Source organism: Anomaloglossus baeobatrachus, chromosome 1 (assembly GCF_048569485.1).
Source record: "Anomaloglossus baeobatrachus isolate aAnoBae1 chromosome 1, aAnoBae1.hap1, whole genome shotgun sequence".
NCBI lineage: Eukaryota > Metazoa > Chordata > Amphibia > Anura > Aromobatidae > Anomaloglossus > Anomaloglossus baeobatrachus.
In genome coordinates, this window is record NC_134353.1 from 463,580,545 (window position 1) to 463,651,616 (window position 71,072).

Genomic DNA, 71,072 nt, shown 5'->3' on the forward strand with positions numbered 1-71,072 from the left:
TCTATGTAATTGCCTAGTCCAATGGAATGCGTTGCCTATGAGTTTCCATTGGATTGATAGGCCTGGTACCGTCTTTTGCTTTTGTTTGGCCATGTTGTGTGCGCAGTCACTAGGATTATGTGAATTTATGTAGAGTAAGTTTTGCACTTCTCTGTGTTGGTGTAGTGGTAGGCTCTTTACTTGGGCTGTGAGAGGTTGTGGGTTTGACGCTGAAGCAAGGCCCATGGATTTTGTATGGCTCTATGTAATTGCCTAGTCCAATGGAATGCGTTGCCTATGAGTTTCCATTGGATTGATAGGCCAGGTACCATTTTTTGCTTTCGTTTGGCCATGTTGTGTGCGCAGTCACTAGGATAATGTGAGTTAATGTAGAATCAGTTTCACACTTCTCTGTGTTGGTGTAGTGGTAGGCTCTTTGCTTGGGCTGCGAGAGGTTGTGGGTTCAATGCTGAGGCAAGGCCCATGGACTTTGTATGGCTGCATGTAATTGCCTAGTCCAATGGATTGTGTTGCCTTTGAGTTTCCATTGGATTGATAGGCCTTGTACTGTCTTTTGCTTTTGTTTGGCCATGTTGTGTGCGCAGTCACTAGGATAATGTGAGTTAATGTAGAATCAGTTTCACACTTTGCTGTGTTGGTGTAGTGGTAGGCTCTTTGCTTGGGCTGCGAGAGGTTGTGGGATCGACGCTGAGGCAAGGCCCATGGACTTTGTATTGCTGCATGTAATTGCCTAGTCCAATGGATTGTGTTGCCTTTGAGTTTCCATTGGATTGATAGGCCTGGTACCGTCTTTTGCTTTTGTTTGGCCATGTTGTGTGCGCAGTCACTAGGATTATGTGAATTTATGTAGAGTAAGTTTTGCACTTCTCTGTGTTGGTGTAGTGGTAGGCTCTTTACTTGGGCTGTGAGAGGTTGTGGGTTCGACGCTGAAGCAAGGCCCATGGATTTTGTATGGCTCTATGTAATTGCCTAGTCCAATGGAATGCGTTGCCTATGAGTTTCCATTGGATTGATAGGCCATGTACCGTCTTTTGCTTTCGTTTGGCCTTGTTGTGTGCGCAGTCACTAGGATAATGTGAGTTAATGTAGAATCAGTTTCACACTTCTCTGTGTTGGTGTAGTGGTAGGCTCTTTGCTTGGGCTGTGAGAGGTTGTGGGTTCGACGCTGAGGCAAGGCCCATGGACTTTGTATGGCTGCATGTAATTGCCTAGTCCAATGGATTGTGTTGCCTTTGAGTTTCCATTGGATTGATAGGCCTGGTACCGTCTTTTGCTTTTGTTTGGCCATGTTGTGTGCGCAGTCACTAGGATTATGTGAATTTATGTAGAGTAAGTTTTGCACTTCTCTGTGTTGGTGTAGTGGTAGGCTCTTTACTTGGGCTGTGAGAGGTTGTGGGTTTGACTCTGAAGCAAGGCCCATGGATTTTGTATGGCTCTATGTAATTGCCTAGTCCAATGGAATGCGTTGCCTATGAGTTTCCATTGGATTGATAGGCCAGGTACCGTCTTTTGCTTTCGTTTGGCCATGTTGTGTGCGCAGTCACTAGGATTATGTGAATTTATGTAGAGTAAGTTTTGCACTTCTCTGTGTTGGTGTAGTGGTAGGCTCTTTACTTGGGCTGTGAGAGGTTGTGGGTTTGACTCTGAAGTAAGGCCCATGGATTTTGTATGGCTCTATGTAATTGCCTAGTCCAATGGAATGCGTTGCCTATGAGTTTCTATTGGATTGATAGGCCTGGTACCGTCTTTAGCTCTTGTTTGGCCATGTTGTGTGCGCAGTCAGTAGGATTATGTGAATTTATGTAGAGTAAGTTTTGCACTTCTCTGTGTTGGTGTAGTGGTAGGCTCTTTACTTGGGCTGTGAGAGGTTGTGGGTTTGACTCTGAAGCAAGGCCCATGGATTTTGTATGGCTCTATGTAATTGCCTAGTCCAATGGAATGCGTTGCCTATGAGTTTCCATTGGATTGATAGGCCTGGTACCGTCTTTTGCTTTTGTTTGGCCATGTTGTGTGCGCAGTCACTAGGATTATGTGAATTTATGTAGAGTAAGTTTTGCACTTCTCTGTGTTGGTGTAGTGGTAGGCTCTTTACTTGGGCTGTGAGAGGTTGTGGGTTTGACTCTGAAGCAAGGCCCATGGATTTTGTATGGCTCTATGTAATTGCCTAGTCCAATGGAATGCGTTGCCTATGAGTTTCCATTGGATTGATAGGCCAGGTACCGTCTTTTGCTTTCGTTTGGCCATGTTGTGTGCGCAGTCACTAGGATTATGTGAATTTATGTAGAGCAAGTTTTGCACTTCTCTGTGTTGGTGTAGTGGTAGGCTCTTTACTTGGGCTGTGAGAGGTTGTGGGTTTGACTCTGAAGCAAGGCCCATGGATTTTGTATGGCTCTATGTAATTGCCTAGTCCAATGGAATGCGTTGCCTATGAGTTTCCATTGGATTGATAGGCCTGGTACCGTCTTTAGCTTTTGTTTGGCCATGTTGTGTGCGCAGTCAGTAGGATTATGTGAATTTATGTAGAGTAAGTTTTGCACTTCTCTGTGTTGGTGTAGTGGTAGGCTCTTTACTTGGGCTGTGAGAGGTTGTGGGTTTGACTCTGAAGCAAGGCCCATGGATTTTGTATGGTTCTATGTAATTGCCAAGTCCAATGGAATGCGTTGCCTATGAGTTTCCATTGGATTGATAGGCCTGGTTCCGTCTTTTGCTTTTGTTTGGCCATGTTGTGTGCGCAGTCACTAGGATTATGTGAATTTATGTAGAGTAAGTTTTGCACTTCTCTGTGTTGGTGTAGTGGTAGGCTCTTTACTTGGGCTGTGAGAGGTTGTGGGTTTGACTCTGAAGCAACGCTTATGGATTTTGTATGGCTCTATGTAATTGCCTAGTCCAATGGAATGCGTTGCCTATGAGTTTCCATTGGATTGATAGGCCAGGTACCATCTTTTGCTTTCGTTTGGCCATGTTGTGTGCGCAGTCACTAGGATAATGTGAGTTAATGTAGAATCAGTTTCACACTTCTCTGTGTTGGTGTAGTGTTAGGCTCTTTGCTTGGGCTGCGAGAGGTTGTGGGTTCAACGCTGAGGCAAGGCCCATGGACTTTGTATGGCTGCATGTAATTGCCTAGTCCAATGGATTGTGTTACCTTTGAGTTTCCATTGGATTGATAGGCCTTGTACTGTCTTTTGCTTTTGTTTGGCCATGTTGTGTGCGCAGTCACTAGGATAATGTGAGTTAATGTAGAATCAGTTTTGCACTTCTCTGTGTTGGTGTAGTGGTAGGCTCTTTGCTTGGGCTGCGAGAGGTTGTGGGTTCGACGCTGAGGCAAGGCCCATGGACTTTGTATGGCTGCATGTAATTGCCTAGTCCAATGGATTGTGTTGCCTTTGAGTTTCCATTGGATTGATAGGCCTGGTACCGTCTTTTGCTTTTGTTTGGCCATGTTGTGTGCGCAGTCACTAGGATTATGTTAATTTATGTAGAGTAAGTCTTGCACTTCTCTGTGTTGGTGTAGTGGTAGGCTCTTTACTTGGGCTGTGAGAGGTTGTGGGTTTGACTCTGAAGCAAGGCCCATGGATTTTGTATGGCTCTATGTAATTGCCTAGTCCAATGGAATGCGTTGCCTATGAGTTTCCATTGGATTGATAGGCCAGGTACCGTGTTTTGCTTTCGTTTGGCCATGTTGTGTGCGCAGTCACTAGGATAATGTGAGTTAATGTAGAATCAATTTCACACTTCGCTGTGTTGGTGTAGTGGTAGGCTCTTTGCTTGGGCTGCGAGAGGTTGTGGGTTCAACGCTGAGGCAAGGCCCAAGGACTTTGTATGGCTGCATGTAATTGCCTAGTCCAATGGATTGTGTTGCCTTTGAGTTTCCATTGGATTGATAGGCCTGGTACCGTCTTTTGCTTTTGTTTGGCCATGTTGTGTGCGCAGTCACTAGGATTATGTGAATTTATGTAGAGTAAGTTTTGCACTTCTCTGTGTTGGTGTAGTAGTAGGCTCTTTACTTGGGCTGTGAGAGGTTGTGGGTTTGACTCTGAAGCAAGGCCCATGGATTTTGTATGGCTCTATGTAATTGCCTAGTCCAATGGAATGCGTTGCCTATGAGTTTCCATTGGATTGATAGGCCAGGTACCGTCTTTTGCTTTCGTTTGGCCATGTTGTGTGCGCAGTCACTAGGATAATGTGAGTTAATGTAGAATCAGTTTCACACTTCTCTGTGTTGGTGTAGTGGTAGGCTCTTTGCTTGGGCTGCGAGAGGTTGTGGGTTTGACTCTGAAGCAAGGCCCATGGATTTTGTATGGCTCAATGTAATTGCCTAGTCCAATGGAATGCGTTGCCTATGAGTTTCCATTGGATTGATAGGCCAGGTACCGTCTTTTGCTTTCGTTTGGCCATGTTGTGTGCGCAGTCACTAGGATTATGTGAATTTATTTAGAGTAAGTTTTGCACTTCTCTGTGTTGGTGTAGTGGTAGGCTCTTTACTTGGGCTGTGAGAGGTTGTGGGTTTGACTCTGAAGCAAGGCCCATGGATTTTGTATGGCTCTATGTAATTGCCTAGTCCAATGGAATGCGTTGCCTATGAGTTTCCATTGGATTGATAGGCCAGGTACCGTCTTTTGCTTTCGTTTGGCCATGTTGTGTGCGCAGTCACTAGGATTATGTGAATTTATGTAGAGTAAGCTTTGCACTTCTCTGTGTTGGTGTAGTGGTAGGCTCTTTACTTGGGCTGTGAGAGGTTGTGGGTTTGACTCTGAAGCAAGGCCCATGGATTTTGTATGGCTCTATGTAATTGCCTAGTCCAATGGAATGCGTTGCCTATGAGTTTCCATTGGATTGATAGGCCAGGTACCGTCTTTTGCTTTCTTATGGCCATGTTGTGTGCGCAGTCACTAGGATTATGTCAATTTATGTAGAGTAAGTTTTGCACTTCTCTGTGTTGGTGTAGTGGTAGGCTCTTTACTTGGGCTGTGAGAGGTTGTGGGTTTGACTCTGAAGCAAGGCCCATGGATTTTGTATGGCTCTATGTAATTGCCTAGTCCAATGGAATGCGTTGCCTATGAGTTTCCATTGGATTGATAGGCCAGGTACCGTCTTTTGCTTTCGTTTGGCCAAGTTGTGTGCGCAGTCACAAGGATTATGTGAATTTATGTAGAGTAAGATTTGCACTTCTCTGTGTTGGTGTAGTGGTAGGCTCTTTACTTGGGCTGTGAGAGGTTGTGGGTTTGATTCTGAAGCAAGGCCCATGGATTTTGTATGGCTCTATGTAATTGCCTAGTCCAATGGAATGCGTTGCCTATGAGTTTCCATTGGATTGATAGGCCTGGTACCGTCTTTAGCTTTTTTTTGGCCATGTTGTGTGCGCAGTCAGTAGGATTATGTGAATTTATGTAGAGTAAGTTTTGCACTTCTCTGTGTTGGTGTAGTGGTAGGCTCTTTACTTGGGCTGTGAGAGGTTGTGGGTTTGACTCTGAAGCAAGGCCCATGGCTTTTGTATGGCTCTATGTAATTGCCTAGTCCAATGGAATGCGTTGCCTATGAGTTTCCATTGGATTGATAGGCCTGGTACCGTCTTTTGCTTTTGTTTGGCCATGTTGTGTGCGCAGTCACTAGGATTATGTGAATTTATGTAGAGTAAGTTTTGCACTTCTCTGTGTTGGTGTAGTGGTAGGCTCTTTACTTGGGCTGTGAGAGGTTGTGGGTTTGACTCTGAAGCAAGGCCCATGGATTTTGTATGGCTCTATGTAATTGCCTAGTCCAATGGAATGCGTTGCCTATGAGTTTCCATTGGATTGATAGGCCAGGTACCATCTTTTGCTTTCGTTTGGCCATGTTGTGTGCGCAGTCACTAGGATAATGTGAGTTAATGTAGAATCAGTTTCACACTTCTCTGTGTTGGTGTAGTGGTAGGCTCTTTGCTTGGGCTGCGAGAGGTTGTGGGTTCAACGCTGAGGCAAGGCCCATGGACTTTGTATGGCTGCATGTAATTGCCTAGTCCAATGGATTGTGTTGCCTTTGAGTTTCCATTGGATTGATAGGCCTTGTACTGTCTTTTGCTTTTGTTTGGCCATGTTGTGTGCGCAGTCACTAGGATAATGTGAGTTAATGTAGAATCAGTTTTGCACTTCTCTGTGTTGGTGTAGTGGTAGGCACTTTGCTTGGGCTGCGAGAGGTTGTGGGTTCGACGCTGAGGCAAGGCCCATGGACTTTGTATGGCTGCATGTAATTGCCTAGTCCAATGGATTGTGCTGCCTTTGAGTTTCCATTGGATTGATAGGCCTGGTACTGACTTTTGCTTTTGTTTGGCCATGTTGTGTGCGCAGTCACTAGGATTATGTGAATTTATGTAGAGTAAGTTTTGCACTTCTCTGTGTTGGTGTAGTGGTAGGCTCTTTACTTGGGCTGTGAGAGGTTGTGGGTTTGACTCTGAAGCAAGGCCCATGGATTTTGTATGGCTCTATGTAATTGCCTAGTCCAATGGAATGCGTTGCCTATGAGTTTCCATTGGATTGATAGGCCAGGTACCGTGTTTTGCTTTCGTTTGGCCATGTTGTGTGCGCAGTCACTAGGATAATGTGAGTTAATGTAGAATCAGTTTCACACTTCTCTGTGTTGGTGTAGTGGTAGGCTCTTTGCTTGGGCTGCGAGAGGTTGTGGGTTCAACGCTGAGGCAAGGCCCAAGGACTTTGTATGGCTGCATGTAATTGCCTAGTCCAATGGATTGTGTTGCCTTTGAGTTTCCATTGGATTGATAGGCCTGGTACCGTCTTTTGCTTTTGTTTGGCCATGTTGTGTGCGCAGTCACTAGGATTATGTGAATTTATGTAGAGTAAGTTTTGCACTTCTCTGTGTTGGTGTAGTGGTAGGCTCTTTACTTGGGCAGTGAGAGGTTGTGGGTTTGACTCTGAAGCAAGGCCCATGGATTTTGTATGGCTCTATGAAATTGCCTAGTCCAATGGAATGCGTTGCCTATGAGTTTCCATTGGATTGATAGGCCAGGTACCGTCTTTTGCTTTCGTTTGGCCATGTTGTGTGCGCAGTCACTAGGATAATGTGAGTTAATGTAGAATCAGTTTCACACTTCTCTGTGTTGGTGTAGTGGTAGGCTCTTTGCTTGGGCTGCGAGAGGTTATGGGTTCGACGCTGAGGCAAGGCCCATGGACTTTGTATGGCTGCATGTAATTGCCTAGTCCAATGGATTGAGTTGCCTTTGAGTTTCCATTGGATTGATAGGCCAGGTTCCGTCTTTTGCTTTCGTTTGGCCATGTTGTGTGCGCAGTCACTAGGATTATGTGAATTTATGTAGAGTAAGTTTTGCACTTCTGTGTGTTGGTGTAGTAGTAGGCTCTTTACTTGGGCTGTGAGAGGTTGTGGGTTTGACTCTGAAGCAAGGCCCATGGATTTTGTATGGCTCTATGTAATTGCCTAGTCCAATGGAATGCGTTGCCTATGAGTTTCCATTGGATTGATAGGCCAGGTACCGTCTTTTGCTTTCGTTTGGCCATGTTGTGTGCGCAGTCACTAGGATAATGTGAGTTAATCTAGAATCAGTTTCACACTTCTCTGTGTTGGTGTAGTGGTAGGCTCTTTGCTTGGGCTGTGAGAGGTTGTGGGTTTAACTCTGAAGCAAGGCCCATGGATTTTGTATTGCTCTATGTAATTGCCTAGTCCAATGGAATGCGTTGCCTATGAGTTTCCATTGGATTGATAGGCCAGGTACCGTCTTTTGCTTTCGTTTGGCCATGTTGTGTGCGCAGTCACTAGGATTATGTGAATTTATTTAGAGTAAGTTTTGCACTTCTCTGTGTTGGTGTAGTGGTAGGCTCTTTACTTGGGCTGTGAGAGGTTGTGGGTTTGACTCTGAAGCAAGGCCCATGGATTTTGTATGGCTCTATGTAATTGCCTAGTCCAATGGAATGCGTTGCCTATGAGTTTCCATTGGATTGATAGGCCAGGTATCGTCTTTTGCTTTCTTTTGGCCATGTTGTGTGCGCAGTCACTAGGATTATGTGAATTTATGTAGAGTAAGTTTTGCACTTCTCTGTGTTGGTGTAGTGGTAGGCTCTTTACTTGGGCTGTGAGAGGTTGTGGGTTTGACTCTGAAGCAAGGCCCATGGATTTTGTATGGCTCTATGTAATTGCCTAGGTCAATGGAATGCGTTGCCTATGAGTTTCCATTGGATTGATAGGCCAGGTACCGTCTTTTGCTTTCGTTTGGCCATGTTGTGTGCGCAGTCACTAGGATAATGTGAGTTAATGTAGAATCAGTTTCACACTTCTCTGTGTTGGTGTAGTGGTAGGCTCTTTGCTTGGGCTGCGAGAGGTTGTGGGTTCGACGCTGAGGCAAGGCCCATGGACTTTGTATGGCTGCATGTAATTGCCTAGTCCAATGGATTGTGTTGCCTTTGAGTTTCCATTGGATTGATAGGCCTGGTACCGTCTTTTGCTTTTGTTTGGCCATGTTGTGTGCGCAGTCACTAGGATTATGTGAATTTATGTAGAGTAAGTTTTGCACTTCTCTGTGTTGGTGTAGTGGTAGGCTCTTTACTTGGGCTGTGAGAGGTTGTGGGTTTGACTCTGAAGCAAGGCCCATGGATTTTGTATGGCTCTATGTAATTGCCTAGTCCAATGGAATGCGTTGCCTATGAGTTTCCATTGGATTGATAGGCCAGGAACCGTCTTTTGCTTTCGTTTGGCCATGTTGTGTGCGCAGTCACTAGGATAATGTGAGTTAATGTAGAATTAGTTTCACACTTCTCTGTGTTGGTGTAGTGGTAGGCTCTTTACTTGGGCTGTGAGAGGTTGTGGGTTTGACTCTGAAGCAAGGCCCATGGATTTTGTATGGCTCTATGTAATTGCCTAGTCCAATGGAATGCGTTGCCTATGAGTTTCCATTGGATTGATAGGCCAGGTACCGTCTTTTGCTTTCGTTTGGCCATGTTGTGTGCGCAGTCACTAGGATTATGTGAATTTATGTAGAGTAAGTTTTGCACTTCTCTGTGTTGGTGTAGTGGTAGGCTCTTTACTTGGGCTGTGAGAGGTTGTGGGTTTGACTCTGAAGCAAGGCCCATGGATTTTGTATGGCTCTATGTAATTGCCTAGTCCAATGGAATGCGTTGCCTATGAGTTTCCATTGGATTGATAGGCCAGGTACCGTCTTTTGCTTTCGTTTGGCCATGTTGTGTGCGCAGTCACTAGGATAATGTGAGTTAATGTAGAATCAGTTTCACACTTCTCTGTGTTGGTGTAGTGGTAGGCTCTTTGCTTGGGCTGCGAGAGGTTGTGGGTTTGACTCTGAAGCAAGGCCCATGGATTATGTATGGCTCTATGTAATTGCCTAGTCCAATGGAATGCGTTGCCTTTGAGTTTCCATTGGATTGATAGGCCAGGTACCGTCTTTTGCTTTCGTTTGGCCATGTTGTGTGCGCAGTCACTAGGATTATGTGAATTTATGTAGAGTAAGTTTTGCACTTCTCTGTGTTGGTGTAGTGGTAGGCTCTTTACTTGGGCTGTGAGAGGTTGTGGGTTTGACTCTGAAGCAAGGCCCATGGATTTTGTATGGCTCTATGTAATTGCCTAGTCCAATGGAATGCGTTGCCTATGAGTTTCCATTGGATTGATAGGCCAGGTACCGTCTTTTGCTTTCGTTTGGCCATGTTGTGTGCGCAGTCACTAGGATAATGTGAGTTAATGTAGAATCAGTTTCACACTTCTCTGTGTTGGTGTAGTGGTAGGCTCTTTGCTTGGGCTGCGAGAGGTTGTGGGTTTGACTCTGAAGCAAGGCCCATGGATTTTGTATGGCTCTATGTAATTGCCTAGTCCAATGGAATGCGTTGCCTATGAGTTTCCATTGGATTGATAGGCCAGGTACCGTCTTTTGCTTTCGTTTGGCCATGTTGTGTGCGCAGTCACTAGGATTATGTGAATTTATTTAGAGTAAGTTTTGCACTTCTCTGTGTTGGTGTAGTGGTAGGCTCTTTACTTGGGCTGTGAGAGGTTGTGGGTTTGACTCTGAAGCAAGGCCCATGGATTTTGTATGGCTCTATGTAATTGCCTAGTCCAATGGAATGCGTTGCCTATGAGTTTCCATTGGATTGATAGGCCAGGTACCGTCTTTTGCTTTCGTTTGGCCATGTTGTGTGCGCAGTCACTAGGATTATGTGAATTTATGTAGAGTAAGTTTTGCACTTCTCTGTGTTGGTGTAGTGGTAGGCTCTTTACTTGGGCTGTGAGAGGTTGTGGGTTTGACTCTGAAGCAAGGCCCATGGATTTTGTATGGCTCTATGTAATTGCCTATTCCAATGGAATGCGTTGCCTATGAGTTTCCATTGGATTGATAGGCCAGGTACCGTCTTTTGCTTTCTTTTGGCCATGTTGTGTGCGCAGTCACTAGGATTATGTGAATTTATGTAGAGTGAGTTTTGCACTTCTCTGTGTTGGTGTAGTGGTAGGCTCTTTACTTGGGCTGTGAGAGGTTGTGGGTTTGACTCTGAAGCAAGGCCCATGGATTTTGTATGGCTCTATGTAATTGCCTAGTCCAATGGAATGCGTTGCCTATGAGTTTCCATTGGATTGATAGGCCAGGTACCGTCTTTTGCTTTCGTTTGGCCATGTTGTGTGCTCAGTCACTAGGATAATGTGAGTTAATGTAGAATCAGTTTCACACTTCTCTGTGTTGGTGTAGTGGTAGGCTCTTTGCTTGGGCTGCGAGAGGTTGTGGGTTCGACGCTGAGGCAAGGCCCATGGACTTTGTATGACTGCATGTAATTGCCTAGTTCAATGGATTTTGTTGCCTTTGAGTTTCCATTGGATTGATAGGCCTGGTACCGTCTTTTGCTTTTGTTTGGCCATGTTGTGTGCGCAGTCACTAGGATTATGTGAATTTATGTAGAGAAAGTTTTGCACTTCTCTGTGTTGGTGTAGTGGTAGGCTCTTTACTTGGGCTGTGAGAGGGTGTGGGTTTGACTCTGAAGCAAGGCCCATGGATTTTGTATGGCTCTATGTAATTGCCTAGTCCAATGGAATGCGTTGCCTATGAGTTTCCATTGGATTGATAGGCCAGGAACCGTCTTTTGCTTTCGTTTGGCCATGTTGTGTGCGCAGTCACTAGGATAATGTGAGTTAATGTAGAATTAGTTTCAAACTTCTCTGTGTTGGTGTAGTGGTAGGCTCTTTGCTTGGGCTGCGAGAGGTTGTGGGTTCGACGCTGAGGCAAGGCCCATGGACTTTGTATGGCTGCATGTAATTGCCTAGTCCAATGGATTGTGTTGCCTTTGAGTTTCCATTGGATTGATAGGCCTGGTACCGTCTTTTGCTTTTGTTTGGCCATGTTGTGTGCGCAGTCACTAGGATTATGTGAATTTATGTAGAGTAAGTTTTGCACTTCTCTGTGTTGGTGTAGTGGTAGGCTCTTTACTTGGGCTGTGAGAGGTTGTGGGTTTGACTCTGAAGCAAGGCCCATGGATTTTGTATGGCTCTATGTAATTGCCTAGTCCAATGGAATGCGTTGCCTATGAGTTTCCATTGGATTGATAGGCCTGGTACCGTCTTTTGCTTTTGTTTGGCCATGTTGTGTGCGCAGTCACTAGGATTATGTGAATTTATGTAGAGTAAGTTTTGCACTTCTCTGTGTTGGTGTAGTGGTAGGCTCTTTACTTGGGCTGTGAGAGGTTGTGGGTTTGACTCTGAAGCAAGGCCCATGGATTTTGTATGGCTCTATGTAATTGCCTAGTCCAATGGAATGCGTTGCCTATGCGTTTCCATTGGATTGATAGGCCAGGTACCGTCTTTTGCTTTCGTTTGGCCATGTTGTGTGCGCAGTCACTAGGATAATGTGAGTTAATGTAGAATCAGTTTCACACTTCTCTGTGTTGGTGTAGTGGTAGGCTCTTTGCTTGGGCTGCGAGAGGTTGTGGGTTCGACGCTGAGGCAAGGCCCATGGACTTTGTATGGCTGCATGTAATTGCCTAGTCCAATGGATTTTGTTGCCTTTGAGTTTCCATTGGATTGATAGGCCTGGTACCGTCTTTTGCTTTTGTTTGGCCATGTTGTGTGCGCAGTCACTAGGATTATGTGAATTTATGTAGAGAAAGTTTTGCACTTCTCTGTGTTGGTGTAGTGGTAGGCTCTTTACTTGGGCTGTGAGAGGGTGTGGGTTTGACTCTGAAGCAAGGCCCATGGATTTTGTATGGCTCTATGTAATTGCCTAGTCCAATGGAATGCGTTGCCTATGAGTTTCCATTGGATTGATAGGCCAGGAACCGTCTTTTGCTTTCGTTTGGCCATGTTGTGTGCGCAGTCACTAGGATAATGTGAGTTAATGTAGAATTAGTTTCACACTTCTCTGTGTTGGTGTAGTGGTAGGCTCTTTGCTTGGGCTGCGAGAGGTTGTGGGTTCGACGCTGAGGCAAGGCCCATGGACTTTGTATGGCTGCATGTAATTGCCTAGTCCAATGGATTGTGTTGCCTTTGAGTTTCCATTGGATTGGTAGGCCTGGTACCGTCTTTTGCTTTTGTTTGGCCATGTTGTGTGCGCAGTCACTAGGATTATGTGAATTTATGTAGAGTAAGTTTTGCACTTCTCTGTGTTGGTGTAGTGGTAGGCTCTTTACTTGGGCTGTGAGAGGTTGTGGGTTTGACTCTGAAGCAAGGCCCATGGATTTTGTATGGCTCTATGTAATTGCCTAGTCCAATGGAATGCGTTGCCTATGAGTTTCCATTGGATTGATAGGCCAGGTACCGTCTTTTGCTTTCGTTTGGCCATGTTGTGTGCGCAGTCACTAGGATTATGTGAATTTATGTAGAGTAAGTTTTGCACTTCTCTGTGTTGGTGTAGTGGTAGGCTCTTTACTTGGGCTGTGAGAGGTTGTGGGTTTGACTCTGAAGCAAGGCCCATGGATTTTGTATGGCTCTATGTAATTGCCTAGTCCAATGGAATGCGTTGCCTATGAGTTTCCATTGGATTGATAGGCCAGGTACCGTCTTTTGCTTTCGTTTGGCCATGTTGTGTGCGCAGTCACTAGGATTATGTGAATTTATGTAGAGTAAGTTTTGCACTTCCCTGTGTTGGTGTAGTGGTAGGCTCTTTACTTGGGCTGTGAGAGGTTGTGGGTTTGACTCTGAAGCAAGGCCCATGGATTCTGTATGGCTCTATGTAATTGCCTAGTCCAATGGAATGCGTTGCCTATGAGTTTCCATTGGATTGATAGGCCAGGTACCGTCTTTTGCTTTCGTTTGGCCATGTTGTGTGCGCAGTCACTAGGATAATGTGAGTTAATGTAGAATCAGTTTCACACTTCTCTGTGTTGGTGTAGTGGTAGGCTCTTTGCTTGGGCTGCGAGAGGTTGTGGGTTTGACTCTGAAGCAAGGCCCATGGATTTTGTATGGCTCTATATAGTTGCCTAGTCCAATGGAATGCGTTGCCTTTGAGTTTCCATTGGATTGATAGGCCAGGTACCGTCTTTTGCTTTCGTTTGGCCATGTTGTGTGCGCAGTCACTAGGATTATGTGAATTTATGTAGAGGAAGTTTTGCACTTCTCTGTGTTGGTGTAGTGGTAGGCTCTTTACTTGGGCTGTGAGAGGTTGTGGGTTTGACTCTGAAGCAAGGCCCATGGATTTTGTATGGCTCTATGTAATTGCCTAGTCCAATGGAATGCGTTGCCTATGAGTTTCCATTGGATTGATAGGCCAGGTACCGTCTTTTGCTTTCGTTTGGCCATGTTGTGTGCGCAGTCACTAGGATTATGTGAATTTATGTAGAGTAAGTTTTGCACTTCTCTGTGTTGGTGTAGTGGTAGGCTCTTTACTTGGGCTGTGAGAGGTTGTGGGTTTGACTCTGAAGCAAGGCCCATGGATTTTGTATGGCTCTATGTAATTCCCTAGTCCAATGGAATGCGTTGCCTATGAGTTTCCATTGGATTGATAGGCCAGGTACCGTCTTTTGCTTTCGTTTGGCCATGTTGTGTGCGCAGTCACTAGGATTATGTGAATTTATGTAGAGTAAGTTTTGCACTTTTCTGTGTTGGTGTAGTGGTAGGCTCTTTACTTGGGCTGTGAGAGGTTGTGGGTTTGACTCTGAAGCAAGGCCCATGGATTTTGTATGGCTCTATGTAATTGCCTAGTCCAATGGAATGCGTTGCCTATGAGTTTCCATTGGATTGATAGGCCAGGTACCGTCTTTTGCTTTCGTTTGGCCATGTTGTGTGCGCAGTCACTAGGATAATGTGAGTTAATGTAGAATCAGTTTCACACTTCTCTGTGTTGGTGTAGTGGTAGGCTCTTTGCTTGGGCTGCAAGAGGTTATGGGTTCGACGCTGAGGCAAGGCCCATGGACTTTGTATGGCTGCATGTAATTGCCTAGTCCAATGGATTGTGTTGCCTTTGAGTTTCCATTGGATTGATAGGCCTGGTACCGTCTTTTGCTTTTGTTTGGCCATGTTGTGTGCGCAGTCACTAGGATTATGTGAATTTATGTAGAGTAAGTTTTGCACTTCTCTGTGTTGGTGTAGTGGTAGGTTCTTTACTTGGGCTGTGAGAGGTTGTGGGTTTGACTCTGAAGCAAGGCCCATGGATTTTGTATGGCTCTATGTAATTGCCTAGTCCAATGGAATGCGTTGCCTATGAGTTTCCATTGGAGTGATAGGCCAGGTAATGTCTATTGCTTTCGTTTGGCCATGTTGTGTGCGCAGTCACTAGGATAATGTGACTTAATGTAGAATCAGTTTCACACTTCTCTGTGTTGGTGTAGTGGTAGGCTCTTTGCTTGGGCTGCGAGAGGTTGTGGGTTTGACTCTGAAGCAAGGCCCATGGATTTTGTATGGCTCTATGTAATTGCCTAGTCCAATGGAATGCGTTGCCTATGAGTTTCCATTGGATTTATAGGCCAGGTACCGTATTTTGCTTTCGTTTGGCCGTGTTGTGTGTGCAGTCACTAGGATTATGTGAATTTATGTAGAGTAAGTTTTGCACTTCTCTGTGTTGGTGTAGTGGTAGGCTCTTTACTTAGGCTGTGAGAGGTTGTGGGTTTGACTCTGAAGCAAGGCCCATGGGTTTTGTATGGCTCTATGTAATTGCCTAGTCCAATGGAATGCGTTGACTATGAGTTTCCATTGGATTGATAGGCCAGGTACTGTCTTTTGCTTTCGTTTGGCCATGTTGTGTGCGCAGTCACTAGGATTATGTGAATTTATGTAGAGTAAGTTTTGCACTTCTCTGTGTTGGTGTAGTGGTAGGCTCTTTACTTGGGCTGTGAGAGGTTGTGGGTTTGACTCTGAAGCAAGGCCCATGGATTTTGTATGGCTCTATGTAATTGCCTAGTCCAATGGAATGCGTTGCCTATGAGTTTCCATTGGATTGAAAGGCCAGGTACCGTCTTTTGCTTTCGTTTGGCCATGTTGTGTGCGCAGTCACTAGGATAATGTGAGTTAATGTAGAATCAGTTTCACACTTCTCTTTGCTGGTGTAGTGGTAGGCTCTTTGCTTGGGCTGCGAGAGGTTGTGGGTTTGACGCTGAGGCAAGGCCCATGGACTTTGTATGGCTGCAAGTAATTGCCTAGTCCAATGGATTGTGTTGCCTTTGAGTTTCCATTGGATTGATAGGCCTGGTACCGTCTTTTGCTTTTGTTTGGCCATGTTGTGTGCGCAGTCACTAGGATTATGTGAATTTATGTAGAGTAAGTTTTGCACTTCTCTGTGTTGGTGTAGTGGTAGGCTCTTTACTTGGGCTGTGAGAGGTTGTGAGTTTGACTCTGAAGCAAGGCCCATGGATTTTGTATGGCTCTATGTAATTGCCTAGTCCAATGGAATGCGTTGCCTATGAGTTTCCATTGGATTGATAGGCCAGGTACCGTCTTTTGCTTTCGTTTGGCTATGTTGTGTGCGCAGTCACTAGGATAATGTGAGTTAATGTAGAATCAGTTTCACACTTCTCTGTGTTGGTGTAGTGGTAGGCTCTTTGCTTGGGCTGCGAGAGGTTGTGGATTTGACTCTGAAGCAAGGCTCATGGATTTTGTATGGCTGCATGTAATTGTCTAGTCCAATGGATTGTGTTGCCTTTGAGTTTCCATTGGATTGATAGGCCTGGTACCGTCTTTTGCTTTTGTTTGGCCATGTTGTGTGCGCAGTCACTAGGATTATGTGAATTTATGTAGAGTAAGTTTTGCACTTCTCTGTGTTGGTGCAGTGGTAGGCTCTTTACTTGGGCTGTGAGAGGTTGTGTGTTTGACTCTGAAGCAAAGCCCATGGATTTTGTATGGCTCTATGTAATTGCCTAGTCCAATGGAATGCGTTGCCTATGAGTTTCCATTGGATTGATAGGCCAGGTACCGTCTTTTGCTTTCGTTTGGCCATGTTGTGTGCGCAGTCACTAGGATAATGTGAGTTAATGTAGAAGCAGTTTCACACTTCTCTGTGTTGGTGTAGTGGTAGGCTCTTTGCTTGGGCTGCGAGAGGTTGTGGGTTCGATGCTGAGGCAAGGCCCATGGACTTTGTATGGCTGCATGTAATTGCCTAGTCCAATGGATTGTGTTGCCTTTGAGTTTCCATTGGATTGATAGGCCTGGTACCGTCTTTTGCTTTTGTTTGGCCATGTTGTGTGCGCAGTCACTAGGATTATGTGAATTTATGTAGAGTAAGTTTTGCACTTCTCTGTGTTGGTGTAGTGGTAGGCTCTTTACTTGGGCTGTGAGAGGTTGTGGGTTCGACGCTAAAGCAAGGCCCATGGACTTTGTATGGCTGCATGTAATTGCCTAGTCCAATGGATTGTGTTGCCTTTGAGTTTCCATTGGATTGATAGGCCTGGTACCGTCTTTTGCTTTTGTTTGGCCATGTTGTGTGCGCAGTCACTAGGATTATGTGAATTTATGTAGAGTAAGTTTTGCATTTCTCTGTGTTGGTGTAGTGGTAGGCTCTTTACTTGGGCTGTGAGAGGTTGTGGGTTTGACTCTGAAGCAAGGCCCATGGATTTTGTATGGCTCTATGTAATTGCCTAGTCCAATGGAATGCGTTGCCTATGAGTTTCCATTGGATTGATAGGCCAGGTACCGTCTTTTGCTTTCGTTTGGCCATGTTGTGTGCGCAGTCACTAGGATAATGTGAGTTAATGTAGAATCAGTTTCACACTTCTCTGTGTTGGTGTAGTGGTAGGCTCTTTGCTTGGCCTGCGAGAGGTTGTGGGTTCGACGCTGAGGCAAAGCCCATGGACTTTGTATGGCTGCATGTAATTGCCTAGTCCAATGGATTGTGTTGCCTTTGAGTTTCCATTGGATTGATAGGCCTGGTACCGTCTTTTGCTTTTGTTTGGCCATGTTGTGTGCGCAGTCACTAGGATTATGTGAATTTATGTAGAGTAAGTTTCGCACTTCTCTGTGTTGGTGTAGTGGTAGGCTCTTTACTTGGGCTGTGAGAGGTTGTGGGTTTGACTCTGAAGCAAGGCCCATGGATTTTGTATGGCTCTATGTAATTGCCTAGTCCAATGGAATGCGTTGCCTATGAGTTTCCATTGGATTGATAGGCCAGGTACCGTCTTTTGCTTTCGTTTGGCCATGTTGTGTGCGCAGTCACTAGGATTATGTCAGTTAATGTAGAATCAGTTTCACACTTCTCTGTGTTGGTGTAGTGGTAGGCTCTTTACTTGGGCTGTGAGAGGTTGTGGGTTTGACTCTGAAGCAAGGCCCATGGATTTTGTATGGCTCTATGTAATTGCCTAGTCCAATGGAATGCGTTGCCTATGAGTTTCCATTGGATTGATAGGCCTGGTACCGTCTTTTGCTTTTGTTTGGCCATGTTGTGTGCGCAGTCACTAGGATTATGTGAATTTATGTAGAGCAAGTTTTGCACTTCTCTGTGTTGGTGTAGTGGTAGGCTCTTTACTTGGGCTGTGAGAGGTTGTGGGTTTGACTCTGAAGCAAGGCCCATGGGTTTTGTATGGCTCTATGTAATTGCCTAGTCCAATGGAATGCGTTGCCTATGAGTTTCCATTGGATTGATAGGCCAGGTACCGTCTTTTGCTTTCGTTTGGCCATGTTGTGTGCGCAGTCACTAGGATAATGTGAGTTAATGTAGAATCAGTTTCACACTTCTCTGTGTTGGTGTAGTGGTAGGCTCTTTGCTTGGGCTGCGAGAAGTTGTGGGTTCGACGCTGAGGCAAGGCCCATGGACTTTGTATGGCTGCATGTAATTGCCTAGTCCAATGGATTGTGTTGCCTTTGAGTTTCCATTGGATTGATAGGCCTGGTACCGTGTTTTGCTTTTGTTTGGCCATGTTGTGTGCGCAGTCACTAGGATTATGTGAATTTATGTAGAGTAAGTTTTGCACTTCTCTGTGTTGGTGTAGTGGTAGGCTCTTTACTTGGGCTGTGAGAGGTTGTGGGTTTGACTCTGAAGCAAGGCCCATGGATTTTGTATGGCTCTATGTAATTGCCTAGTCCAATGGAATGCGTTGTCTATGAGTTTCCATTGGATTGATAGGCCAGGTACCGTCTTTTGCTTTCGTTTGGCCATGTTGTGTACGCAGTCACTAGGATAATGTGAGTTAATGTAGAATCAGTTTCACACTTCTCTGTGTTGGTGTAGTGGTAGGCTCTTTGCTTGGGCTGCGAGAGGTTGTGGGTTCGACGCTGAGGCAAGGCCCATGGACTTTGTATGGTTGCATGTAATTGCCTAGTCCAATGGATTGTGCTGCCTTTGAGTTTCCATTGGATTGATAGGCCTTGTACTGTCTTTTGCTTTTGTTTGGCCATGTTGTGTGCGCAGTCACTAGGATAATGTGAGTTAATGTAGAATCAGTTTTGCACTTCTCTGTGTTGGTGTAGTGGTAGGCACTTTGCTTGGGCTGCGAGAGGTTGTGGGTTCGACGCTGAGGCAAGGCCCATGGACTTTGTATGGCTGCATGTAATTGCCTAGTCCAATGGATTGTGCTGCCTTTGAGTTTCCATTGAATTGATAGGCCTGGTACCGTCTTTTGCTTTTGTTTGGCCATGTTGTGTGCGCAGTCACTAGGATTATGTGAATTTATGTAGAGTAAGTTTTGCACTTCTCTGTGTTGGTGTAGTGGTAGGCTCTTTACTTGGGCTGTAAGAGGTTGTGGGTTTGACTCTGAAGCAAGGCCCATGGATTTTGTATGGCTCTATGTAATTGCCTAGTCCAATGGAATGCGTTGCCTATGAGTTTCCATTGGATTGATAGGCCAGTTACCGTGTTTTGCTTTCGTTTGGCCATGTTGTGTGCGCAGTCACTAGGATAATGTGAGTTAATGTAGAATCAGTTTCACACTTCTCTGTGTTGGTGTAGTGGTAGGCTCTTTGCTTGGGCTGCGAGAGGTTGTGGGTTCAACGCTGAGGCAAGGCCCAAGGACTTTGTATGGCTGCATGTAATTGCCTAGTCCAATGGATTGTGTTGCCTTTGAGTTTCCATTGGATTGATAGGCCTGGTACCGTCTTTTGCTTTTGTTTGGCCATGTTGTGTGCGCAGTCACTAGGATTATGTGAATTTATGTAGAGTAAGTTTTGCACTTCTCTGTGTTGGTGTAGTGGTAGGCTCTTTACTTGGGCAGTGAGAGGTTGTGGGTTTGACTCTGAAGCAAGGCCCATGGATTTTGTATGGCTCTATGTAATTGCCTAGTCCAATGGAATGCGTTGCCTATGAGTTTCCATTGGATTGATAGGCCAGGTACCGTCTTTTGCTTTCGCTTGGCCATGTTGTGTGCGCAGTCACTAGGATAATGTGAGTTAATGTAGAATCAGTTTCACACTTCTCTGTGTTGGTGTAGTGGTAGGCTCTTTGCTTGGGCTGCGAGAGGTTGTGGGTTCGACGCTGAGGCAAGGCCCATGGACTTTGTATGGCTGCATGTAATTGCCTAGTCCAATGGATTGTGTTGCCTTTGAGTTTCCATTGGATTGATAGGCCAGGTTCCGTCTTTTGCTTTCGTTTGGCCATGTTGTGTGCGCAGTCACTAGGATTATGTGAATTTATGTAGAGTAAGTTTTGCACTTCTGTGTGTTGGTGTAGTAGTAGGCTCTTTACTTGGCCTGTGAGAGGTTGTGGGTTTGACTCTGAAGCAAGGCCCATGGATTTTGTATGGCTCTATGTAATTGCCTAGTCCAATGGAATGCGTTGCCTATGAGTTTCCATTGGATTGATAGGCCAGGTACCGTCTTTTGCTTTCGTTTGGCCATGTTGTGTGCGCAGTCACTAGGATAATGTGAGTTAATCTAGAATCAGTTTCACACTTCTCTGTGTTGGTGTAGTGGTAGGCTCTTTGCTTGGGCTGCGAGAGGTTGTGGGTTTGACTCTGAAGCAAGGCCCATGGATTTTGTATGGCTCTATGTAATTGCCTAGTCCAATGGAATGCGTTGCCTATGAGTTTCCATTGGATTGATAGGCCAGGTACCGTCTTTTGCTTTCGTTTGGCCATGTTGTGTGCGCAGTCACTAGGATTATGTGAATTTATTTAGAGTAAGTTTTGCACTTCTCTGTGTTGGTGTAGTGGTAGGCTCTTTACTTGGGCTGTGAGAGGTTGTGGGTTTGACTCTGAAGCAAGGTCCATGGATTTTGTATGGCTCTATGTAATTGCCTAGTCCAATGGAATGCGTTGTCTATGAGTTTCCATTGGATTGATAGGCCAGGTACCGTCTTTTGCTTTCTTTTGGCCATGTTGTGTGCGCAGTCACTAGGATTATGTGAATTTATGTAGAGTAAGTTTTGCACTTCTCTGTGTTGGTGTAGTGGTAGGCTCTTTACTTGGGCTGTGAGAGGTTGTGGGTTTGACTCTGAAGCAAGGCCCATGGATTTTGTATGGCTCTATGAAATTGCCTAGGTCAATGGAATGTGTTGCCTATGAGTTTCCATTGGATTGATAGGCCAGGTACCGTCTTTTGCTTTCGTTTGGCCATGTTGTGTGCGCAGTCACTAGGATAATGTGAGTTAATGTAGAATCAGTTTCACACTTCTCTGTGTTGGTGTAGTGGTAGGCTCTTTGCTTGGGCTGCGAGAGGTTGTGGGTTCGACGCTGAGGCAAGGCCCATGGACTTTGTATGGCTGCATGTAATTGCCTAGTCCAATGGATTGTGTTGCCTTTGAGTTTCCATTGGATTGATAGGCCTGGTACCGTCTTTTGCTTTTGTTTGGCCATGTTGTGTGCGCAGTCACTAGGATTATGTGAATTTATGTAGAGTAAGTTTTGCACTTCTCTGTGTTGGTGTAGTGGTAGGCTCTTTACTTGGGCTGTGAGAGGTTGTGGGTTTGACTCTGAAGCAAGGCCCATGGATTTTGTATGGCTCTATGTAATTGCCTAGTCCAATGGAATGCGTTGCCTATGAGTTTCCATTGGATTGATAGGCCAGGAACCGTCTTTTGCTTTCGTTTGGCCATGTTGTGTGCGCAGTCACTAGGATAATGTGAGTTAATGTAGAATTAGTTTCACACTTCTCTGTGTTGGTGTGTTGGTGTAGTGGTAGGCTCTTTACTTGGGCTGTGAGAGGTTGTGGGTTTGACTCTGAAGCAAGGCCCATGGATTTTGTATGGCTCTATGTAATTGCCTAGTCCAATGGAATGCGTTGCCTATGAGTTTCCATTGGATTGATAGGCCAGGTACCGTCTTTTGCTTTCGTTTGGCCATGTTGTGTGCGCAGTCACTAGGATTATGTGAATTTATGTAGAGTAAGTTTTGCACTTTTCTGTGTTGGTGTAGTGGTAGGCTCTTTACTTGGGCTGTGAGAGGTTGTGGGTTTGACTCTGAAGCAAGGCCCATGGATTTTGTATGGCTCTATGTAATTGCCTAGTCCAATGGAATGCGTTGCCTATGAGTTTCCATTGGATTGATAGGCCAGGTACCGTCTTTTGCTTTCGTTTGGCCATGTTGTGTGCGCAGTCACTAGGATAATGTGAGTTAATGTAGAATCAGTTTCACACTTCTCTGTGTTGGTGTAGTGGTAGGCTCTTTGCTTGGGCTGCGAGAGGTTGTGGGTTTGACTCTGAAGCAAGGCCCATGGATTTTGTATGGCTCTATGTAATTGCCTAGTCCAATGGAATGCGTTGCCTTTGAGTTTCCATTGGATTGATAGGCCAGGTACCGTCTTTTGCTTTCGTTTGGCCATGTTGTGTGCGCAGTCACTAGGATTATGTGAATTTATGTAGAGTAAGTTTTGCACTTCTCTGTGTTGGTGTAGTGGTAGGCTCTTTACTTGGGCTGTGAGAAGTTGTGGGTTTGACTCTGAAGCAAGGCCCATGGATTTTGTATGGCTCTATGTAATTGCCTAGTCCAATGGAATGCGTTGCCTATGAGTTTCCATTGGATTGATAGGCCAGGTACCGTCTTTTGCTTTCGTTTGGCCATGTTGTGTGCGCAGTCACTAGGATAATGTGAGTTAATGTAGAATCAGTTTCACACTTCTCTGTGTTGGTGTAGTGGTAGGCTCTTTGTTTGGGCTGCGAGAGTTTGTGGGTTTGACTCTGAAGCAAGGCCCATGGATTTTGTATGGCTCTATGTAATTGCCTAGTCCAATGGAATGCGTTGCCTATGAGTTTCCATTGGATTGATAGGCCAGGTACCGTCTTTTGCTTTCGTTTGGCCATGTTGTGTGCGCAGTCACTAGGATTATGTGAATTTATTTAGAGTAAGTTTTCCACTTCTCTGTGTTGGTGTAGTGGTAGGCTCTTTACTTGGGCTGTGAGAGGTTGTGGGTTTGACTCTGAAGCAAGGCCCATGGATTTTGTATGGCTCTATGTAATTGCCTAGTCCAATGGAATGCGTTGCCTATGAGTTTCCATTGGATTGATAGGCCAGGTACCGTCTTTTGCTTTCGTTTGGCCATGTTGTGTGCGCAGTCACTAGGATTATGTGAATTTATGTAGAATAAGTTTTGCACTTCTCTGTGTTGGTGTAGTTGTAGGCTCTTTACTTGGGCTGTGAGAGGTTGTGGGTTTGACTCTGAAGCAAGGCCCATGGATTTTGTATGGCTCTATGTAATTGCCTAGTCCAATGGAATGCGTTGCCTATGAGTTTCCATTGGATTGATAGGCCAGGTACCGTCTTTTGCTTTCTTTTGGCCATGTTGTGTGCGCAGTCACTAGGATTATGTGAATTTATGTAGAGTAGGTTTTGCACTTCTCTGTGTTGGTGTAGTGGTAGGCTCTTTACTTGGGCTGTGAGAGGTTGTGGGTTTGACTCTGAAGCAAGGCCCATGGATTTTGTATGGCTCTATGTAATTGCCTAGTCCAATGGAATGCGTTGCCTATGAGTTTCCATTGGATTGATAGGCCAGGTACCGTCTTTTGCTTTCGTTTGGCCATGTTGTGTGCGCAGTCACTAGGATAATGTGAGTTAATGTAGAATCAGTTTCACACTTCTCTGTGTTGGTGTAGTGGTAGGCTCTTTGCTTGGGCTGCGAGAGGTTGTGGGTTCGACGCTGAGGCAAGGCCCATGGACTTTGTATGGCTGCATGTAATTGCCTAGTCCAATGGATTTTGTTGCCTTTGAGTTTCCATTGGATTGATAGGCCTGGTACCGTCTTTTGCTTTTGTTTGGCCATGTTGTGTGCGCAGTCATTAGGATTATGTGAATTTATGTAGAGAAAGTTTTGCACTTCTCTGTGTTGGTGTAGTGGTAGGCTCTTTACTTGGGCTGTGAGAGGGTGTGGGTTTGACTCTGAAGCAAGGCCCATGGATTTTGTATGGCTCTATGTAATTGCCTAGTCCAATGGAATGCGTTGCCTATGAGTTTCCATTGGATTGATAGGCCAGGTACCGTCTTTTGCTTTCGTTTGGCCATGTTGTGTGCGCAGTCACTAGGATTATGTGAATTTATGTAGAGTAAGTTTTGCACTTCTCTGTGTTGGTGTAGTGGTAGGCTCTTTACTTGGGCTGTGAGAGGTTGTGGGTTTGACTCTGAAGCAAGGCCCATGGATTTTGTATGGCTCTATGTAATTGCCTAGTCCAATGGAATGCGTTGCCTATGAGTTTCCATTGGATTGATAGGCCAGGTACCGTCTTTTGCTTTCGTTTGGCCATGTTGTGTGCGCAGTCACTAGGATAATGTGAGTTAATGTAGAATCAGTTTCACACTTCTCTGTGTTGGTGTAGTGGTAGGCTCTTTGCTTGGGCTGCGAGAGGTTGTGGGTTTGACTCTGAAGCAAGGCCCATGGATTTTGTATGGCTCTATGTAATTGCCTAGTCCAATGGAATGCGTTGCCTTTGAGTTTCCATTGAATTGATAGGCCAGGTACCGTCTTTTGCTTTCGTTTGGACATGTTGTGTGCGCAGTCACTAGGATTATGTGAATTTATGTAGAGTAAGTTTTGCACTTCTCTGTGTTGGTGTAGTGGTAGGCTCTTTACTTGGGCTGTGAGAGGTTGTGGGTTTGACTCTGAAGCAAGGCCCATGGATTTTGTATGGCTCTATGTAATTGCCTAGTCCAATGGAATGCGTTGCCTATGAGTTTCCATTGGATTGATAGGCCAGGTACCGTCTTTTGCTTTCGTTTGGCCATGTTGTGTGCGCAGTCACTAGGATAATGTGAGTTAATGTAGAATCAGTTTCACACTTCTCTGTGTTGGTGTAGTGGTAGGCTTTTTGCTTGGGCTGCGAGAGGTTGTGGGTTTGACTCTGAAGCAAGGCCCATGGATTTTGTATGGCTCTATGTAATTGCCTAGTCCAATGGAATGCGTTGCCTATGAGTTTCCATTGGATTGATAGGCCAGGTACCGTCTTTTGCTTTCGTTTGGCCATGTTGTGTGCGCAGTCACTAGGATTATGTGAATTTATTTAGAGTAAGTTTTCCACTTCTCTGTGTTGGTGTAGTGGTAGGCTCTTTACTTGGGCTGTGAGAGGTTGTGGGTTTGACTCTGAAGCAAGGCCCATGGATTTTGTATGGCTCTATGTAATTGCCTAGTCCAATGGAATGCGTTGCCTATGAGTTTCCATTGGATTGATAGGCCAGGTACCGTCTTTTGCTTTCGTTTGGCCATGTTGTGTGCGCAGTCACTAGGATTATGTGAATTTATGTAGAGTAAGTTTTGCACTTCTCTGTGTTGGTGTAGTTGTAGGCTCTTTACTTGGGCTGTGAGAGGTTGTGGGTTTGACTCTGAAGCAACGCCCATGGATTTTGTATGGCTCTATGTAATTGCCTAGTCCAATGGAATGCGTTGCCTATGAGTTTCCATTGGATTGATAGGCCAGGTACCGTCTTTTGCTTTCTTTTGGCCATGTTGTGTGCGCAGTCACTAGGATTATGTGAATTTATGTAGAGTAAGTTTTGCACTTCTCTGTGTTGGTGTAGTGGTAGGCTCTTTACTTGGGCTGTGAGAGGTTGTGGGTTTGACTCTGAAGCAAGGCCCATGGATTTTGTATGGCTCTATGTAATTGCCTAGTCCAATGGAATGCGTTGCCTATGAGTTTCCATTGGATTGATAGGCCAGGTACCGTCTTTTGCTTTCGTTTGGCCATGTTGTGTGCGCAGTCACTAGGATAATGTGAGTTAATGTAGAATCAGTTTCACACTTCTCTGTGTTGGTGTAGTGGTAGGCTCTTTGCTTGGGCTGCGAGAGGTTGTGGGTTCGACGCTGAGGCAAGGCCCATGGACTTTGTATGGCTGCATGTAATTGCCTAGTCCAATGGATTTTGTTGCCTTTGAGTTTCCATTGGATTGATAGGCCTGGTACCGTCTTTTGCTTTTGTTTGGCCATGTTGTGTGCGCAGTCACTAGGATTATGTGAATTTATGTAGAGAAAGTTTTGCACTTCTCTGTGTTGGTGTAGTGGTAGGCTCTTTACTTGGGCTGTGAGAGGGTGTGGGTTTGACTCTGAAGCAAGGCCCATGGATTTTGTATGGCTCTATGTAATTGCCTAGTCCAATGGAATGCGTTGCCTATGAGTTTCCATTGGAGTGATAGGCCAGGTACCGTCTTTTGCTTTCGTTTGGCCATGTTGTGTGCGCAGTCACTAGGATTATGTGAATTTATGTAGAGTAAGTTTTGCACTTCTCTGTGTTGGTGTAGTGGTAGGCTCTTTACTTGGGCTGTGAGAGGTTGTGGGTTTGACTCTGAAGCAAGGCCCATGGATTTTGTATGGCTCTATGTAATTGCCTAGTCCAATGGAATGCGTTGCCTATGAGTTTCCATTGGATTGATAGGCCAGGTACCGTCTTTTGCTTTCGTTTGGCCATGTTGTGTGCGCAGTCACTAGGATAATGTGAGTTAATGTAGAATCAGTTTCACACTTCTCTGTGTTGGTGTAGTGGTAGGCTCTTTGCTTGGGCTGCGAGAGGTTGTGGGTTTGACTCTGAAGCAAGGCCCATGGATTTTGTATGGCTCTATGTAATTGCCTAGTCCAATGGAATGCGTTGCCTTTGAGTTTCCATTGGATTGATAGGCCAGGTACCGTCTTTTGCTTTCGTTTGGCCATGTTGTGTGCGCAGTCACTAGGATTATGTGAATTTATGTAGAGTAAGTTTTGCACTTCTCTGTGTTGGTGTAGTGGTAGGCTCTTTACTTGGGCTGTGAGAGGTTGTGGGTTTGACTCTGAAGCAAGGCCCATGGATTTTGTATGGCTCTATGTAATTGCCTAGTCCAATGGAATGCGTTGCCTATGAGTTTCCATTGGATTGATAGGCCAGGTACCGTCTTTTGCTTTCGTTTGGCCATGTTGTGTGCGCAGTCACTAGGATAATGTGAGTTAATGTAGAATCAGTTTCACACTTCTCTGTGTTGGTGTAGTGGTAGGCTCTTTGCTTGGGCTGCAAGAGGTTGTGGGTTTGACTCTGAAGCAAGGCCCATGGATTTTGTATGGCTCTATGTAATTGCCTAGTCCAATGGAATGCGTTGCCTATGAGTTTCCATTGGATTGATAGGCCAGGTACCGTCTTTTGCTTTCGTTTGGCCATGTTGTGTGCGCAGTCACTAGGATTATGTGAATTTATTTAGAGTAAGTTTTCCACTTCTCTGTGTTGGTGTAGTGGTAGGCTCTTTACTTGGGTTGTGCGAGGTTGTGGGTTTGACTCTGAAGCAAGGCCCATGGATTTTGTATGGCTCTATGTAATTGCCTAGTCCAATGGAATGCGTTGCCTATGAGTTTCCATTGGATTGATAGGCCAGGTACCGTCTTTTGCTTTCGTTTGGCCATGTTGTGTGCGCAGTCACTAGGATTATGTGAATTTATGTAGAGTAAGTTTTGCACTTCTCTGTGTTGGTGTAGTTGTAGGCTCTTTACTTGGGCTGTGAGAGGTTGTGGGTTTGACTCTGAAGCAAGGCCCATGGATTTTGTATGGCTCTATGTAATTGCCTAGTCCAATGGAATGCGTTGCCTATGAGTTTCCATTGGATTGATAGGCCAGGTACCGTCTTTTGCTTTCTTTTGGCCATGTTGTGTGCGCAGTCACTAGGAATATGTGAATTTATGTAGAGTAAGTTTTGCACTTCTCTGTGTTGGTGTAGTGGTAGGCTCTTTACTTGAGCTGTGAGAGGTTGTGGGTTTGACTCTGAAGCAAGGCCCATGGATTTTGTATGGCTCTATGTAATTGCCTAGTCCAATGGAATGCGTTGCCTATGAGTTTCCATTGGATTGATAGGCCAGGTACCGTCTTTTGCTTTCGTTTGGCCATGTTGTGTGCGCAGTCACTAGGATAATGTGAGTTAATGTAGAATCAGTTTCACACTTCTCTGTGTTGGTGTAGTGGTAGGCTCTTTGCTTGGGCTGCGAGAGGTTGTGGGTTCGACGCTGAGGCAAGGCCCATGGACTTTGTATGGCTGCATGTAATTGCCTAGTCCAATGGATTTTGTTGCCTTTGAGTTTCCATTGGATTGATAGGCCTGGTACCGTCTTTTGCTTTTGTTTGGCCATGTTGTGTGCGCAGTCACTAGGATTATGTGAATTTATGTAGAGAAAGTTTTGCACTTCTCTGTGTTGGTGTAGTGGTAGGCTCTTTACTTGGGCTGTGAGAGGGTGTGGGTTTGACTCTGAAGCAAGGCCCATGGATTTTGTATGGCTCTATGTAATTGCCTAGTCCAATGGAATGCGTTGCCTATGAGTTTCCATTGGATTGATAGGCCAGGAACCGTCTTTTGCTTTCGTTTGGCCATGTTGTGTGCGCAGTCACTAGGATAATGTGAGTTAATGTAGAATTAATTTCACACTTCTCTGTGTTGGTGTAGTGGTAGGCTCTTTGCTTGGGCTGCGAGAGGTTGTGGGTTCGACGCTGAGGCAAGGCCCATGGACTTTGTATGGCTGCATGTAATTGCCTAGTCCAATGGATTGTGTTGCCTTTGAGTTTCCATTGGATTGATAGGCCTGGTACCGTCTTTTGCTTTTGTTTGGCCATGTTGTGTGCGCAGTCACTAGGATTATGTGAATTTATGTAGAGTAAGTTTTGCACTTCTCTGTGTTGGTGTAGTGGTAGGCTCTTTACTTGGGCTGTGAGAGGTTGTGGGTTTGACTCTGAAGCAAGGCCCATGGATTTTGTATGGCTCTATGTAATTGCCTAGTCCAATGGAATGCGTTGCCTATGAGTTTCCATTGGATTGATAAGCCAGGTACCGTCTTTTGCTTTCGTTTGGCCATGTTGTGTGCGCAGTCACTAGGATTATGTGAATTTATGTAGAGTAAGTTTTGCACTTCTCTGTGTTGATGTAGTGGTAGGCTCTTTACTTGGGCTGTGAGAGGTTGTGGGTTTGACTCTGAAGCAAGGCCCATGGATTTTGTATGGCTCTATGTAATTGCCTAGTCCAATGGAATGCGTTGCCTATGAGTTTCCATTGGATTGATAGGCCAGGTACCGTCTTTTGCTTTCGTTTGGCCATGTTGTGTGCGCAGTCACTAGGATTATGTGAATTTATGTAGAGTAAGTTTTGCACTTCCCTGTGTTGGTGTAGTGGTAGGCTCTTTACTTGGGCTGTGAGAGGTTGTGGGTTTGACTCTGAAGCAAGGCCCATGGATTCTGTATGGCTCTATGTAATTGCCTAGTCCAATGGAATGCGTTGCCTATGAGTTTCCATTGGATTGATAGGCCAGGTACCGTCTTTTGCTTTCGTTTGGCCATGTTGTGTGCGCAGTCACTAGGATAATGTGAGTTAATGTAGAATCAGTTTCACACTTCTCTGTGTTGGTGTAGTGGTAGGCTCTTTGCTTGGGCTGCGAGAGGTTGTGGGTTTGACTCTGAAGCAAGGCCCATGGATTTTGTATGGCTCTATGTAGTTGCCTAGTCCAATGGAATGCGTTGCCTTTGAGTTTCCATTGGATTGATAGGCCAGGTACCGTCTTTTGCTTTCGTTTGGCCATGTTGTGTGCGCAGTCACTAGGATTATGTGAATTTATGTAGAGGAAGTTTTGCACTTCTCTGTGTTGGTGTAGTGGTAGGCTCTTTACTTGGGCTGTGAGAGGTTGTGGGTTTGACTCTGAAGCAAGGCCCATGGATTTTGTATGGCTCTATGTAATTCCCTAGTCCAATGGAATGCGTTGCCTATGAGTTTCCATTGGATTGATAGGCCAGGTACCGTCTTTTGCTTTCGTTTGGCCATGTTGTGTGCGCAGTCACTAGGATTATGTGAATTTATGTAGAGTAAGTTTTGCACTTTTCTGTGTTGGTGTAGTGGTAGGCTCTTTACTTGGGCTGCGAGAGGTTGTGGGTTTGACTCTGAAGCAAGGCCCATGGATTTTGTATGGCTCTATGTAATTGCCTAGTCCAATGGAATGCGTTGCCTATGAGTTTCCATTGGAGTGATAGGCCAGTTAATGTCTTTTGCTTTCGTTTGGCCATGTTGTGTGCGCAGTCACTAGGATAATGTGAGTTAATGTAGAATCAGTTTCACACTTCTCTGTGTTGGTGTAGTGGTAGGCTCTTTGCTTGGGCTGCGAGAGGTTGTGGGTTTGACTCTGAAGCAAGGCCCATGGATTTTGTATGGCTCTATGTAATTGCCTAGTCCAATGGAATGCGTTGACTATGAGTTTCCATTGGATTGATAGGCCAGGTACTGTCTTTTGCTTTCGTTTGGCCATGTTGTGTGCGCAGTCACTAGGATTATGTGAATTTATGTAGAGTAAGTTTTGCACTTCTCTGTGTTGGTGTAGTGGTAGGCTCTTTACTTGGGCTGTGAGAGGTTGTGGGTTTGACTCTGAAGCAAGGCCCATGGATTTTGTATGGCTCTATGTAATTGCCTAGTCCAATGGAATGCGTTGCCTATGAGTTTCCATTGGATTGAAAGGCCAGGTACCGTCTTTTGCTTTCGTTTGGCCATGTTGTGTGCGCAGTCACTAGGATAATGTGAGTTAATGTAGAATCAGCTTCACACTTCTCTGTGCTGGTGTAGTGGTAGGCTCTTTGCTTGGGCTGCGAGAGGTTGTGGGTTTGACGCTGAGGCAAGGCCCATGGACTTTGTATGGCTGCATGTCATTGCCTAGTCCAATGGATTGTGTTGCCTTTGAGTTTCCATTGGATTGATAGGCCTGGTACCGTCTTTTGCTTTTGTTTGGCCATGTTGTGTGCGCAGTCACTAGGATTATGTGAATTTATGTAGAGTAAGTTTTGCACTTCTCTGTGTTGGTGTAGTGGTAGGCTCTTTACTTGGGCTGTGAGAGGTTGTGGGTTTGACTCTGAAGCAAGGCCCATGGATTTTGTATGGCTCTATGTAATTGCCTAGTCCAATGGAATGCGTTGCCTATGAGTTTCCATTGGATTGATAGGCCAGGTACCGTCTTTTGCTTTCGTTTGGCTATGTTGTGTGCGCAGTCACTAGGATAATGTGAGTTAATGTAGAATCAGTTTCACACTTCTCTGTGTTGGTGTAGTGGTAGGCTCTTTGCTTGGGCTGCGAGAGGTTGTGGGTTTGACTCTGAAGCAAGGCCCATGGATTTTGTATGGCTGCATGTAATTGTCTAGTCCAATGGATTGTGTTGCCTTTGAGTTTCCATTGGATTGATAGGCCTGGTACCGTCTTTTGCTTTTGTTTGGCCATGTTGTGTGCGCAGTCACTAGGATTATGTGAATTTATGTAGAGTAAGTTTTGCACTTCTCTGTGTTGGTGCAGTGGTAGGCTCTTTACTTGGGCTGTGAGAAGTTGTGGGTTTGACTCTGAAGCAAGGCCCATGGATTTTGTATGGCTCTATGTAATTCCCTAGTCCAATGGAATGCGTTGCCTATGAGTTTCCATTGGATTGATAGGCCAGGTACCGTCTTTTGCTTTCGTTTGGCCATGTTGTGTGCGCAGTCACTAGGATTATGTGAATTTATGTAGAGTAAGTTTTGCACTTTTCTGTGTTGGTGTAGTGGTAGGCTCTTTACTTGGGCTGCGAGAGGTTGTGGGTTTGACTCTGAAGCAAGGCCCATGGATTTTGTATGGCTCTATGTAATTGCCTAGTCCAATGGAATGCGTTGCCTATGAGTTTCCATTGGATTGATAGGCCAGGTACCGTCTTTTGCTTTCGTTTGGCCATGTTGTGTGCGCAGTCACTAGGATAATGTGAGTTAATGTAGAATCAGTTTCACACTTCTCTGTGTTGGTGTAGTGGTAGGCTCTTTGCTTGGGCTGCGAGAGGTTGTGGGTTCGACGCTGAGGCAAGGCCCATGGACTTTGTATGGCTGCATGTAATTGCCTAGTCCAATGGATTGTGTTGCCTTTGAGTTTCCATTGGATTGATAGGCCTGGTACCGTCTTTTGCTTTTGTTTGGCCATGTTGTGTGCGCAGTCACTAGGATTATGTGAATTTATGTAGAGTAAGTTTTGCACTTCTCTGTGTTGGTGTAGTGGTAGGTTCTTTACTTGGGCTGTGAGAGGTTGTGGGTTTGACTCTGAAGCAAGGCCCATGGATTTTGTATGGCTCTATGTAATTGCCTAGTCCAATGGAATGCGTTGCCTATGAGTTTCCATTGGAGTGATAGGCCAGTTAATGTCTTTTGCTTTTGTTTGGCCATGTTGTGTGCGCAGTCACTAGGATAATGTGAGTTAATGTAGAATCAGTTTCACACTTCTCTGTGTTGGTGTAGTGGTAGGCTCTTTGCTTGTGCTGCGAGAGGTTGTGGGTTTGACTCTGAAGCAAGGCCCATGGATTTTGTATGGCTCTATGTAATTGCCTAGTCCAATGGAATGCGTTGCCTATGAGTTTCCATTGGATTGATAGGCCAGGTACCGTCTTTTGCTTTCGTTTGGCCATGTTGTGTGTGCAGTCACTAGGATTATGTGAATTTATGTAGAGGAAGTTTTGCACTTCTCTGTGTTGGTGTAGTGGTAGGCTCTTTACTTAGGCTGTGAGAGGTTGTGGGTTTGACTCTGAAGCAAGGCCCATGGGTTTTGTATGGCTCTATGTAATTGCCTAGTCCAATGGAATGCGTTGACTATGAGTTTCTATTGGATTGATAGGCCAGGTACTGTCTTTTGCTTTCGTTTGGCCATGTTGTGTGCGCAGTCACTAGGATTATGTGAATTTATGTAGAGTAAGTTTTGCACTTCTCTGTGTTGGTGTAGTGGTAGGCTCTTTACTTGGGCTGTGAGAGGTTGTGGGTTTGACTCTGAAGCAAGGCCCATGGATTTTGTATGGCTCTATGTAATTGCCTAGTCCAATGGAATGCGTTGCCTATGAGTTTCCATTGGATTGAAAGGCCAGGTACCGTCTTTTGCTTTCGTTTGGCCATGTTGTGTGCGCAGTCACTAGGATAATGTGAGTTAATGTAGAATCAGCTTCACACTTCTCTGTGCTGGTGTAGTGGTAGGCTCTTTGCTTGGGCTGCGAGAGGTTGTGGGTTTGACGCTGAGGCAAGGCCCATGGACTTTGTATGGCTGCATGTCATTGCCTAGTCCAATGGATTGTGTTGCCTTTGAGTTTCCATTGGATTGATAGGCCTGGTACCGTCTTTTGCTTTTGTTTGGCCATGTTGTGTGCGCAGTCACTAGGATTATGTGAATTTATGTAGAGTAAGTTTTGCACTTCTCTGTGTTGGTGTAGTGGTAGGCTCTTTACTTGGGCTGTGAGAGGTTGTGGGTTTGACTCTGAAGCAAGGCCCATGGATTTTGTATGGCTCTATGTAATTGCCTAGTCCAATGGAATGCGTTGCCTATGAGTTTCCATTGGATTGATAGGCCAGGTACCGTCTTTTGCTTTCGTTTGGCTATGTTGTGTGCGCAGTCACTAGGATAATGTGAGTTAATGTAGAATCAGTTTCACACTTCTCTGTGTTGGTGTAGTGGTAGGCTCTTTGCTTGGGCTGCGAGAGGTTGTGGGTTTGACTCTGAAGCAAGGCCCATGGATTTTGTATGGCTGCATGTAATTGTCTAGTCCAATGGATTGTGTTGCCTTTGAGTTTCCATTGGATTGATAGGCCTGGTACCGTCTTTTGCTTTTGTTTGGCCATGTTGTGTGCGCAGTCACTAGGATTATGTGAATTTATGTAGAGTAAGTTTTGCACTTTTCTGTGTTGGTGCAGTGGTAGGCTCTTTACTTGGGCTGTGAGAGGTTGTGTGTTTGACTCTGAAGCAAAGCCCATGGATTTTGTATGGCTCTATGTAATTGCCTAGTCCAATGGAATGCGTTGCCTATGAGTTTCCATTGGATTGATAGGCCAGGTACCGTCTTTTGCTTTCGTTTGGCCATGTTGTGTGCGCAGTCACTAGGATAATGTGAGTTAATGTAGAAGCAGTTTCACACTTCTCTGTGTTGGTGTAGTGGTAGGCTCTTTGCTTGGGCTGCGAGAGGTTGTGGGTTCGATGCTGAGGCAAGGCCCATGGACTTTGTATGGCTGCATGTAATTGCATAGTCCAATGGATTGTGTTGCCTTTGAGTTTCCATTGGATTGATAGGCCTGGTACCGTCTTTTGCTTTTGTTTGGCCATGTTGTGTGCGCAGTCACTAGGATTATGTGAATTTATGTAGAGTAAGTTTTGCACTTCTCTGTGTTGGTGTAGTGGTAGGCTCTTTACTTGGGCTGTGAGAGGTTGTGGGTTCGACGCTGAAGCAAGGCCCATGGACTTTGTATGGCTGCATGTAATTGCCTAGTCCAATGGATTGTGTTGCCTTTGAGTTTCCATTGGATTGATAGGCCTGGTACCGTCTTTTGCTTTTGTTTGGCCATGTTGTGTGCGCAGTCACTAGGATTATGTGACTTTATGTAGAGTAAGTTTTGCATTTCTCTGTGTTGGTGTAGTGGTAGGCTCTTTACTTGGGCTGTGAGAGGTTGTGGGTTTGACTCTGAAGCAAGGCCCATGGATTTTGTATGGCTCTATGTAATTGCCTAGTCCAATGGAATGCGTTGCCTATGAGTTTCCATTGGATTGATAGGCCAGGTACCGTCTTTTGCTTTCGTTTGGCCATGTTGTGTGCGCAGTCACTAGGATAATGTGAGTTAATGTAGAATCAGTTTCACACTTCTCTGTGTTGGTGTAGTGGTAGGCTCTTTGCTTGGGCTGCGAGAGGTTGTGGGTTCGACGCTGAGGCAAGGCCCATGGACTTTGTATGGCTGCATGTAATTGCCTAGTCCAATGGATTGTGTTGCCTTTGAGTTTCCATTGGATTGATAGGCCTGGTACCGTCTTTTGCTTTTGTTTGGCCATGTTGTGTGCGCAGTCACTAGGATTATGTGAATTTATGTAGAGTAAGTTTCGCACTTCTCTGTGTTGGTGTAGTGGTAGGCTCTTTACTTGGGCTGTGAGAGGTTGTGGGTTTGACTCTGAAGCAAGGCCCATGGATTTTGTATGGCTCTATGTAATTGCCTAGTCCAATGGAATGCGTTGCCTATGAGTTTCCATTGGATTGATAGGCCAGGTACCGTCTTTTGCTTTCGTTTGGCCATGTTGTGTGCGCAGTCACTAGGATTATGTCAGTTAATGTAGAATCAGTTTCACACTTCTCTGTGTTGGTGTAGTGGTAGGCTCTTTACTTGGGCTGTGAGAGGTTGTGGGTTTGACTCTGAAGCAAGGCCCATGGATTTAGTATGGCTCTATGTAATTGCCTAGTCCAATGGAATGCGTTGCCTATGAGTTTCCATTGGGTTGATAGGCCTGGTACCGTCTTTTGCTTTCGTTTGGCCATGTTGTGTGCGCAGTCACTAGGATAATGTGAGTTAATGTAGAATCAGTTTCACACTTCTCTGTGTTGGTGTAGTGGTAGGCTCTTTGCTTGGGCTGCGAGAGGTTGTGGGTTTGACTCTGAAGCAAGGCCCATGGATTTTGTATGGCTGCATGTAATTGTCTAGTCCAATGGATTGTGTTGCCTTTGAGTTTCCATTGGATTGATAGGCCTGGTACCGTCTTTTGCTTTTGTTTGGCCATGTTGTGTGCGCAGTCACTAGGATTATGTGAATTTATGTAGAGTAAGTTTTGCACTTCTCTGTGTTGGTGCAGTGGTAGGCTCTTTACTTGGGCTGTGAGAGGTTGTGTGTTTGACTCTGAAGCAAAGCCCATGGATTTTGTATGGCTCTATGTAATTGCCTAGTCCAATGGAATGCGTTGCCTATGAGTTTCCATTGGATTGATAGGCCAGGTACCGTCTTTTGCTTTCGTTTGGCCATGTTGTGTGCGCAGTCACTAGGATAATGTGAGTTAATGTAGAAGCAGTTTCACACTTCTCTGTGTTGGTGTAGTGGTAGGCTCTTTGCTTGGGCTGCGAGAGGTTGTGGGTTCGATGCTGAGGCAAGGCCCATGGACTTTGTATGGCTGCATGTAATTGCCTAGTCCAATGGATTGTGTTGCCTTTGAGTTTCCATTGGATTGATAGGCCTGGTACCGTCTTTTGCTTTTGTTTGGCCATGTTGTGTGCGCAGTCACTAGGATTATGTGAATTTTTGTAGAGTAAGTTTTGCACTTCTCTGTGTTGGTGTAGTGGTAGGCTCTTTACTTGGGCTGTGAGAGGTTGTGGGTTCGACGCTGAAGCAAGGCCCATGGACTTTGTATGGCTGCATGTAATTGCCTAGTCCAATGGATTGTGTTGCCTTTGAGTTTCCATTGGATTGATAGGCCTGGTACCGTCTTTTGCTTTTGTTTGGCCATGTTGTGTGCGCAGTCACTAGGATTATGTGAATTTATGTAGAGTAAGTTTTGCATTTCTCTGTGTTGGTGTAGTGGTAGGCTCTTTACTTGGGCTGTGAGAGGTTGTGGGTTTGACTCTGAAGCAAGGCCCATGGATTTTGTATGGCTCTATGTAATTGCCTAGTCCAATGGAATGCGTTGCCTATGAGTTTCCATTGGATTGATAGGCCAGGTACCGTCTTTTGCTTTCGTTTGGCCATGTTGTGTGCGCAGTCACTAGGATAATGTGAGTTAATGTAGAATCAGTTTCACACTTCTCTGTGTTGGTGTAGTGGTAGGCTCTTTGCTTGGGCTGCGAGAGGTTGTGGGTTCGACGCTGAGGCAAGGCCCATGGACTTTGTATGGCTGCATGTAATTGCCTAGTCCAATGGATTGTGTTGCCTTTGAGTTTCCATTGGATTGATAGGCCTGGTACCGTCTTTTGCTTTTGTTTGGCCATGTTGTGTGCGCAGTCACTAGGATTATGTGAATTTATGTAGAGTAAGTTTCGCACTTCTCTGTGTTGGTGTAGTGGTAGGCTCTTTACTTGGGCTGTGAGAGGTTGTGGGTTTGACTCTGAAGCAAGGCCCATGGATTTTGTATGGCTCTATGTAATTGCCTAGTCCAATGGAATGCGTTGCCTATGAGTTTCCATTGGATTGATAGGCCAGGTACCGTCTTTTGCTTTCGTTTGGCCATGTTGTGTGCGCAGTCACTAGGATTATGTCAGTTAATGTAGAATCAGTTTCACACTTCTCTGTGTTGGTGTAGTGGTAGGCTCTTTACTTGGGCTGTGAGAGGTTGTGGGTTTGACTCTGAAGCAAGGCCCATGGATTTAGTATGGCTCTATGTAATTGCCTAGTCCAATGGAATGCGTTGCCTATGAGTTTCCATTGGGTTGATAGGCCTGGTACCGTCTTTTGCTTTCGTTTGGCCATGTTGTGTGCGCAGTCACTAGGATAATGTGAGTTAATGTAGAATCAGTTTCACACTTCTCTGTGTTGGTGTAGTGGTAGGCTCTTTGCTTGGGCTGCGAGAGGTTGTGGGTTCGACGCTGAGGCAAGGCCCATGGACTTTGTATGGCTGCATGTAATTGCCTAGTCCAATGGATTGTGTTGCCTTTGAGTTTCCATTGGATTGATAGGCCTGGTACCGTCTTTTGCTTTTGTTTGGCTATGTTGTGTGCGCAGTCACTAGGATTATGTGAATTTATGTAGAGTAAGTTTTGCACTTCTCTGTGTTGGTGTAGTGGTAGGCTCTTTACTTGGGCTGTGAGAGGTTGTGGGTTTGACTCTGAAGCAAGGCCCATGGGTTTTGTATGGCTCTATGTAATTGCCTAGTCCAATGGAATGCGTTGCCTATGAGTTTCCATTGGATTGATAGGCCAGGTACCGTCTTTTGCTTTCGTTTGGCCATGTTGTGTGCGCAGTCACTAGGATAATGTGAGTTAATGTAGAATCAGTTTCACACTTCTCTGTGTTGGTGTAGTGGTAGGCTCTTTGCTTGGGCTGCGAGAGGTTGTGGGTTCGATGCTGAGGCAAGGCCCATGGACTTTGTATGGCTGCATGTAATTGCCTAGTCCAATGGATTGTGTTGCCTTTGAGTTTCCATTGGATTGATAGGCCTGGTACCGTCTTTTGCTTTTGTTTGGCCATGTTGTGTGCACAGTCACTAGGATTATGTGAATTTATGTAGAGTAAGTTTTGCACTTCTCTGTGTTGGTGTAGTGGTAGGCTCTTTACTTGGGCTGTGAGAGGTTGTGGGTTTGACTCTGAAGCAAGGCCCATGGATTTTGTATGGCTCTATGTAATTGCCTAGTCCAATGGAATGCGTTGTCTATGAGTTTCCATTGGATTGATAGGCCAGGTACCGTCTTTTGCTTTCGTTTGGCCATGTTGTGTCCGCAGTCACTAGGATAATGTGAGTTAATGTAGAATCAGTTTCACACTTCTCTGTGTTGGTGTAGTGGTAGGCTCTTTGCTTGGGCTGCGAGAGGTTGTGGGTTCGACGCGGAGGCAAGGCCCATGGACTTTGTATGGCTGCATGTAATTGCCTAGTCCAATGGATTGTGTTGCCTTTGAGTTTCCATTGGATTGATAGGCCTGGTACCATCTTTTGCTTTTGTTTGGCCATGTTGTGTGCGCAGTCACTAGGATTATGTGAATTTATGTAGAGTAAGTTTTGCACTTCTCTGTGTTGGTGTAGTGGTAGGCTCTTTACTTGGGCTGTGAGAGGTTGTGGGTTTGACTCTGAAGCAAGGCCCATGGATTTTGTATGGCTCTATGTAATTGCCTAGTCCAATGGAATGCGTTGCCTATGAGTTTCCATTGGATTGATAGGCCAGGTACCGTCTTTTGCTTTCGTTTGGCCATGTTGTGTGCGCAGTCACTAGGATAATGTGAGTTAATGTAGAATCAGTTTCACACTTCTCTGTGTTGGTGTAGTGGTAGGCTCTTTGCTTGGGCTGCGAGAGGTTGTGGGTTTGACGCTGAGGCAAGGCCCATGGACTTTGTATGGCTGCATGTAATGACCTAGTCCAATGGATTGTGTTGCCCTTGAGTTTCCATTGGATTGATAGGCCTGGTACCGTCTTTTGCTTTTGTTTGGCCATGTTGTGTGCGCAGTCACTAGGATTATGTGAATTTATGTAGAGTAAGTTTTGCACTTCTCTGTGTTGGTGTAGTGGTAGGCTATTTACTTGGGCTGTGAGAGGTTGTGGGTTCGACGCTGAGGCAAGGCCCATGGACTTTGTATGGCTGCATGTAATTGCCTAGTCCAATGGATTGTGTTGCCTTTGAGTTTCCATTGGATTGATAGGCCTGTTACCGTCTTTTGCTTTTGTTTGGCCATGTTGTGTGCGCAGTCACTAGGATTATGTGAATTTATGTAGAGTAAGTTTTGCACTTCTCTGTGTTGGTGTAGTGGTAGGCTCTTTACTTGGGCTGTGAGAGGTTGTGGGTTCGACGCTGAAGCAAGGCCCATGGATTTTGTATGGCTCTATGTAATTGCCTAGTCCAATGGAATGCGTTGCCTATGAGTTTCCATTGGATTGATAGGCCAGGTACCGTCTTTTGCTTTCGTTTGGCCATGTTGTGTGCGCAGTCACTAGGATAATGTGAGTTAATGTAGAATCAGTTTCACACTTCTCTGTGTTGGTGTAGTGGTAGGCTCTTTGCTTGGGCTGCGAGAGATTGTGGGTTCGACGCTGAGGCAAGGCCCATGGACTTTGTATGGCTGCATGTAATTGCCTAGTCCAATGGATTGTGTTGCCTATGAGTTTCCATTGGATTGATAGGCCTGGTACCGTCTTTTGCTTTTGTTTGGCGATGTTGTGTGCGCAGTCACTAGGATTATGTGAATTTATGTAGAGTAAGTTTTGCACTTCTCTGTGTTGGTGTAGTGGTAGGCTCTTTACTTGGGCTGTGAGAGGTTGTGGGTTTGACTCTGAAGCAAGGCCCATGGATTTTGTATGGCTCTATGTAATTGCCTAGTCCAATGGAATGCGTTGCCTATGAGTTTCCATTGGATTGATAGGCCAGGTACCGTCTTGCTTTCGTTTGGCCATGTTGTGTGCGCAGTCACTAGGATTATGTGAATTTATGTAGAGTAAGTTTTGCACTTCTCTGTGTTGGTGTAGTGGTAGGCTCTTTACTTGGGCTGTGAGAGGTTGTGGGTTTGACTCTGAAGCAAGGCCCATGGATTTTGTATGGCTCTATGTAATTGCCTAGTCCAATGGAATGCGTTACCTATGAGTTTCCATTGGATTGATAGGCCAGGTACCGTCTTTTGCTTTCGTTTGGCCATGTTGTGTGCGCAGTCACTAGGATAATGTGAGTTAATGTAGAATCAGTTTTACACTTCTCTGTATTAGTGTAGTGGTAGGCTCTTTGCTTGGGCTGCGAGAGGTTGTGGGTTCGACGCTGAGGCAAGGCCCATGGACTTTGTATGGCTGCATGTAATGACCTCGTCCAATAGACTGTGTTGCCTATGAGTTTCAATTGGATTGATAGGCCAGGTATTGTCTTTTGCTTTTGTTTGGCCATGTTGTATGCGCAGTCACTAGGATTATGGGAATTAATGAAGAGGCTGTTTCCCACTTCTCTGTGTTGGTGTAGTGGTAGGCTCTTTGCTTGGGCTGTGAGAGGTTGTGGGTTCGACGCTGAGGCAAGGCCCATGGACTTTGTATGGCTGCATGTAATTGCCTAGTCCAATGGATTGTGTTGCCTATGAGTTTCCATTGGATTGATAGGTCTGGTACCGTCTTTTGCTTTTGTTTGGCCATGTTGTGTGCGCAGTCACTAGGATTATGTGAATTTATGTAGAGTAAGTTTTGCACTTTTCTGTGTTGGTGTAGTGGTAGGCTGTTTACTTGGTCTGTGAGAGGTTGTGGGTTTGAGTCTGAAGCAAGGCCCATGGATTTTGTATGGCTCTATGTAATTGCCTAGTCCAATGGAATGCGTTGCCTATGAGTTTCCATTGGATTGATAAGCCAGGTACCGTCTTTTGCTTTCGTTTGGCCATGTTGTGTGCGCAGTCACTAGGATTATGTGAATTTATGTAGAGAAAGTTTTGCACTTCTCTGTGTTGGTGTAGTGGTAGGCTCTTTACTTGGGCTGTGAGAGGTTGTGGGTTTGAATCTGAAGCAAGGCCCATGGATTTTGTATGGCTCTATGTAATTGCCTAGTCCAATGGAATGCGTTGCCTATGAGTTTCCATTGGATTGATAGGCCAGGTACCGTCTTTTGCTTTCGTTTGGCCATGTTGTGTGCGCAGTCACTAGGATAATGTGAGTTAATGTAGAATCGGTTTCACACTTCTCTGTGTTGGTGTAGTGGTAGGCTCTTTGCTTGGGCTGCGAGAGGTTGTGGGTTCGACGCTGAGGCAAGGCCCATGGACTTTGTATGGCTGCATGTAATTGCCTAGTCGAATGGATTGTGTTGCCTTTGAGTTTCCATTGGATTGATAGGCCTGGTACCGACTTTTGCTTTTGTTTGGCCATGTTGTGTGCGCAGTCACTAGGATTATGTGAATTTATGTAGAGTAAGTTTTGCACTTCTCTGTTTTGGTGTAGTGGTAGGCTCTTTACTTGGGCTGTGAGAGGTTGTGGGTTTGACTCTGAAGCAAGGCCCATGGATTTTGTATGGCTCTATGTAATTGCCTAGTCCAATGGAATGCGTTGCCTATGAGTTTCCATTGGATTGATAGGCCACGTACCGTCTTTTGCTTTCGTTTGGCCATGTTGTGTGCGCAGTCACTAGGATTATGTGAATTTATGTAGAGTAAGTTTTGCACTTCTCTGTGTTGGTGTAGTGGTAGGCTCTTTACTTGGGCTGTGAGAGGTTGTGGGTTTGACTCTGAAGCAAGGCCCATTGATTTTGTATGGCTCTATGTAATTGCCTAGTCCAATGGAATGCGTCGCCTATGAGTTTCCATTGGATTGATAGGCCAGGTACCGTATTTTGCTTTCCTTTGGCCATGTTGTGTGCGCAGTCACTAGGATAATGTGAGTTAATGTAGAATCAGTTTCACACTTCTCTGTGTTGGTGTAGTGGTAGGCTCTTTGCTTGGGCTGCGAGAGGTTGTGGGTTCGACGCTGAGGCAAGGCCCATGGACTTTGTATGGCTGCATGTAATTGCCTAGTCCAATCGATTGTGTTGCCTTTGAGTTTCCATTGGATTGATAGGCCTGGTACCGTCTTTTGCTTTTGTTTGGCCATGTTGTGTGCGCAGTCACTAGGATTATGTGAATTTATGTAGAGTAAGTTTTGCACTTCTCTGTGTTGGTGTAGTGGTAGGCTCTTTACTTGGGCTGTGAGAGGTTGTGGGTTTGAGTCTGAAGCAAGGCCCATGGATTTTGTATGGCTCTATGTAATTGCCTAGTCCAATGGAATGTGTTGCCTATGAGTTTCCATTGGATTGATAGGCCAGATACCGTCTTTTGCTTTCGTTTGGCCATGTTGTGTGCACAGTCACTAGGATAATGTGAGTTAATGTAGAATCAGTTTCACACTTCTCTGTGTTGGTGTAGTGGTAGGCTCTTTGTTTGGGCTGCGAGAGGTTGTGGGTTCGACGCTGAGGCAAGGCCCATGGACTTTGTATGGCTGCATGTAATTGCCTAGTCCAATGGATTGTGTTGCCTTTGAGTTTCCATTGGATTGATAGGCCTGGTACCGTCTTTTGCTTTCGTTTGGCCATGTTGTGTGCGCAGTCACTAGGATTATGTGAATTTATGTAGAGTAAGTTTTGCACTTCTCTGTGTTGGTGTAGTGGTAGGCTCTTTACTTGGGCTGTGAGAGGTTGTGGGTTTGACTCTGAAGCAAGGCCCATGGATTTTGTATGGCTCTATGTAATTGCCTAGTCCAATGGAATGCGTTGCCTATGAGTTTCCATTGGATTGATAGGCCAGGTACCGTCTTTTGCTTTCGTTTGGCCATGTTGTGTGCGCAGTCACTAGGATAATGTGAGTTAATGTAGAATCAGTTTCACACTTCTCTGTGTTGGTGTAGTGGTAGGCTCTTTGCTTGGGCTGCGAGAGGTTGTGGGTTTGACGCTGAGGCAAGGCCCATGGACTTTGTATGGCTGCATGTAATTGCCTAGTCCAATGGATTGTGTTGCCTTTGAGTTTCCATTGGATTGATAGGCCTGGTACCGTCTTTTGCTTTTATTTGGCCATGTTGTGTGCGCAGTCACTAGGATTATGTGAATTTATGTAGAGTAAGTTTTGCACTTCTCTGTGTTGGTGTAGTGGTAGGCTCTTTACTTAGGCTGTGAGAGGTTGTGGGTTTGACTCTGAAGCAAGGCCCATGGATTTTGTATGGCTCTATGTAATTGCCTAGTCCAATGGAATGCGTTGCCTATGAGTTTCCATTGGATTGATAGACCAGGTACCGTCTTTTGCTTTCGTTTGGCCATGTTGTGTGCGCAGTCACTAGGATAATGTGAGTTAATGTAGAATCAGTTTCACACTTCTCTGTGTTGGTGTAGTGGTAGGCTCTTTGCTTGGGCTGCGAGAGGTTGTGGGTTCGACGCTGAGGCAAGGCCCATGGACTTTGTATGGCTGCATGTAATTGCCTAGTCCAATGGATTGTGTTGCCTTTGAGTTTCCATTGGATTGATAGGCCTGGTACCGTCTTTTGCTTTTGTTTGGCCATGTTGTGTGCGCAGTCACTAGGATTATGTGAATTTATGTAGAGTAAGTTTTGCACTTCTCTGTGTTGGTGTACTGGTAGGCTCTTTACTTGGGCTGTGAGAGGTTGTGGGTTCGACGCTGAAGCAAGGCCCATGGATTTTGTATGGCTCTATGTAATTGCCTAGTCCAATGGAATGCGTTGCCTATGAGTTTCCATTGGATTGATAGGCCAGGTACCGTCTTTTGCTTTCGTTTGGCCATGTTGTGTGCGCAGTCACTAGGATAATGTGAGTTAATGTAGAATCAGTTTCACACTTCTCTGTGTTGGTGTAGTGGTAGGCTCTTTGCTTGGGCTGCGAGAGGTTGTGGGTTCGACGCTGAGGCAAGGCCCATGGACTTTGTATGGCTGCATGTAATTGCCTAGTCCAATGGATTGTGTTGCCTTTGAGTTTCCATTGGATTGATAGGCCTGGTACCGTCTTTTGCTTTTGTTTGGCCATGTTGTGTGCGCAGTCACTAGGATTATGTGAATTTATGTAGAGTAAGTTTTGCACTTCTCTGTGTTGGTGTAGTGGTAGGCTCTTTACTTGGGCTGTGAGAGGTTGTGGGTTTGACTCTGAAGCAAGGCCCATGGATTTTGTATGGCTCTATGTAATTGCCTAGTCCAATGGAATGCGTTGCCTACGAGTTTCCATTGGATTGATAGGCCAGGTACCGTCTTTTGCTTTCGTTTGGCCATGTTGTGTGCGCAGTCACTAGGATAATGTGAATTTATGTAGAGTAAATTTTGCACTTCTCTGTGTTGGTGTAGTGGTAGGCTCTTTAATTGGGCTGCGAGAGGTTGTGGGTTCGACGCTGAGGCAAGGCCCATGGACTTTGTATGGCTGCATGTAATTGCCTAGTCCAATGGATTGTGTTGCCTTTGAGTTTCCATTGGATTGATAGGCCTGGTACCGTCTTTTGCTTTTGTTTGGCCATGTTGTGTGCGCAGTCACTAGGATTATGTGAATTTATGTAGAGTAAGTTTTGCACTTCTCTGTGTTGGTGTAGTGGTAGGCTCTTTACTTGGGCTGTGAGAGGTTGTGGGTTTGACTCTGAAGCAAGGCCCATGGATTTTGTATGGCTTTATGTAATTGCCTAGTCCAATGGAATGCGTTGCCTATGAGATTCCATTGGATTGATAGGCCAGGTACCGTCTTTTGCTTTCGTTTGGCCATGTTGTGTGCGCAGTCACTAGGATTATGTGAATTTATGTAGAGTAAGTTTTGCACTTCTCTGTAATGGTGTAGTGGTAGGCTCTTTACTTGGGCTGTGAGAGGTTGTGGGTTTGACTCTGAAGCAAGGCCCATGGATTTTGTATGGCTCTATGTAATTGCCTAGTCCAATGGAATGCGTTGCCTATGAGTTTCCATTGGATTGATAGGCCAGGTACCGTCTTTTGCTTTCGTTTGGCCATGTTGTGTGCGCAGTCACTAGGATTATGTGAATTTATGTAGAGTAAGTTTTGCACTTCTCTGTGTTGGTGTAGTGGTAGGCTCTTTACTTGGGCTGTGAGAGGTTGTGGGTTTGACTTTGAAGCAAGGCCCTTGGATTTTGTATGGCTCTATGTAATTGCCTAGTCCAATGGAATGCGTTGCCTATGAGTTTCCATTGGATTGATAGGCCAGGTACCGTCTTTTGCGTTCGTTTGGCCATGTTGTGTGCGCAGTCACTAGGATTATGTGAATTTATGTAGAGTAAATTTTGCACTTCTCTGTGTTGGTGTAGTGGTAGGCTCTTTACTTGGGCTGTGAGAGGTTGTGGGTTTGACTTTGAAGCAAGGCCCATGGATTTTGTATGGCTCTATGTAATTGCCTAGTCCAATGGAATGCGTTGCCTATGAGTTTCCATTGGATTGATAGGCCAGGTACCGTCTTTTGCTTTCGTTTGGCCATGTTGTGTGCGCAGTCACTAGGATAATGTGAGTTAATGTAGAATCAGTTTCACACTTCTCTGTGTTGGTGTAGTGGTAGGCTCTTTGCTTGGGCTGCGAGAGGTTGTGGGTTCGACGCTGAGGCAAGGCCCATGGACTTTGTATGGCTGCATGTAATGACCTAGTCCAATAGACTGTGTTGCCTATGAGTTTCCATTGGATTGATAGGCCAGGTACCGTCTTTTGCTTTCGTTTTGCCATGTTGTGTGCGCAGTCACTAGGATAATGTGAGTTAATGTAGAATCAGTTTCACACTTCTCTGTGTTGGTGTAGTGGTAGGCTCTTTGCTTGGGCTGCGAGAGGTTGTGAGTTCGACGCTGAGGCACGGCCCATGGACTTTGTATGGCTGCTTGTAATTGCCTAGTCCAATGGAATGTGTTGCCTTTGAGTTTCCATTGGATTGATAGTCCTGGTACCGTCTTTTGCTTTTGTTTGGCCATGTTGTGTGCGCAGTCACAAGGATTATGTGAATTTATGTACAGTAAGTTTTGCACTTCTCTGTGTTGGTGTAGTGGTAGGCTCTTTACTTGGGCTGTGAGAGGTTGTGGGTTTGACTCTGATGCAAGGCCCATGGATTTTGTATGGCTCTATGTAATTGCTTAGTCCAATGGAATGCGTTGCCTATGAGTTTCCATTGGATTGATAGGCCAGGTACCGTCTTTTGCTTTCGTTTGGCCATGTTGTGTGCGCAGTCACTAGGATAATGTGAGTTAATGTAGAATCAGTTGCAAACTTCTCTGTGTTGGTGTAGTGGTAGGCTTTTTGCTTGGGCTGCGAGAGGTTGTGAGTTCGTCTCTGAGGCAAGGCCCATGGACTTTGTATGGCTGCATGTAATGACCTAGTCCAATAGACTGTGTTGCCTATGAGTTTCAATTGGATTGATAGGCCAGGTATTGTCTTTTGCTTTTGTTTGGCCATGTTGTATGCGCAGTCACTAGGATTATGGGAATTAATGAAGAGGCTGTTTCCCACTTCTCTGTGTTGGTGTAGTGGTAGGCTATTTGCTTGGGCTGTGAGAGGTTGTGGGTTCGGCTCTGAGGCAATGCCCATGGACTTTGTATGGCTGCATGTAATTGCCTAGTCCAATGGATTGTGTTGCCTTTGAGTTTCCATTGGATTGATAGGCCTGGTACCGTCTTTTGCTTTTGTTTGGCCATGTTGTGTGCGCAGTCACTAGGATAATGTGAGTTAATGTAGAGTAAGTTTTGCACTTCTCTGTGTTGGTGTAGTGGTAGGCTCTTTACTTGGGCTGTGAGAGGTTGTGGGTTTGACTCTGAAGCAAGGCCCATGGATTTTGTATGGCTCTATGTAATTGCCTAGTCCAATGGAATGTGTTGCCTATGAGTTTCCATTGGATTGATAGGCCAGGTACCGTCTTTTGCTTTCGTTTGGCCATGTTGTGTGCGCAGTCACTAGGATAATGTGAGTTAATGTAGAATCAGTTTCACACTTCTCTGTGTTGGTGTAGTGGTAGGCTCTTTGCTTGGGCTGCGAGAGGTTGTGGGTTCGACGCTGAGGCAAGGCCCATGGACTTTGTATGGCTGCATGTAATTGCCTAGTCCAATGGATTGTGTTGCCTTTGAGTTTCCATTGGATTGATAGGCCTGGTACCGTCTTTTGCTTTTGTTTGGCCATGTTGTGTGCGCAGTCACTAGGATTATGTGAATTTATGTAGAGTAAGTTTTGCACTTCTCTGTGTTGGTGTAGTGGTAGGCTCTTTACTTGGGCTGTGAGAGGTTGTGGGTTTGACTCTGAAGCAAGGCCCATGGATTTTCTATGGCTCTATGTAATTGCCTAGTCCAATGGAATGCGTTGCCTATGAGTTTCCATTGGATTGATAGGCCAGGTACCGTCTTTTGCTTTCGTTTGGCCATGTTGTGTGCGCAGTCACAAGGATTATGTGAATTTATGTAGAGTAAGTTTTGCACTTCTCTGTGTTGGTGTAGTGGTAGGCTCTTGTTGTAGCTGTTCTGTTTTGTCACAAGTCAGCTTATGGGATCACCAGTGAGGTTCTCTTGAGTTAGGCCTCTTCAGACCTAATCAAGATCGAGCGCTCGGAGAGAAAAGACCAGCATCCATGTGGGCATGATCAATTTCTTCTGTTTATTTCATCAAAGTACAGTTTATTTATACCATTTACAGATCAATTTGATATTGCAAAAGAAAAGGAAAAAAACTTCGAGCTGAACTTTACTAATTGTTCATATGACCTTTAAGTTTTAGCAAAACAAAAATGTAGAGTCATGCATATGAGATAAGAAGAACATTTAGAAACCATAATAATCCTTGAGTCTGTCTCTTATTCCGTAGGCTCCATAATGACTATGAACTACCATCAGATATACTTACTAATAACAATAAATCTTTAATAAAGAAAAAGAGAAACTATTAACCCTTCTATATCAATTTCCCCCTTTTGTAAATGGTATAACCTTCACTACACGGTCAGTAGGCGTCCAAACAGGAGCTGCTGGCTCATGGGCCTAGTACCCATGAGGGGTCTTCCTACCACTTCACCCATCCACCCTCAGTGTGGACACCTACTCCCGGTCAGCAGAGGCCATTTGGGGTCCGTAGTAAACTACAGAGGGTTCAATGCTGGGACTCTTAGAACATACATTATTCAATAGTTTAGGTAATGCATATATCAATGTTTTTACAGCTATATAAAGCAGTAGACAGAACAACAATATTTGCATACAGGTTTGTATAATGCCAGAAACCCAACCTGCTATGCCTTTAAACCAATTGGCTGGATTCATAAAAGAAAATGTATTTCCCCACCAGGAGTCCTTGTTGGCATCGTGCTCTTTTAACCATTTATCCCTAAGTTCACTTGTTTTCTGTATATCTGCTCTAACCTGGAGGTTGCCTGCAGGGTCAATGTAATGGCAACAGGCAGGACCAATTATTTGACACATTCCGCCGTCTTTTGCTGTCACAAAGTCTAGCACTATAGTATGCTGGTTAGTGACTACAATTAATTGTTTTTGTATAGCATTGGTAGCATTTAGAATCTCAAGAACCCGAAAAATTTGATCATCCAGGTAGTCAGTGGACTCTACTAGCTTGTCCCACATTTGCATTAAGAAAGGGTGTATGAAAATAGCACTAAATACCTTATTTGCTTTTCCCAATTCTACTACATGAGGCCTACCATTTGGCCGGGGCTTATTATCTGCTGCTCGTTTATACAAGGTATGAATTGGGACAGCTGCTACATCTACTTTACTATGAGGAACTATGAAAGTGGCAGGTGTAAGTCTGGCAAGTGTGCAAACCCCCCTCATGTCAGGGCTCACCCACTTGTGAGCACGATTCCCACAAACCAAAAACACTCCCTCTGGGAAAATACAAAAGTGAGTTTGACTTTGTACACAATAAAGCAGATTCAGAAGCCCCTTCATGACTTTATGAGCACACCACGTATTGTTCATTTGTTTTCCGGTCATACCCGAGATACAGCTACCCCGCTCCCTCCTAAAAGTCCGTCTAATAAATGATGATGTACAGCCCTCAATACCCTTCTGATATACTGTCTCATTGTCCTTGGTTGAGTCATGTGTATGTATATAGAAACAGTTATTGTCTTCTCCACAATTTCCAACACCATTGTATTGAAGACTGAACCATAATCCATCATGGGGAATGGGGCCCGAATGAGGAATCTTAGTCTTTATTTTGGCAATTATGCCCATGTCTGAATCGTATTCCATCCACCTCGAGTATCCATCGGGTCGAGTGATATTTAGCTGGAACCAGGGTTTAGTGACCCATCCAACTATAGTCAATGTAGCAGATACATCACGAGGTACATCTTCTCCCAAAAATCTAGATTGAGTCCAGGTTTCATTGTGTATACAGTCTGGTACCAATACCTCCTGTGGTTCCAGAGGTAAGGCTAAATAAGGCATAGTCTTTGAAGAAATAGGACTGTGTGTGCAGATCCAACAGTCTTTTGGCTTTTCTCCCTCCATGTCCTCAGTAAGAGAAATATGGTGGCGAATGAGTTTATTATCCCAGTCCGTATTAAAAAGTTCGCTCAGTGTCTTTGTTTGTTGCAGCAACCCTGCAACACCTAGCAGGATAATTAGCAAGACTGTCATTCTGCCGGTGGAGTGACCTTTTTACAGTGACTGGCGTGGATCCAGGTGGGTTTTCCCTCAAGTTTCACTGAGGTGGATGTGGTCAGCTGGACTTGGAATGGGCCATCAAAGCGTGGATCTAGGCTCCTTCTCACGTGTCTGCGCACGACCACCCAATCACCTGGATTCAGCTGATGCACATCTGCACTTGCATTGGGATCTGGAATGGATGAAAAGACATGTTTATGCACCACATTAAGTCTTTCCTGTAAGGCCTGGACGTAGGCTGTCATAGTGCCGTGTTGCATCTGTAACACTTGTGGAAAGTAGAGACCTGTTTTTGGGGCACTACCAAAAAGGACTTCAAAAGGAGACAAGCCTGTCTTCCTATTTGGAGTGTGTCTGACTGAAAAGAGTGCCAGGGATAAGCACTCTACCCAATTCTTTCCTGTCTCTGCCATGGCCTTTTGAATTTTTAGTTTAAGTGTCCCGTTTAATCTCTCTACTTTTCCACTGCTCTGTGGATGATAAGGGGTATGGAATGCCTGCTCTATTCCCAGGGCCTGCATAATGTCCCTCATTATTTCTCCAGTGAAGTGTGTACCCCTGTCACTTTCTATGGCTTCTGGGATGCCATACCGACAGACTAGTTCCTTCATCAGTTTTTCTGCAGTTGTTTTAGCATTTGCACATTTTACTGGATAGGCCTCAACCCATCCTGAGAAGAGATCTACACATACCAGGACGTATTCATACACTCCTACCTTGGGTAGTTGTATGTAGTCTATTTGCAGTCGTTGAAACGGATAGAGCGGTTTGGGTGTTGCTTTCTTAGGGACTTTTACTGTTTTACCTGGGTTGTGTTGTGCGCAGATAATGCAGGATTGTACGTGTTTGGAGGCTACGTAACTGAAGCCAGGAGCGATCCAGAAGGCATTCACCTGGTTACACATGTGACTTTTTGAGGCGTGAGTGGGGCCATGTGTTGCTTGTGCCATCATAGGGAACAGGGACCTTGGTAAACACAACCTGTCCTTACTTTCCCATACTCCATTCGAGTTCAGCCCAGCTCCCATTTTCCCCCAGTGTTCCTTCTCTGTTTGGGCAGCCTGATGCTGGAGGGATTTCAGGACATCCAGACTCACTGTGGCTGGGACCTGCTGGCTCCCTGCCACTATCCTCTGATCCCTAGGCCTCTTTGCCGCTGCTTTCGCAGCCGCATCCGCCCTTCTATTGCCCGCTACCTCCAGTGAGTCACCTTTTGTGTGTGCTTTCACCTTAATGATGCCAACCTGGACTGGTAACATTAGTGCCTCCATTAACTGTTTTACCAATTCTGCATTTTTAATAGGCTTACCAGCTGACGTAAGAAAAGCTCTACTTCTCCAGATAGGGCCAAAATCATGACAGATCCCAAATCCATACTTTGAGTCTGAATAAACATTAATTTTCCTACCTGACCCCGCTCTACACGCCTCAATGAGCGCTGTTAGCTCCGCCTCCTGCGCGGACATGTGCGGCGGGAGTGGTTCAGCTCGGATTACCTCATGCGAGGATACTACTGCATATCCAGTGTAGAATCTCCCATCCAGGTGGTATCTGGAGCCATCTACAAAAAACTCAAAATCTGCATTAGTAATAGGTGTATCATAGACATGTGGAAAACCTGCTGTCTCCTGACTCATCAGCTCTATGCAGTCATGCTCGTGCGTCATGTCAAAGTATTCATCCTCACTTGCTACCATTGTCACCAATTCCCCCTTTTCTGAATCTACTGGCAAAAGGGTGGCTGGATTCAGAACATTACACCTCTTGAGGGTGACATACTCAGGAATCAGAAGGGCACATTCAAGTCTGAGCTGTCTGGCCATAGACAGGTGTTTTGGTTGGACTTGCACAAGTATAGCATGAATGTCATGCGGGGAGTAAATTGTTAAGGGAAATGTCAATGTGATCTCGCAAGCTTTCCCTAGCAGTACTGCAGCAGCCGCTACAGCACGGACACACGTGGGTGACCCTCTGACAACTGGGTCCAATCGCGCTGAGTAGTAAGCTATTGGTCTTTGTTTGTCACCATGTTGCTGTGTGAGGACGGCTGTCGCATGCCCTCCCTGTTCTGTGCAAAACAAGAAAAATGGTTGATCGTAATTTGGAATACCCAGGGCTGGGGCAGATACAATGAGTAGTTTAAGGGAATGAAAGGAATCAATAGCTTCCTGAGTGAGGTCAAAGGGGTCAGATGACAGACAATCATAGAGGGGTTGCATCATTTGCGAGGCAGACCTTATCCAAGGCCTGCAGTATGACACTAAGCCCAAAAAGGTGCGCAGTTGCCGGTGGGACCTGGGTAAGGAGAGATTTTGGACTGCTTGTTTTCTCTCCTCAGTCAGGTGTCTCGTACCTTCAGAGATACAGTGACCCAAAAATGTTACCTTTTGCTTACAGTACTGTAATTTTTCACGTGAAACTTTGCAACCATTCTCTGCCAGAAAACACAACAAAGAAATTGTGGCTTCCTTGCAGGACGTCTGGTCTGGACAGCAGAGCAAAAGGTCATCCACATACTGCAATAGCGTAACCTGTGGATGAGGCGGTTGCCACTGCTCCAGAATTCCTGCCATAGCTGTAGAATAAATGGTAGGTGAATTCATTCCTCCTTGCGGGAGGACTGTCCACATGTACTGTTTCCCCTCATGTGTGAAGGCAAAAAGATACTGACAGTCAGGGTGTAGAGGCACTGAGAAAAAGGCATTTGCCAAATCAATTACTGTAAAACATTTGGAGGTCCCTGGGATTTGTGACAGTAAGGTATGTGGGTTTGGAACAATTGGTGTTACACTCTCAGTGACAGCATTGACAGCTCTCAAATCATGCACCATTCTGTACGTGTCAGGGGAACCTTTGGGCCCTTTTTTCTTGATTGGATACAAGGGAGTGTTACAGGGGGAGGACCTTTGTACTAGAGCCCCTGCTTCCACATATTCTCTTATATCTCTGGTCAGGGCCATTGATTTGGCTGGACTTAAGGGATACTGTTTTAAACAAGGAGGAGTGGAGCCTTCTTTTAATTTTATCATGACTGGGGGAATAGGAAGCCGACCAACATCAGTTTTTCCCTTTGCCCATACAATGTCTGGAACTTGTTGCATTGCTATGTCTTCACTAGTTCTGGTATCGGACACTCTCGCAGATTTGGACATGTACACCATTGCTGCAATCTTGCACAAGTGTTTGTCAGAGAGGGGACTTGTGACTGTAATACCTTCTGGGGTGTATTGTATGGTAGCCTGGATAGCACTTAACACATCAGCCCCCAGCAAATTCATAGGAGTGTTTTCACTAACAATAAGCTTTGTGAGAATTTCCTGGCTATCTTGTAATCTCAGCTTCATCTGTTTTGTCAAGGGAGTTTCAGACACCAATCCCTCCACCCCAACACACTCCACAGTCTCGTCAGTGATCATATCTGGCTTTATCAGGTCTTTATGTACCACAGTGCCGGCTGCCCCAGTGTCAATTAAAAATTCTGCCTCTTTCCCCCCTGGCATGGTTATGGTCGTAAGTAAGGTGGGACCAGGTCCTGAGGGAACGAAAACAGGGTACACATTTGTCACTGGGTTGCCAGTTTCCTAGGTCAGAGGCAAGGGAGGAGGGAAATCAGTCTGCTCACTCTCCTTTTTGGAGTTTTTGCACTGTCTGGCATAATGTCCATTCTGTCCACAATTCCAGCACTGTACGGTCGCTCGGTCACCTGGTGCCCCCCCCCTCTGTTTCCACTGTCTTCCTTGTGCTCTAGCATACATAACTGGTCGCTTGCATTTTGTCAGTTCAACCCCCTTAGCTACTTGCAGAAGGTCTGTTGGGTCCATGTTTCTCCACTCAGGTCTGGCTGTCTGTACTGCTTCTCGTAAAAACTTATTCATACCGTCAATGAATGCATTCACCAATATTTTGATATCAAGGTCGTTTCTTGCACTGTACCCCATGTCTGTCCACTTCAGCTGTAACCTCCCAAAGTACGTCTCTATACTCTCCCCTTTTTGCTGTGTCACGTCAGTCATCAGTACAGACTGCTCTGTTTGTTTCTTTGTAGCCCATCCTTTCAATGCCTCACAGTACGTCATTCCAGACCTCTCAGACTCAACGTCCATGACCCATGATTGCTCCTTCATCATATCAGTATGCGTCTTAATTATGTGTCCCAGCACGTCACCTGCTTTTGCAGTCACCAAACTCTCGAGGTCTGCCCAAGTGCATTTATAAGTCACCTGTATTGTCTGTATTTGCCTGTAAAATGGGAAAGGTTGGTTTTCAGGGTCAGGTAACTGTTTCAACATAGCTAGCTGGTCAGAGGGGCTCCAGGGGTAATATTCCTGTGTCTGTCTGATTCTTGTGACCTTCCTCGGTCGGGATGTATCTGATTTTTTTGTACTGGTCCCAGCGCGTTCTTTCCTTTCCTCACCGTCAGCTTCCTCCGCAAAACTCAATTCCTTCACTACCTCTGTCTCAGTGTCAGCGTCCTCTGTCATCACATGTGATCTGGTTCGAACAGGATTTAGTGCAATCCGCTTAGGGCGAGTAACATTACATGTAGCACAAGTACCTCTCCAGTCTGGGTTTTTCTGACTACAATGTTTACAAGTCCATTCATCTGGTCTGGGTTTCTGCTTATGAGAAGGGGGGGCGGTAGCAGTCACAATTCCTGCTTTTGGTGCATTAAAACATTCATAATACACCTTATCTCCCGCTGTGGTCTCTTTATATCCACAATGCTGCACCTCTTCAGCCACACGACACCATTTATTTACTTGTTGCTCTACCCTCTTGTCTTTTATCCAACCTCTCTTTTCTTCCCTGAATCTGTGCCATTTCTCAACATCCAAACATCCGTACTCTGGCATGTCTGCCTTTTTGAGTATCGGTCTGACATTTTTCACTGCTTCTTTGCCTTCTCTTTCTTGCACTATCTGTTTGGCTGTTTTGGATCCTGCTGGAGCCCCACGCTGCACACTGAACAAGTTGCCCATGGCTTCAACTTATTCCCACACAGCCCACCTTTCTGCAAATGCCCTCTCAGTGTCCCTGAACCTTGTTAACAGGCCACACGTCTCCTGGCAAGTCAGAATGGGCTCTCAAGTGGTAGCAAGAAGGCTCAATCAGCATTCACTCTCACCTGCTACACTTGTAGGGCGTATTGGGAAGGGTTAAAAACCACCTCTCACCCAATAGACCAGATGACTAAAGCAGGAAGGACCAGGTGTGATAGTCCTCTCACCTGCTAGACCACCTCCATGTAAGTGGGAAGGCCACACGGCTCTCTAACCCACTTGACCTGATGTGTGCAGTTTGGCTACTCCATGCTGGTCCTTTACAAAGTATTTCAGCAACAAACGTAAGAGTTAAACCAAAACAATTAACAGAGCTGACTTCTCACAGAGGGCAGAAAATCGCGCAGCTGTTCACTTGACCCCTCCCAAAAGAATGTCAGCCAGCGCACAGTTTGTTTAGCAAGAGTCTTATCTCGTTCAGATTCAGCTTCCAAAACACAATCCTAATACCCACTGGTATAATACACAATCCCTGCAGAAAATTGAGACCACTTATATACCTTCACAGCACTAATATTCTACTTTACTATAAAACCTTCATCCCCATTTTGAGGGGAAGAAACACACAATATCTCACTATAAGGACAGATCCCAGGACCACTTGTCTTACTCATTCATTGATTCCAGAAGCATAGGTAACAATACACCTTCCAAGGATCAGTTAACCTCACATGCAAATAAAATTATCTAAACCGCTCTTGATACTGATGGGAAAAAATACATATGTCAGGTATCCACTCAAATACTCTATATGGCTATGCCCTGTGACATTTCACAACCGGAACATCTTTTCACAGTCCACAGTATGACATATAACCATTAGACTTATACATACATATTATTTCACCAAGTCTCTTATCACAATTACTTGTCACTTTGTTATTCAGAGGCTTCTCATCAATATACAACAACCTATTGCCTCCCTACTTTATCTAGGCATTAATATGAAACCACTTATGAACACATATCCCTAGACCAGAGTATTGCCACAAAAACACAAAACACAGCAACACAGCAAATGCAATTATACAGAGACTGTCCCAAATTCCGTGCTATGCACTCTATGCAATCAGTTAATGGACGGACAACAGATTATCTTATTACTCTATATTTCAACTCTCATTCAGACATGCATGAAAAAAACAATACTCACTGGTGATGCCAGAGTTCTTGAACCGTGTGTACAGCCTTACCCAGAATATTCGGGAAATCAGAGAGAGTGAAATGAAGTGTAAGAATAAAGCTTCTCACCTTGCTGCAGCTGAAATTTCACTGTCTCAAGAGTCCCCAAAACTTCTTCCGAATAGGCTGGTTGGCCACGGCTCCACGTTGGGCACCAACTGTTGTAGCTGTTCTGTTTTGTCACAAGTCAGCTTATGGGATCACCAGTGAGGTTCTCTTGAGTTAGGCCTCTTCAGACCTAATCAAGATCGAGCGCTCGGAGAGAAAAGACCAGCATCCATGTGGGCATGATCAATTTCTTCTGTTTATTTCATCAAAGTACAGTTTATTTATACCATTTACAGATCAATGTGATATTGCAAAAGAAAAAGAAAAAAACTTCGAGCTGAACTTTACTAATTGTTCATATGACCTTTAAGTTTTAGCAAAACAAAAATGTAGAGTCATGCATATGAGATAAGAAGAACATTTAGAAACCATAATAATCCTTGAGTCTGTCTCTTATTCCGTAGGCTCCATAATGACTATGAACTACCATCAGATATACTTACTAATAACAATAAATCTTTAATAAAGAAAAAGAGAAACTATTAACCCTTCTATATCACTCTTTACTTGGGCTGTGAGAGGTTGTGGGTTTGACTCTGAAGCAAGGCCCATGGATTTTGTATGGCTCTATGTAATTGCCTAGTCCAATGGAATGCGTTGCCTATGAGTTTCCATTGGATTGATAGGCCAGGTACCGTTTTTTGCTTTCGTTTGGCCATGTTGTGTGCGCAGTCACTAGGATAATGTGAGTTAATGTAAAATCAGTTTCACACTTCTCTGTGTTGGTGTAGTGGTAGGCTCTTTGCTTGGGCTGCGAGAGGTTGTGGGTTCGACGCTGAGGCAAGGCACATGGACTTTCTATGGCTGCATGTAATTGCCTAGTCCAATGGATTGTGTTGCCTTTGAGTTTCCATTGGATTGATAGGCCTGATACCGTCTTTTGCTTTTGTTTGGCCATGTTCTGTGCGCAGTCACTAGGATTATGTGAATTTATGTAGAGCAAGTTTTGCACTTCTCTGTGTTGGTGTAGTGGTAGGCTCTTTACTTGGGCTGTGAGAGGTTGTGGGTTTGACTCTGAAGCAAGGCCCATGGATTTTGTATGGCTCTATGTAGTTGCCTAGTCCAATGGAATGCGTTGTCTATGAGTTTCCATTGGATTGATATGCCAGGTACTGTCTTTTGCTTTCATTTGGCCATGTTGTGTGCGCAGTCACTAGGATAATGTGAGTTAATGTAGAATCAGTTTCACACTTCTCTGTGTTGGTGTAGTGGTAGGCTCTTTGCTTGGGCTGCGAGAGGTTGTGGGTTCGACGCTGAGGCAAGGCCCATGGACTTTGTATGGCTGCATGTAATTGCCTAGTCCAATGGATTGTGTTGCCTTTGAGTTTCCATTGGATTGATAGGCCTGGTACCATCTTTTGCTTTTGTTTGGCCATGTTGTGTGCGCAGTCACTAGGATTATGTGAATTTATGTAGAGTAAGTTTTGCACTTCTCTGTGTTGGTGTAGTGGTAGGCTCTTTACTTGGGCTGTGAGAGGTTGTGGGTTTGACTCTGAAGCAAGGCCCATGGATTTTGTATGGCTCTATGTAATTGCCTAGTCCAATGGAATGCGTTGCCTATGAGTTTCCATTGGATTGATAGGCCAGGTACCGTCTTTTGCTTTCGTTTGGCCAAGTTGTGTGCGCAGTCACTAGGATAATGTGAGTTAATGTAGAATCAGTTTCACACTTCTCTGTGTTGGTGTAGTGGTAGGCTCTTTGCTTGGGCTGCGAGAGGTTGTGGGTTCGACGCTGAGGCAAGGCCCATGGACTTTGTATGGCTGCATGTAATTGCCTAGTCCAATGGATTGTGTTGCCTTTGAGTTTCCATTGGATTGATAGGCCTGGTACCGTCTTTTGCTTTTGTTTGGCCATGTTGTGTGCGCAGTCACTAGGATTATGTGAATTTATGTAGAGTAAGTTTTGCACTTCTCTGTGTTGGTGTAGTGGTAGGCTCTTTACTTGGGCTGTGAGAGGTTGTGGGTTTGACTCTGAAGCAAGGCCCATGGATTTTGTATGGCTCTATGTAATTGCCTAGTCCAATGGAATGCGTTGCCTATGAGTTTCCATTGGATTGATAGGCCAGGTACCGTCTTTTGCTTTCGTTTGGCCATGTTGTGTGCGCAGTCACTAGGATAATGTGAGTTAATGTAGAATCAGTTTCACACTTCTCTGTGTTGGTGTAGTGGTAGGCTCTTTGCTTGGGCTGCGAGAGGTTGTGGGTTCGACGCTGAGGCAAGGCCCATGGACTTTGTATGGCTGCATGTAATTGCCTAGTCCAATGGATTGTGTTGCCTTTGAGTTTCCCTTGGATTGATAGGCCTGGTACCGTCTTTTGCTTTTGTTTGGCCATGTTGTGTGCGCAGTCACTAGGATTATGTGAATTTATGTAGAGTAAGTTTGGCACTTCTCTGTGTTGGTGTAGTGGTAGGCTCTTTACTTGGGCTGTGAGAGGTTGTGGGTTTGACTTTGAAGCAAGGCCCATGGATTTTGTATGGCTCTATGTAATTGCCTAGTCCAATGGAATGCGTTGCCTATGAGTTTCCATTGGATTGATAGGCCAGGTACCGTCTTTTGCTTTCGTTTGGCCATGTTGTGTGCGCAGTCACAAGAATTATGTGAATTTATATAGAGTAAGTTTTGCACTTCTCTGTGTTGGTGTAGTGGTAGGCTCTTTACTTGGGCTGTGAGAGGTTGTGGGTTTGACTCTGAAGCAAGGCCCATGGACTTTGTATGGCTGCATGTAATTGCCTAGTCCAATGGATTGTGTTGCCTTTGAGTTTCCATTGGATTGATAGGCCTGGTACCGTCTTTTGCTTTTGTTTGGCCATGTTGTGTGCGCAGTCACTAGGATTATGTGAATTTATGTAGAGTAAGTTTTGCACTTCTCTGTGTTGGTGTAGTGGTAGGCTCTTTACTTGGGCTGTGAGAGGTTGTGGGTTTGGCTCTGAAGCAAGGCCCATGGATTTTGTATGGCTCTATGTAATTGCCTAGTCCAATGGAATGCGTTTCTTATGAGTTTCCATTGGATTGATAGGCCAGGTACCGTCTTTTGCTTTCGTTTGGCCATGTTGTGTGCGCAGTCACTAGGATAATGTGAGTTAATGTAGAATTTGTTTCACACTTCTCTGTGTTGGTGTAGTGGTAGGCTCTTTGCTTGGGCTGCGAGAGGTTGTGGGTTCGACGCTGAGGCAAGGCCCATGGACTTTGTATGGCTGCATGTAATTGCCTAGTCCAATGGATTGTGTTGCCTTTGAGTTTCCATTGGATTGATAGGCCTGATACCGTCTTTTGCTTTTGTTTGGCCATGTTGTGTGCGCAGTCACTAGGATTATGTGAATTTATGTAGAGTAAGTTTTGCACTTCTCTGTGTTGGTGTAGTGGTAGGCTCTTTACTTGGGCTGTGAGAGGTTGTGGGTTTGACTCTGAAGCAAGGCCCATGGATTTTGTATGGCTCTATGTAATTGCCTAGTCCAATGGAATGCGTTGCCTATGAGTTTCCATTGGATTGATAGGCCAGGTACCGTCTTTTGCTTTCGTTTGGCCATGTTGTGTGCGCAGTCACTAGGATTATGTGAATTTATGTAGAGTCAGTTTTGCACTTCTCTGTGTTGGTGTAGTGGTAGGCTCTTTACTTGGGCTGTGAGAGGTTGTGGGTTTGACTCTGATGCAAGGCCCATGGATTTTGTATGGCTCTATGTAATTGCCTAGTCCAATGGAATGCGTTGCCTATGAGTTTCCATTGGATTGATAGGCCTGGTACCGTCTTTTGCTTTTGTTTGGCCATGTTGTGTGCGCAGTCACTAGGATTATGTGAATTTATGTAGAGTAAGTTTTGCACTTCTCTGTGTTGGTGTAGTGGTAGGCTCTTTACTTGGGCTGTGAGAGGTTGTGGGTTTGACTCTGAAGCAAGGCCCATGGGTTTTGTAGGGCTCTATGTAATTGCCTAGTCCAATGGAATGCGTTGCCTATGAGTTTCCATTGGATTGATAGGCCAGGTACCGTCTTTTGCTTTCGTTTGGCCATGTTGTGTGCGCAGTCACTAGGATAATGTGAGTTAATGTAGAATCAATTTCACACTTCTCTGTGTTGGTGTAGTGGTAGGCTCTTTGCTTGGGCTGCGAGAGGTTGTGGGTTCGACGCTGAGGTAAGGCCCATGGACTTTGTATGGCTGCATGTAATTGCCTAGTCCAATGGATTGTGTTGCCTTTGAGTTTCCATTGGATTGATAGGCCTGGTACCATCTTTTGCTTTTGTTTGGCCATGTTGTGTGCGCAGTCACTAGGATTATGTGAATTTATGTAAAGTAAGTTTTGCACTTCTCTGTGTTGGTGTAGTGGTAGGCTCTTTACTTGGGCTGTGAGAGGTTGTGGGTTTGACTCTGAAGCAAGGCCCATGGATTTTGTATGGCTCTATGTAATTGCCTAGTCCAATGGAATGCGTTGCCTATGAGTTTCCATTGGATTGATAGGCCAGGTACCGTCTTTTGCTTTCGTTTGGCCATGTTGTGTGCGCAGTCACTAGGATAATGTGAGTTAATGTAGAATCAGTTTCACACTTCTCTGTGTTGGTGTAGTGGTAGGCTCTTTGCTTGGGCTGCGAGAGGTTGTGGGTTCGACGCTGAGGCAAGGCCCATGGACTTTGTATGGCTGCATGTAATTGCCTAGTCCAATGGATTGTGTTGCCTTTGAGTTTCCATTGGATTGATAGGCCTGTTACCGTCTTTTGCTTTTGTTTGGCCATGTTGTGTGCGCAGTCACTAGGATTATGTGAATTTATGTAGAGTAAGTTTTGCACTTCTCTGTGTTGGTGTAGTGGTAGGCTCTTTACTTGGGCTGTGAGAGGTTGTGGGTTCGACGCTGAAGCAAGGCCCATGGATTTTGTATGGCTCTATGTAATTGCCTAGTCCAATGGAATGCGTTGCCTATGAGTTTCCATTGGATTGATAGGCCAGGAACCGTCTTTTGCTTTCGTTTGGCCATGTTGTGTGCGCAGTCACTAGGATTATGTGAATTTATGTAGAGTAAGTTTTGTACTTCTCTGTGTTGGTGTAGTGGTAGGCTCTTTACTTGGGCTGTGAGAGGTTGTGGGTTTGACTCTGCAGCAAGGCCCATGGATTTTGTATGGCTCTATGTAATTGCCTAGTCCAATGGATTGTGTTGCCTTTGAGTTTCCATTGGATTGATAGGCCTGGTACCGTCTTTTGCTTTTGTTTGGCCATGTTGTGTGCGCAGTCACTAGGATTATGTGAATTTATGTAGAGTAAGTTTTGCACTTCTCTGTGTTGGTGTAGTGGTAGGCTCTTTACTTGGGCTGTGAGAGGTTGTGGGTTTGACTCTGAAGCAAGGCCCATGGATTTTGTATGGCTCTATGTAATTGCTTAGTCCAATGGAATGCGTTGCCTATGAGTTTCCATTGGATTGATAGGCCAGGTACCGTCTTTTGCTTTCGTTTGGCCATGTTGTGTGCGCAGTCACTAGGATAATGTGAGTTAATGTAGAATCAGTTTCACACCTCTCTGTGTTGGTGTAGTGGTAGGCTCTTTGCTTGGACTGCGAGAGGTTGTGGGTTCGACGCTGAGGCAAGGCCCATGGACTTTGTATGGCTGCATGTAATTGCCTAGTCCAATGGATTGTGTTGCCTTTGAGTTTCCATTGGATTGATAGGCCTGGTACCGTCTTTTGCTTTTTTTTGGCCATGTTGTGTGCGCAGTCACTAGGATTATGTGAATTTATGTAGAGTAAGTTTTGCACTTTTCTGTGTTGGTGTAGTGGTAGGCTCTTTACTTGGGCTGTGAGAGGTTGTGGGTTTGACTCTGAAGCAAGGCCCATGGATTTTGTATGGCTCTATGTAATTGCCTAGTCCAATGGAATGCGTTGCCTATGAGTTTCCATTGGATTGATAGGCCAGGTACCGTCTTTTGCTTTCGTTTGGCCATGTTGTGTGCGCAGTCACTAGGATAATGTGAGTTAATGTAGAATCAGTTTCACACTTCTCTGTGTTGGTGTAGTGGTAGGCTCTTTGCTTGGGCTGCGAGAGGTTGTGGGTTCGACGCTGAGGCAAGGCCCATGGACTTTGTATGGCTGCATGTAATTGCCTAGTCCAATGGATTGTGTTGCCTTTGAGTTTCCATTGGATTGATAGGCCTGGTACCTTCTTTTGCTTTTGTTTGGCCATGTTGTGTGCGCAGTCACTAGGATTATGTGAATTTATGTAGAGTAAGTTTTGCACTTCTCTGTGTTGGTGTAGTGGTAGGCTCTTTACTTGGGCTGTGAGAGGTTGTGGGTTCGACGCTGAAGCAAGGCCCATGGATTTTCTATGGCTCTATGTAATTGCCTAGTCCAATGGAATGCGTTGCCTATGAGTTTCCATTGGATTGATAGGCCAGGTACCGTTTTTTGCTTTCGTTTGGCCATGTTGTGTGCGCAGTCACTAGGATAATGTGAGTTAATGTAGAATCAGTTTCACACTTCTCTGTGTTGGTGTAGTGGTAGGCTCTTTGCTTGGGCTGCGAGAGGTTGTGGGTTCGACGCTGAGGCAAGGCCCATGGACTTTGTATGGCTGCATGTAATTGCCTAGTCCAATGGATTGTGTTGCCTTTGAGTTTCCATTGGATTGATAGGCCTGGTACCATCTTTTGCTTTTGTTTGGCCATGTTGTGTGCGCAGTCACTAGGATTATGTGAATTTATGTAGAGTAAGTTTTGCACTTCTCTGTGTTGGTGTAGTGGTAGGCTCTTTACTTGGGCTGTGAGAGGTTGTGGGTTTGACTCTGAAGCAAGGCCCATGGATTTTGTATGGCTCTATGTAATTGCCTAGTCCAATGGAATGCGTTGCCTATGAGTTTCCATTGGATTGATAGGCCAGGTACCGTCTTTTGCTTTCGTTTGGCCATGTTGTGTGCGCAGTCACTAGGATAATGTGAGTAAATGTAGAATCAGTTTCACATTTCTCTGTGTTGGTGTAGTGGTAGGCTCTTTGCTTGGGCTGCGAGAGGTTGTGGGTTCGACGCTGAGGCAAGGCCCATGGACTTTGTATGGCTGCATGTAATTGCCTAGTCCAATGGATTGTGTTGCCTTTGAGTTTCCATTGGATTGATAGGCCTGGTATCGTCTTTTGCTTTTGTTTGGCCATGTTGTGTGCGCAGTCACTAGGATTATGTGAATTTATGTAGAGTAAGTTTTGCACTTCTCTGTGTTGGTGTAGTGGTAGGCTCTTTACTTGGGCTGTGAGAGGTTGTGGGTTTGACTCTGAAGCAAGGCCCATGGATTTTGTATGGCTCTATGTAATTGCCTAGTCCAATGGAATGCGTTGCCTATGAGTTTCCATTGGATTGATAGGCCAGGTACCGTCTTTTGCTTTCGTTTGGCCATGTTGTGTGCGCAGTCACTAGGATAATGTGAGTTAATGTAGAATCAGTTTCACACTTCTCTGTGTTGGTGTAGTGGTAGGCTCTTTGCTTGGGCTGCGAGAGGTTGTGGGTTCGACGCTGAGGCAAGGCCCATGGACTTTGTATGGCTGCATGTAATTGCCTAGTCCAATGGATTGTGTTGCCTTTGAATTTCCCTTGGATTGATAGGCCTGGTACCATATTTTGCTTTTGTTTGGCCATGTTGTGTGCGCAGTCACTAGGATTATGTGAATTTATGTAGAGTAAGTTTTGCACTTCTCTGTGTTGGTGTAGTGGTAGGCTCTTTACTTGGGCTGTGAGAGGTTGTGGGTTTGACTTTGAAGCAAGGCCCATGGATTTTGTATGGCTCTATGTAATTGCCTAGTCCAATGGAATGCGTTGCCTATGAGTTTCCATTGGATTGATAGGCCAGGTACCGTCTTTTGCTTTCGTTTGGCCATGTTGTGTGCGCAGTCACAAGAATTATGTGAATTTATATAGAGTAAGTTTTGCACTTCTCTGTGTTGGTGTAGTGGTAGGCTCTTTACTTGGGCTGTGAGAGGTTGTGGGTTTGACTCTGAAGCAAGGCCCATGGACTTTGTATGGCTGCATGTAATTGCCTAGTCCAATGGATTGTGTTGCCTTTGAGTTTCCATTGGATTGATAGGCCTGGTACCGTCTTTTGCTTTTGTTTGGCCATGTTGTGTGCGCAGTCACTAGGATTATGTGAATTTATGTAGAGTAAGTTTTGCACTTCTCTGTGTTGGTGTAGTGGTAGGCTCTTTACTTGGGCTGTGAGAGGTTGTGGGTTTGACTCTGAAGCAAAGCCCATGGATTTTGTATGGCTCTATGTAATTGCCTAGTCCAATGGAATGCGTTGCCTATGAGTTTCCATTGGATTGATAGGCCAGGTACCGTCTTTTGCTTTCGTTTGGCCATGTTGTGTGCGCAGTCACTAGGATTATGTGAATTTATGTAGAGTAAGTTTTGCACTTCTCTGTGTTGGTGTAGTGGTAGGCTCTTTACTTGGGCTGTGAGAGGTTGTGGGTTTGACTCTGAAGCAAGGCCCATGGATTTTGTATGGCTCTATGTAATTGCCTAGTCCAATGGAATGCGTTGCCTATGAGTTTCCATTGGATTGATAGGCCCGGTACCGTCTTTTGCTTTCGTTTGGCCATGTTGTGTGCGCAGTCACTAGGATAATGTGAGTTAATGTAGAATTTGTTTCACACTTCTCTGTGTTGGTGTAGTGGTAGGCTCTTTGCTTGGGCTGCGAGAGGTTGTGGGTTCGACGCTGAGGCAAGCCCCATGGACTTTGTATGGCTGCATGTAATTGCCTAGTCCAATGGATTGTGTTGCCTTTGAGTTTCCATTGGATTGATAGGCCTGATACCGTCTTTTGCTTTTGTTTGGCCATGTTGTGTGCGCAGTCACTAGGATTATGTGAATTTATGTAGAGTAAGTTTTGCACTTCTCTGTGTTGGTGTAGTGGTAGGCTCTTTACTTGGGCTGTGAGAGGTTGTGGGTTTGACTCTGAAGCAAGGCCCATGGATTTTGTATGGCTCTATGTAATTGCCTAGTCCAATGGAATGCGTTGCCTATGAGTTTCCATTGGATTGATAGGCCAGGTACCGTCTTTTGCTTTCGTTTGGCCATGTTGTGTGCGCAGTCACTAGGATTATGTGAATTTATGTAGAGTAAGTTTTGCACTTCTCTGTGTTGGTGTAGTGGTAGGCTCTTTACTTGGGCTGTGAGAGGTTGTGGGTTTGACTCTGATGCAAGGCCCATGGATTTTGTATGGCTCTATGTAATTGCCTAGTCCAATGGAATGCATTGCCTATGAGTTTCCATTGGATTGATAGGCCTGGTACCGTCTTTTGCTTTTGTTTGGCCATGTTGTGTGCGCAGTCACTAGGATTATGTGAATTTATGTAGAGTAAGTTTTGTACTTCTCTGTGTTGGTGTAGTGGTAGGCTCTTTACTTGGGCTGTGAGAGGTTGTGGGTTTAACTCTGCAGCAAGGCCCATGGATTTTGTATGGCTCTATGTAATTGCCTAGTCCAATGGATTGTGTTGCCTTTGAGTTTCCATTGGATTGATAGGCCTGGTACCGTCTTTTGCTTTTGTTTGGCCATGTTGTGTGCGCAGTCACTAGGATTATGTGAATTTATGTGGAGTAAGTTTTGCACTTCTCTGTGTTGGTGTAGTGGTAGGCTCTTTACTTGGGCTGTGAGAAGTTGTGGGTTTGACTCTGAAGCAAGGCCCATGGATTTTGTATGGCTCTATGTAATTGCTTAGTCCAATGGAATGCGTTGCCTATGAGTTTCCATTGGATTGATAGGCCAGGTACCGTCTTTTGCTTTCGTTTGGCCATGTTGTGTGCGCAGTCACTAGGATAATGTGAGTTAATGTAGAATCAGTTTCACACCTCTCTGTGTTGGTGTAGTGGTAGGCTCTTTGCTTGGACTGCGAGAGGTTGTGGGTTCGACGCTGAGGCAAGGCCCATGGACTTTGTATGGCTGCATGTAATTGCCTAGTCCAATGGATTGTGTTGCCTTTGAGTTTCCATTGGATTGATAGGCCTGGTACCATCTTTTGCTTTTTTTTGGCCATGTTGTGTGCGCAGTCACTAGGATTATGTGAATTTATGTAGAGTAAGTTTTGCACTTTTCTGTGTTGGTGTAGTGGTAGGCTCTTTACTTGGGCTGTGAGAGGTTGTGGGTTTGACTCTGAAGCAAGGCCCATGGATTTTGTATGGCTCTATGTAATTGCCTAGTCCAATGGAATGCGTTGCCTATGAGTTTCCATTGGATTGATAGGCCAGGTACCGTCTTTTGCTTTCGTTTGGCCATGTTGTGTGCGCAGTCACTAGGATAATGTGAGTTAATGTAGAATCAGTTTCACACTTCTCTGTGTTGGAGTAGTGGTAGGCTCTTTGCTTGGGCTGCGAGAGGTTGTGGGTTTGACGCTGAGGCAAGGCCCATGGACTTTGTATGGCTGCATGTAATTGCCTAGTCCAATGGATTGTGTTGCCTTTGAGTTTCCATTGGATTGATAGGCCTGGTACCGTCTTTTGCTTTTGTTTGGCCATGTTGTGTGCGCAGTCACTAGGATTATGTGAATTTATGTAGAGTAAGTTTTGCACTTCTCTGTGTTGGTGTAGTGGTAGGCTCTTTACTTGGGCTGTGAGAGGTTGTGGGTTTGACTCTGAAGCAAGGCCCATGGATTTTGTATGGCTCTATGTAGTTGCCTAGTCCAATGGAATGCGTTGCCTATGAGTTTCCATTGGATTGATAGGCCAGGTACCGTCTTTTGCTTTCGTTTGGCCATGTTGTGTGCGCAGTCAATAGGATAATGTGAGTTAATGTAGAATCAGTTTCACACTTCTCTGTGTTGGTGTAGTGGTAGGCTCTTTGCTTGGGCTGCGAGAGGTTGTGGGTTCGACGCTGAGGCAAGGCCCATGGACTTTGTATGGCTGCATGTAATTGCCTAGTCCAATGGATTGTGTTGCCTTTGAGTTTCCATTGGATTGATAGGCCTGGTACCGTCTTTTGCTTTTGTTTGGCCATGTTGTGTGCGCAGTCACTAGGATTATGTGAATTTATGTAGAGTAAGTTTTGCACTTCTTTGGTTGGTGTAGTGGTAGGCTCTTTACTTGGGCTGTGAGAGGTTGTGGGTTCAACGCTGAAGCAAGGCCCATGGATTTTGTATGGCTCTATGTAATTGCCTAGTCCAATGGAATGCGTTGCCTATGAGTTTCCATTGGATTAATAGGCCAGGTACCGTCTTTTGCTTTCGTTTGGCCATGTTGTGTGCGCAGTCACTAGGATAATGTGAGTTAATGTAGAATCAGTTTCACACTTCTCTGTGTTGGTGTAGTGGTAGGCTCTTTGCTTGGGCTGCGAGAGGTTGTGGGTTCGACTCTGAAGCAAGGCCCATGGATTTTATATGGCTCTATGTAATTGCCTAGTCCAATAGAATGCGTTGCCTATGAGTTTCCATTGGATTGATATGCCAGGTACCGTCTTTTGCTTTCGTTTGGCCATGTTGTGTGCGCAGTCACTAGGATAATGTGAGTTAATGTAGAATCAGTTTCACACTTCTCTGTGTTGGTGTAGTGGTAGGCTCTTTGCTTGGGCTGCGAGAGGTTGTGGGTTCGACGCTGAGGCAAGGCCCATGGACTTTGTATGGCTGCATGTAATTGCCTAGTCCAATGTATTGTGTTGCCTTTGAGTTTCCATTGGATTGATAGGCCTGGTTCCGTCTTTTGCTTTTGTTTGGCCATGTTGTGTGCGCAGTCACTAGGATTATGTGAATTTATGTAGAGTAAGTTTTGCACTTCTGTGTTGGTGTAGTGGTAGGCTCTTTACTTGGGCTTTGAGAGGTTGTGGGTTTGACTCTGAAGCAAGGCCCATGGATTTTGTATGGCTCTATGTAATTGCCTTGTCCAATGGAATGCGTTGCCTATGAGTTTCCATTGGATTGATAGGCCAGGTACCGTCTTTTGCTTTCGTTTGGCCATGTTGTGTGCGCAGTCACTAGGATAATGTGAGTTAATGTAGAATCAGTTTCACACTTCTCTGTGTTGGTGTAGTGGTAGGCTCTTTGCTTGGGCTGCGAGAGGTTGTGGGTTCGACGCTGAGGCAAGGCCCATAGACTTTGTATGGCTGCATGTAATTGCCTAGTCCAATGTATTGTGTTGCCTTTGAGTTTCCATTGGATTGATAGGCCTGGTACCGTCTTTTGCTTTTGTTTGGCCATGTTGTGTGCGCAGTCACTAGGATTATGTGAATTTATGTAGAGTAAGTTTTGTACTTCTGTGTTGGTGTAGTGGTAGGCTCTTTACTTGGGCTTTGAGAGGTTGTGGGTTTGACTCTGAAGCAAGGCCCATGGATTTTGTATGGCTCCATGTAATTGCCTAGTCCAATGGAATGCGTTGCCTATGAGTTTCCATTGGATTGATAGACCAGGTACCGTCTTTTGCTTTCGTTTGGCCATGTTGTGTGCGCAGTCACTAGGATAATGTGAGTTAATGTAGAATCAGTTTCACACTTCTCTGTGTTGGTGTAGTGGTAGGCTCTTTGCTTGGGCTGCGAGAGGTTGTGGGTTCGACGCTGAGGCAAGGCCCATGGACTTTGTATGGCTGCATGTAATTGCATAGTCCAATGGATTGTGTTGCCTTTGAGTTTCCATTGGATTGATAGGCCTGGTACCGTCTTTTGCTTTTGTTTGGCCATGTTGTGTGCGCAGTCACTAGGATTATGTGAATTTATGTAGAGTAAGTTTTGCACTTCTCTGTGTTGGTGTAGTGGTAGGCTCTTTACTTGGGCTGTGAGAGGTTGTGGGTTTGACTCTGAAGCAAGGCCCATGGATTTTGTATGGCTCTATGTAATTGCCTAGTCCAATGGAATGCGTTGCCTATGAGTTTCCATTGGATTGATAGGCCAGGTACCGTCTTTTGCTTTCGTTTGGCCATGTTGTGTGCGCAGTCACTAGGATAATGTGAGTTAATGTAGAATCAATTTCACACTTCTCTGTGTTGGTGTAGTGGTAGGCTCTTTGCTTGGGCTGCGAGAGGTTGTGGATTCGACGCTGAGGCAAGGCCCATGGAGTTTGTATGGCTGCATGTAATTGCCTAGTCCAATGGATTGTGTTGCCTTTGAGTTTCCATTGGATTGATAGGCCTGGTACCGTCTTTTGCTTTTGTTTGGCCATGTTGTGTGCGCAGTCACTAGGATTATGTGAATTTATGTAGAGTAAGTTTTGCACTTCTCTGTGTTGGTGTAGTGGTAGGCTCTTTACTTGGGCTGTGAGAGGTTGTGGGTTTGACTCTGAAGCAAGGCCCATGGATTTTGTATGGCTCTATGTAATTGCCTAGTCCAATGGAATGCATTGCCTATGAGTTTCCATTGGATTGATAGGCCAGGTACCGTCTTTTGCTTTCGTTTGGCCATGTTGTGTGCGCAGTCACTAGAATTATGTGAATTTATGTAGAGTAAGTTTTGCACTTCTCTGTGTTGGTGTAGTGGTAGGCTCTTTACTTGGGCTGTGAGAGGTTGTTGGTTTGACTCTGAAGCAAGGCCCATGGATTTTGTATGGCTCTATGTAATTGCCTAGTCCAATGGAATGCGTTGCCTATGAGTTTCCATTGGATTGATAGGCCAATTACCGTCTTTTGCTTTTGTTTGGCCATGTTGTGTGCGCAGTCACTAGGATAATGTGAGTTAATGTAGAATCAGTTTCACACTTCTCTGTGTTGGTGTAGTGGTAGGCTCTTTGCTTGGGCTGCGAGAGGTTGTGGGTTCGACGCTGAGGCAAGGCCCATGGACTTTGTATGGCTGCATGTAATTGCCTAGTCCAGTGGATTGTGTTGCCTTTGAGTTTCCTTTGGATTGATAGGCCTGGTACCGTCTTTTGCTTTTGTTTGGCCATGTTGTGTGCGCAGTCACTAGGATTATGTGAATTTATGTAGAGTAAGTTTTGCACTTCTCTGTGTTGGTGTAGTGGTAGGCTCTTTACTTGGGCTGTGAGAGGTTGTGGGTTCGACGCTGAAGCAAGGCCCATGGATTTTGTATGGCTCTATGTAATTGCCTAGTCCAATGGAATGCGTTGCCTATGAGTTTCCATTGGATTGATAGGCCAGGTACCGTCTTTTGCTTTCGTTTGGCCATGTTGTGTGCGCAGTCACTAGGATAATGTGAGTTAATGTAGAATCAGTTTCACACTTCTCTGTGTTGGTGTAGTGGTAGGCTCTTTGCTTGGGCTGTGAGAGGTTGTGGGTTTGACGCTGAGGCAAGGCCCATGGACTTTGTATGGCTGCATGTAATTGCCTAGTCCAATAGATTGTGTTGCCTTTGAGTTTCCATTGGATTGATAGGCCTGGTACCGTCTTTTGCTTTTGTTTGGCCATGTTGTGTGCGCAGTCACTAGGATTATGTGAATTTATGTAGAGTAAGTTTTGCACTTCTCTGTGTTGGTGTAGTGGTAGGCTCTTTACTTGGGCTGTGAGAGGTTGTGGGTTTGACTCTGAAGCAAGGCCCATGGATTTTGTATGGCTCTATGTAATTGTCTAGTCCAATGGAATGCGTTGCCTATGAGTTTCCATTGGATTGATAGGCCTGGTCCCTTCTTTTGCTTTTGTTTGGCCATGTTGTGTGCGCAGTCACTAGGATTATGTGAATTTATGTAGAGTAAGTTTTGCACTTCTCTGTGTTGGTGTAGTGGTAGGCTCTTTACTTGGGCTGTGAGAGGTTGTGGGTTTGACTCTGAAGCAAGGCCCATGGATTTTGTATGGCTCTATGTAATTGCCTAGTCCAATGGAATGCGTTGCCTATGAGTTTCCATTGGATTGATAGGCCTGGTACCTTCTTTTGCTTTTGTTTGGCCATGTTGTGTGCGCAGTCACTAGGATTATGTGAATTTATGTAGAGTAAGTTTTGCACTTCTCTGTGTTGGTGTAGTGGTAGGCTCTTTACTTGGGCTGTGGGAGGTTGTGGGTTTGACTCTGAAGCAAGGTCCATGGATTTTGTATGGCTCTATGTAATTGCCTAGTCCAATGGAATGCGTTGCCTATGAGTTTCCATTGGATTGATAGGCCAGGTACCGTCTTTTGCTTTCGTTTGGCCATGTTGTGTGCGCAGTCACTAGGATAATGTGAGTTAATGTAGAATCAGTTTCACACTTCTCTGTGTTGGTGTAGTGGTAGGCTCTTTGCTTGGGCAGCGAGAGGTTGTGGGTTCGACGCTGAGGCAAGGCCCATGGACTTTGTATGGCTGCATGTAATTGCCTAGTCCAATGGATTGTGTTGCCTTTGAGTTTCCATTGGATTGATAGGCCTGGTAACGTCTTTTGCTTTTGATTGGCCATGTTGTGTGCGCAGTCACTAGGATTATGTGAATTTATGTAGAGTAAGTTTTGCACTTCTCTGTGTTGGTGTAGTGGTAGGCTCTTTACTTGGGCTGTGAGAGGTTGTGGGTTTGACTCTGAAGCAAGGCCTATGGATTTTGTATGGCTCTATGTAATTGCCTAGTCCAATGGAATGCGTTGCCTATGAGTTTCCATTGGATTGATAGGCCAGGTACCGTTTTTTGCTTTCGTTTGGCCATGTTGTGTGCGCAGTCACTAGGATTATGTGAATTTATGTAGAGTAAGTT